The sequence below is a fragment of the Dermacentor variabilis genome, chromosome 5 (genome assembly GCF_050947875.1).
Source record: "Dermacentor variabilis isolate Ectoservices chromosome 5, ASM5094787v1, whole genome shotgun sequence".
Classification (NCBI taxonomy): Eukaryota; Metazoa; Arthropoda; class Arachnida; order Ixodida; family Ixodidae; genus Dermacentor; species Dermacentor variabilis.
This window is the reverse complement of record NC_134572.1, coordinates 30,985,229-31,057,317: the sequence shown is the minus strand read 5'-3', so window position 1 is coordinate 31,057,317 and position 72,089 is coordinate 30,985,229. Positions and strand designations below refer to the sequence as shown.

The 72,089-nt window shown below is 45.6% G+C and overlaps 1 protein-coding gene and 1 pseudogene across 5 annotated transcripts in view; one reads left to right on the top strand and one right to left on the bottom strand.

The window, feature by feature from the left end:
• Nucleotides 1-12,667, top strand: part of LOC142582403 (sodium-coupled monocarboxylate transporter 1-like) — a 127,192-nt gene extending 114,525 nt beyond the window's left edge. For 4 of the 5 annotated variants that reach the window (XM_075692090.1, XM_075692088.1, XM_075692087.1 and 1 more), the window contains one exon: nt 12,395-12,667. In XM_075692090.1, coding sequence (XP_075548205.1) covers nt 12,395-12,585 — 191 coding nt within the window. In that variant the 3' untranslated portion in view covers nt 12,586-12,667. The remainder of the gene's footprint in view (nt 1-12,394) is intronic. The other variant, XM_075692092.1, reaches the window with a different exon arrangement.
• Nucleotides 12,668-23,515: 10,848 nt separating this feature from the next.
• LOC142583476 (uncharacterized) lies at nt 23,516-24,687 on the bottom strand (annotated as a pseudogene).
• Nucleotides 24,688-72,089: the final 47,402 nt, after the last annotated feature.

Below are 72,089 nucleotides of genomic sequence, written 5' to 3'. Positions count from 1 at the left end.
GTTCGCACAATTGTCTTACTTAGCAATTTGGCGAGTGCCACTGGGTATGTGAACATTCTTCGCCAGTCCTCCAGAAAGCGTATGTGCCACTGTGGCATAAGAGGTACGGCATCTCTAATGTGGCGATATGATCGTATATGTCGTATTTCTCAGGGCATACATCTGCCATCAGCATTCTTCTCACACCAAGCGTCATACACTGCGTTTGTCCCAGTGTTATCGTTGAGCATACGTCTCGCGCTGAGAATCAGCCTGATTTGGAGTTTGTGTTTTGGCATAGTTTGTGATCGATGCAGTGTATGAATATAAAACTTAGAGTACAATAAAGTGGAGCCCTCAGCGGGGGATAAATAAAAAAAAATATCCATGAGATAAGAGGTTGCATAGGATGAAAGTAAACTAAATCGTACGAATCACCATTAGTTGCAAAGCCTTTAAATAAACACTCTACTAAAACTTTGCCTGGCAGAAATTTCAAGATGCGCGTCGGATCTGCAATAATCATTATTTTTAATATTGTTGTCATTGGTTCAGTCATGTGCACTTTATTCGAGGAAGCCGGTGCTTCTTTCAATAAACAACATTTTGGCAGCACGAGTGTTCATTACGCTACACATTTCTTTTCATGTTGAATGCGGAAAAAGCACCGCGTAAAAATTTATAATAGTGGACAACAGTGACATATATAGTAAACCTTGACGTAAAGGTTTGAAGCACCGGAAAAAATGCGAAAACAGAAGCGGAACACACGCATTTCTGGAGAACTTTACTGACGACAGCGAAACGCTACGCAACCTTGAAAGAATGTAATAAAGTTGAATAAAGCAGCACAAAAAGGACATTTCAGGAAAAAGATATGGATCGTTCAAGACGGAAAAAGATAGTGTGCTCTGGAAGACGAGTAAAATTGGTTTCTCGCAGAGCTAAGCTCGCAAGTTTCACCAAGTTTTTCTATGGCACAAGACGCTATTTATTTGATTTTTTCTCCGGCATTTTGTTCTGTATAAAACACTTACATTTGATTGCGAACGCTGAAATGGAGTTTCTTTACGCGATAGCGAGAGGAACTTCAATATCGCGCCCTCGATCTTACGCTTTGTCCTCGACTCTTCGGAACTCTTTTGGATATATGCATCTGCTTCGTAGTGCAACGAAAATTCTTTGACGAAAATGAAGTGCAAATTCAAGAAAAGAGCCACGAACAATTTCTAAGTGCGCAACCTGCTCTCTCCAGAACGCCAGCGACAAATCGAAGCCAAGTAATGTTACGTCAAAACTATGTCGATGGAAGCAAGTCGGCGTGATCTATCTCCTTTCGTCGACTTTATTCCCTGTAGCCGCGTTCGGCTAGCCAATCAGCTCCGTCGTTTTCGTTTCTGTAAAATTATGAAGGTAATTCTATTCGCAAGCAGGAATTATTCCTAAGTATAACTTGAAAAACCAGCTATGATCAATAAGATATAGAGATCGCAGCAGACAATGATATTTATTCAACGCTACTCACCTACCGCAGGTTCATCTTTAATACGAAACCTTAAGTAGCTTGTTAAATGATTCATACCCGAAAAAAGCGGCGTCTATGCTCCAGTGAGACAAAAATGTCATCAGGAATAGCTCATATCCCTGGCTAAGCAAGCAAAGATGCAATGGCCGAATATGAAAGAAGATATGAAAAGAAAAACGATGGAAAAGAAAGAAAGAAAGAAAGAAAGAAAGAAGGAAAGAAAGAAAGAAAGAAAGAAAGAAAGAAAGAAAGGAAGAAAGAAAGAAAGAAGGAAAGAAAGAAAGAACCTCTAGGTAGTGCACTAGGTGCTCGCATTTGTCGTTGAGGAGGTAGACCTACAGCACCATACGTTAAATTCACACTGCGGCTCGTCGTGTTTTGCAAGAAGACTGACTCCTCCGATCGTATAATTTAATGCGTTACCACGTGTGCAGCCGGCTCCCAGCTTCATGTGTTACAGGAGCGTAACCTGCTGCCAAACTTTTCTTCAATAACAAAAACGAAACACTTTAATATTCAATCGATGAACACAATCTTTTTTGAAAATTATTGCAAAAAGCAGGCGTTAAGTTGTCCTTCTAAATGTAAGGCTTCACTTTTTTTCAATTACTAGTAAATTCATGCAGTAATGGTGCTAAGACACGCTTGTGCTGCCTGCATTCATAGATAACAATGCACGCTGTGGACTTCGAAGGTAACATATACTGGTCTCAATCAATTTGCCTCATCAACTACAATAACAACTACAAAACATTAACTGATTTTGAAACACTAAAAGTTACTGAAGACAATATCTGGTCTGGCTGCATGCATACATAAAAATGTTTCTCAGACAGCGCACTGTATAATGCGAGAGAGTTGCGTTCAGGGTTACCCGAATAAGATAGAGGATAGAAACACTAGAAAGAAATTGGAATATCTTTTATTCGTCATATTGCAAAATTTGAAACCGCCGGTCTCATTCTTACGGCTAAAATAATTGTCTTGCTCGTTTAAATGAGCAGCACGAAACTCTTCGCATTTAACGAAGAAGCAACGAACGTAGCTAGTTAGCAGTTATTCATAGGAAATGATCATGCTGCTTTGCTTAACTAGAAATCCGCGGAACTACTTGCCTACGCAGAAGAAAGACTAAATATAAAGTGCATCGAAAGCCAGATATGGTATCTGCTGTTCGTACTTTCCTTTCTTTGTGCACAGTTGACAAATTCAATCTGCCATCCAAATTCCTCCAGAAAGAACCCGCGCAGTCATAGCCATTAAGAAAACGCTGCAATTTTGCAGAGCGGTGACTCGACCTATATTTCCTTAGGCTTCGTTAAGTCGAACCTGTGTTACTACAATTTCGCTTCATTAGGAATGGGCCAGCGGTGGGGATTTGTTTCCGTCGTCTGTACAAAGATAAGCAGTGATCTGTAAATGCGATTCCAGTGAACTCACGTGCGGAAATCAAATTGTGCGAATACGATCTCGAGGTAATACTGCTTATTTTTTTATTTCTGCTCTTAGTATATTTTTTTCTCTATTTGATTTAAGTCATGCTGAGGCGTATTTGTTCGTCCAAAGTCGTACTCGACTACGAGCAGCATTCAATTGAGTATGCATGCGACATCTGGCGCATTTGCACAGGAGGCGGCGTCTTCCGTTGCCCAGGTCAGGTTTGTAAAAAAAAAAAAATTAGAACAAAAAAATTGAAACAGCATTCTACATAATGTAAGCTCATGCCAAACAACGCATAGCGCACTGTACGAGCGATAGACTGTCTACTGTGAAAGTAAATGAAAAGAAGTGGATTATTTTATTAAACAATAAAAATGTCTTGATTTTTGTCAGGCTTGTACTTGACGCAATTGCCTGTTTTTCTTTTGTTTTTATATTAATTGTAGTGGAGATAAAGTGCGCAATCACGGATCTCCTATTTATTAAAGAAAAGCCAATTACGCTCTGCCTAGCTGCATGGGAGCCTAATGCGTGTTAAAACCTGAACCTGATCTGGCAGCAGAAACCACAGTTACATAAGTTAAATCATAGGGGTTAGTACAAATTGTTTCACCAATTTACTATGTTGCTATGCAATATGAGGAATGGGTTAAAAAAACAGAGGCCTATATGCACTGAGGCGCCTAGAAGGCACGACACCGTTTTGGTCAATACATTGCGGAACGCCCATTTTTTACGCACTCATATTCAAGTTAAAATAAGAGGAGGCATATTCACAGAGCCTTTCATTCGTAGGTGCTTCTTGCCATTGGCCGTCCATATTTCCTTATAAAATGTCCAATGAAATCAAGAGCTCGACAAAAACTCGTCTGGCCGGTATGGCTCATAGCCAAGGGTAAAATGGACGCCAGCCAAAAACATTAAAAGAAAAGAAACCAAGACGTTCCGGCTCCCATACGGAGGCCTTGTTCGCAATGTTCTTTCTTTTTTTGCTATGTGCCCGGCAAAGATGAATGAAATCATAAGTTCGACGAAAACGTGTCTAGTTGCGTTTGCTCATAATCAAGGGTTAAGCGGACGCCAACCAAGATCATTAACTGTTGGCAGATTGTGAACAAAGCCCCCTCCCGTATGCCAGGGAGCCGAAACATTTTGGCTTCTTTTCTTTTAATGATTTTGGTCGGCGTCCGTTTTACCCTTGACTAAAATGTCCAATATATATCGCACAGTTTTCATCAAAAAGTGAGGGATTTTCTCTGTAATGGGAAAGCAGATGTGAATGTATGCGTTTTCCACAAGGTGCGATGTTGAAGTAAATCGATTACTCGATACATCGGTCAGTTTTAGTGTCTTCGCGCGTGCTCAGCGTTTTCTGAGAGCAGACGCTAGCGCGCTGGTGTCGGCCTAAAAAGAGAGCGGAACTCTACCTAAAAGTGACAATGCTTACTAATGGCTGAAGACGAGCAGGAAAGCAGAGGTGGAGCAGACAATGAGTGGAAATCTGTGGTTGGGTGCCCTGTCTCATGAAAGATACAAGTTGTATAAAGTATAAAGAGCACGGAAATGAAGCAGGAGATTATCCGAGAATAGACGGTGAAGCACGTCGTGAAAGTTACCAGCTTGTCACATAATCCGATCTCGTTTAGATAACTTATTTTTTAACCATTGGCGCTGTTTTTGTTCAGAATAATAGCTAGAGTCCAGGAATTTTGGTGTCGTGAGAGAAGAAAGACGCCCAGCTTGTGAGACATGGCGGAGACCACTGCTCGCTGTGCACTAAAGTGACGACCGTGAAAGAGCAGGATAAACCGGTGAGCTTTGCTAAAATTTTATACGTGGAGGGACATTCATAACCGGGGAAATCGATATCCACCTAAGGTCGGCTCGTAGGGAAAAGAGAAGTGTCGTAGTGTGACTGAGTGCGCTGTAGGTCATTACGAGGATAGAGAAGCACGCTAATCGAAGGCTTACTGAAACGCCGTTGAAGAATGAGAAGGCTGAGTGCAAGGCGGACAGTGTCCGAACACAAATTTTCGAAATATACCAACTATGATAGTTCATGTTCAAAGAACGCAGGCACGCTCTCTACAGTACCTGACCTGGCTACCGTCACGGCTGCTCGTTCCACTAACAAGACACCTCTGCGGAAGTTAAGGACACTCGTCAACGAGGCACCGGCGAATAATGACGCCCGTATGAAGCGCTCCACACGGTGAGATGGCCATCAACAACGAACGCAAGAACGTAGTAGCAGGCGTTCAAGTAAAGATAGCCACGCCCCGTTAGTAGACAGTAGAAGCTAACGGTGCATGCGTTTAATGAGGTCGACCTGCCTGCAACGAGGTGTAGTTGCAAAATCGGCCCATGTGCAGTTGCCGACATTTTTTCTATTAACGCAAGAAACTGGGCCGTGATAGAGAAGGCTGTAGCGCCCGTAATAAAGCTGCATTCTTTTTCTTCTCTCGTTGTTGCTTCCCTTCTAGATCTTGTTCACATCAAGTTTATCTGTTTTAATTGCCATCAATTTTAAAAGTTTAGTTGCCACTTACAACCTTTCAAGGTATGCATATAACGCGTGTACAGAACTGCTTATTATCTTTAGCAGGACTCACATCAACACGACGGCTTGTGCATTAGATCTGTTTGTTAAAGCAGGCATCGTCCAATCGCGAGAGTAAACACATTATCACAGAACAAGATTTGTCACTTAGAAGCAGTTCTTACGAATGAAAAGCTTCATGAATATGACACCAACTGGTTGCAATGCTGTAACCCCAGTTGATGAATTCGCAGTTCGTTGTGAGTTGAGTTTGTCAGTGGCTACACTCCCTTTCTAATGGTATATCAAACATAAAATCCGGTTCGCGTCAACTCTTTTAGAGGGATCTCGCCTAAGAATAATTTTGTGTATCCGTCAGTATGTTTGCAGGGTGCATGGCTGAACTGAAGGCCCGTATATCTTTGTAAGTCAGAGCCGCAAAAGACTTATGCCGAAAGAGCTGTCGTAAGCGCGAGTGAAGTGGGTGCAGCCTTTAGCCATTCACCGATTTTCGACACTCAAATATTTTGCTTCCGTAACCCTTTAACATTTCCGTTTTGAATATTCAACCAGTTATAAGAAATATGACACAACGTAGACGAAAACAGCAGGCATGACTACCTAACCGAAAAGAAAGAAAAAAGAATAGGAAGAGAATCAGGGGCCGAATTCATAAAACGTTTAGTGCGTAAGTGTGTTTTTGCTCCTGGCTGGCCGCATTCACTGATACTTACTCAACATCCCCGTATAGGCTGGCAGATACTCGTACAAACATTTCCAGCGTAAGGAAGTTTCTGTGAACACGGGTGGTGCAGTATCATAAATCAACTTTTGTCACTCGGCCATCGTCGCGTACGGCGGTGCGAGAGACGAGACGAGTTAGTGAGGAAAGTACTACCTTTGATTGAGAAAGTAGCGAGATTAATATGTAGTTACATTATATGACTAGCCTTTTTCATTTTCGTACAGACCACTCTTCCGACAATATTCAGGAATTTTATACATGGGTCGCTCCCATTCTGTAGGGGATCTAGATTTGCACTTACCTGCAAATTGAGCAGCATATTTTTCTCCAGGTTTTAGAACAGCGATAACAAAATAAAAACGCATTTTTATGTGTGTGTGGCGAGAAGTAATCTAGTAATCTGGCATGCCTCGGGACCGCCAATTTTTTTTATGTTGTTATGGTGAAACGAGGTTGTGCAATTCATTTCCAAGTTTTCCTGAGAATACATATTTTACGACCTCTGAGAGACGGAGGTATAATTGGTTCTGCATAATGATAGACGAGTACGTCATTTTTCGACCCAACGTCCCATCTATCATCGACGCTTCGCCGCTTTCACTTGAAACTTTCCCTGCGATTAACCAGCGTTGGTTCTCTTGTAGTTGGTGTTGCCCCGATAAGTTGGCAATGACCTCTTAGAACAACGCGATTACCCATTATTTTTTCGATGTTTCGTCACCTGCTCCTTGAAAAATTCTCACCGCGCTACGCATATATTTATTTCGCGATCATCCTAGAGTTCGTGGATACAACCCAGGACAACCGTTTGTGTTACAGGTTCTTCAGTATCCGAAGACGTATTCCCTCACAACACAACGTATGACAAATAGCAAGAACAGAGAACGGTCAACAGGAGAAATTTCTTCTTTGGTCAAGCCCTCACATAATGGAAAGGGTGCTTTTGATCTGATAATTGATGAGTCGCTTTTCAGAAAACCACTGTTTCAAGCAATGCAAAAGGTGCAGGCACGGGTAACACGTGTTCCTTTGCAACCTATATACCGAGACAGATATAGTAATAATAAAAATCAATAAAAGCTCCTAGTAGTGTGAGACACCATTTTCTGGCACCAGCTTTAGCTGGAACAAAACGCAATTCGTAGAGGAAAAACGCCAAACTGTCTCAAATTTTTACCGCGCCCCGGCGCTCTTAACACACATAGAAACAATCACACACACATAAAATAACACATAATAATAATAACGCACATAATAGCACACATAACAAGCAATCGATGTGCGCAGACTATGTCACGTTTGTAACGCACAGGTTATGCGTCTTACCCAAGTTTTCAACATTGTTTCGTAGTAAAAACTGACTTAAACTTGTCACTTTCGTATTTTTTTCGTCCTGTCTAAATTTCACACCGGATAATCATGCCCCACAGTGCCTGTAACCGACTAACCCAGCTTTCTTCGCTGAAAAGGTTGCTGGTCTCGTATGATTTCTCAGTGACTGGTAGATATATTTACACTTGCTCAGATATATGGGCTGTTTGTTCTACGCACAAGAGATTACCTGCAAAGTTTCATTTTAAAGCTTGTTTAATTCTGTGTTAGTTGGAGTATATCTTCATAGGCTTGGCTCTTCGCTTACGTGTGCCCATCCTTGGCCGAGTGTAGTTGTCCAAACTGCCCCAAATCGTTTCATTCATCGCCTCTCTGAGCGTTTCGGCGAATAGCTTTAATATTAAAGATATGCAGATCCAACGCACATGCGACTATATGTGAAGCGAAGCTTGAGCAAAGTGTTTAATGAAATATTTTACAATTAACTGTGATGCCTACAATTTTCTTACTTTAGCCCTATGCAACGTGTAACGTTGTGTATTGTTTATGCTTATACACAGCATCGTTCACAATCTATGCGGAAACACAAACTTCAGATCAGACATATGTACAGTGCGACACGTCAGCGCGGTGATGTCGCGTCGACGCAGGTGATGTACGATGCTGGCTTAGGGAAGAATGTTGATGACATTGTATATATGCACGGAAAAGTATATTACACATATCAAGCAACATTCAAGGACTGCGTAGATCTAGTAGCACAGTGGCGCATGCTCATTCTGGAGCATTGGCTGAGAACTGGCACACATCCAGTGGCACATACGGAATGATTAAATCAAGGAAAATGAAGTAAATAAAATAATGTGCTTAATATTGCCACGTCTGCTCTGTGTAGACAAAAAGGACAACGGAGCGATCTGTAGCGGTCTCCACCTCGTAGTGTGGAAGACGTGAAGACGGAAAAGGCAGCTCTACGCTTGGTCTTTTAATCAGGCTGTTTTTGGGACACGTGTCTTCGTATTCTGTTTTGGGCGCACTGTGACAATATAACTCACCATATCATTAACTGGTCGGCGTGATTTACAAATTCATGCGAGTCGAAATTATGCGTTCACGTTTTACGTAGGAATTTATTTTTTGCTGAAGTCTAATAATAATAATATTTGGGGTTTTACGTGCCAAGACCACTTTCTGATTTCAGGCACGCCGTAGTGGAGGACTCCGGAAATTTTGACCACCTGGGGTTCTTTAACGTGCACCTAAATCTAAGCACACGGGTGTTTTCGCATTTCGCCCCCATCGAAATGCGGCCGCCGTGGCCGGGATTCGATCCCGCAACCTCGTGCTCAGCAGCCCAACACCATAGCCACTGAGCAACCACGGCGGGTTTGCTGAAGTCTGTATGCTTGCATATTATATAAGACCGTTCACTGGTATTTTTATTCAGTGAGCATTATAACATTTGTATATATATCCACAAACATATACACCGACGTAATCAATAAACCCGCCATGGTTGCTCAGTGGCTATGGCGTTGGGCAGCTGAGTACAAGGTCGCGGGATCTAATCTTGGCCATGGCGGCCGCATATCGATGGGGGCGAATTGCGAAAACACTAGTGTACTTAGATTTAGGTGCACGTTAAAGAAACCCAGGTGGTAAAGAATTCCGGAGTCCTTCACTACGGCGTGCCTCATAATCATAAAGTGGTTTTCGCATGTAAAACCCCATAATTAATGCTATTCAGCAACCCAGCCAGCAGCCACGCAACATTTGGGAGGGTAGTGAAGAAAGCTTCACTTTAGATGTTTTTATTACTGTTCCACTACCTTCGCTAATCGGGCAGCCCCTCAGTTGGTCGAAACACTTTCTAACACACAGGTTTAGCGTACACAGCCGATAGCAAATACAGGTCCAGTGGTTGAATCTAATTGACCAGAAATATCTGTCACTCCTTCACCGACTTTGCTAGCATAAAATTCCCTATCACAATTACTCAGCACGGTAATGCTTGCCATGCCGTAGTGCCAATATGCCCCATAAACAGCACCGTTACCGTACTGTAAATGTAATGAGCGGCTAGTCTGTCATCACACTGCTCCAACCGTTATCGTGGCGGGCAATGTGCCGCTGCTGATGTGAATTGCGCACCACCCAAAGACCTCCTGAAGCATGCAGATACACGAAAGGGAAAGTTTAGCGAAACATGAATCATTCTGAAAGTAACTAAATGCTAATGAAGGAAGAATGACATCATTAATTTTACACGTGGCGCTTAAGAGCTTTTCTTTCATATCGCTTAAGTGGAGCGGCGCTTTTTAAGTTGAGGCGTCTATGCTTCTTGCACTTTTTATTGCATGAGAGGACGCAAGGAAGACCTTGCAAGTTCAAGGATTTCCCAAAATGAGACAAGTATCCGTGTTGGAGGTTGTTAAGACGTCAAGTAATTTCGGCGCCAGCGCGTCCCCAAACAGGCCACAGCACAAATATTAAAGGTCTTTAAGAAATAGTTTCTCTCTCTCTCCATAAATGTGATCTTTTATGTTGTGAAAGAGTCTCATACGCGGCTACTCCATAAATATATGTCCGGATCTCTTAAAATTGTAAATATAATAGCCATCAATCAGTACTTATGGCAATCGAAATTGCCTAGCGTGACAAGTTCGCATAAGCTAAGCCATGTTAGCAGCAGACGAGTATGGGGGTGCCACTTCAGACGCGTTTTGAGTTAATAGATTGAGCGTGGCCGTCCTATGCGGCAATGTGAGCATATTTAACCATATTTAACTGCCCAGCAGTTCGTTCAGAGGAGACAGGGGACTCTTTAGTGAAAAAATTATGCCAGTCTGCAAGGCTAATAATGGCTATTGCAACGCCATTTCTGCCACTATGGTAACGTCTCCTGATAGCAAGTATGTGTACTGTGCTTTATAACGTAATGCTACTTGGACCGAAATTTCCATTACCAAGCTCGGCGTGACGAAAGCGGTGACATCAAAATCAACGCGGCTTACTCGTGAGCATCCCCATTAGATCCTATGGCACTCGGGCAAGGTAACATGACGTCACGAATGGATGTGCACCATTGTAGTATATAGGAGGCGCTGGCCAAGCATCGCAACGCGCTCGTTTGCCCGAAAGGAGTTCATAACTCGAAAAACCACGCAGCGGCGCTAAATTGTATATCAATACTTTAGCATTCAAAACACATACGTACTTAGGTGTCCTCGAATTTTTTATTTTTTTATCGCAGGTATTTGCTTAGGTAGCGTTAGACCACTAGTGGTTTTATATTTGTATTTGAATTGCAAGGACTCCATTTAACGCCACCCAAACTTAAAGGTACGTAAAAAAATATATGTTACGAACATGGTGCCGGAAGCTAAACAGGAAACAAAAAGAGGAGAAAATAAGAGCCGGAGGTTAGCATGTGCAGCATAGCCAACTTTTGAAAGTGTACTTTCGCCATGACACATTTCAGAAAGCCTTATTTTTGGTGCAATACGGACATGCTGTATACGCCACTTTTACGACTCTAAACATGTTGCACCCACCGCGCATGCCGCGCAGGCGTGTTCAAGCTGCAGTGGTGTGTGAATACTGCTTACACAGGGCCATGGCATTTCCAAATCTGTTCAGCAAGATTTACGAGAATACCCACGCGAGGCAAGGACGACGTACGAAAGACGCCTTCGCGCTTCCGGCACGTGTATCAGTTTTGCATTTTTCTGCTGTGTTCTGTTGTTCATCAACGCTATAAAAGACGACTGCATTTGGCATTCATTATCTCACGAGAGGGAAGCCACAGTTATACATCTTTCCCTAGTAGCAAGCGAGTTTATGTTCAGCGCCGCTGCAATGAAGCCTGGAACTCTGCTCGGAATTGCTGCCTTCGGCTTTGTCTGCGTGGCGGTCAGCCTTATATTCGACTGCGGTGAGAAAACAATTAACCTCTTCAAAAGCACAGATACTTTGTCCTCTTGAACAGCCCCTATATAAATGTCTGCATAAAATGTTTCATGATTTTAGGATTACCGACGCCGAAAACAAAGTGCTACTAAATGCGCGTACTTGTATGGCATAATCAATGCTAGAATGCCTTTCTTTTCTCAGATGAATATCCCCTGCGCTCACCCATGACACAAATAAATTCATTAGCTATCCAAGTATGCTTAGAAGCCGAAAATGCGTAGGAGACCCACCCAAGTAAAAACGAATAACGGCAATAACGCACAGCACAGCTTCTGTGGTCGGTTAGTCGCTATGGCGCTTGGCTATTGTGCAAGATGTCAGGGGTTCGAATCCTGGCTTCAGTCATCTTTCTGGCACGGGTTAAATGCAAAAGCGCTTGTTTACCGAGATTCCGGTGCTAGATGAAGAATTCAAAGTGGTCAGAATTACTCCAGAGCCACTGCGCTGATTTTGGAAATAAATCTTATCAATCATAAAGCACGAACCAAGAGAGACAGTTTAGAATCAGAAATAAAAATGCATATATTCAGCACTATGAAAGTGCGGCTAACTTGCACGCACTGGCAAAAGCACTCGATTGGGCTTTGTGTGCGAGCTCTTGCGGAGTGCCTCATGACGTTCTATTTGGTGGTAAGTACACACACAACTTTCTGTTGTAAATTGACCCTTAATATTTCGACACGTAAGTGCACGCACTTATTTGTTGTTGGTGGGGTTATTTAAATGTATTTTTTGCCTGTTGAACTTAGTTTCTCGACACATCAAAATACTAGTTGAATACGGACCGCCTCATGATAAGGATCAATGAAAAAAAAGCTTATAAGGATAATAACTTTAGATCTCCTATGATCCTCTCATGCAGCCGACGCGGAGAAAGTGGTGATCACCACGTGCTTCGTGGACAGAGGTCAAGAGGACTGCAGCCGTTACAAATCAGACGGAAAGACATGTGATGACCTGAGGTGCGAGCAGAAAAATCAAATCTGCTGCCTGAAAGATTGCAACATGACCCATTTCTGCTTGATGGACAAAGATATAACGCCAAATCCATGAGAACATAAAAGTGACATTCAGCTGTCACCAATGGTACCCTGTATAATCCGGAATAAATATTCACTTTTCGTTTGGCGTTTCAGGGGATTGTGTCGCTTTCCTTTCGAAGGAGTGAAATTCTGAACGTGACCAGTACCTCTGAAACCTTCAGTTGGAAAAAGGCAGTGGAACATCATCTGCCTAGGGAATATAATCGTATTAGGAATGACTAGATATTACTCGAGGAAAATATTCTACGCGCTTACATCTACAAAAGAGATTGCTAGAGGTTTACGAACGGCCATGGCGAATCAGAGGCTATGAAGCTTCACTTCTGAGCACGAACTGGCGGGTTAGGATCCCTCATAACGACTGCCTCATTCCGATGAGGATGGTTGACAAAAGCGCTCCCGTATCAACCATTAAGTTCAAGTTTGAGAAATTATGCAGATCCAACGCTCATATAGGAATCCATGTGGAACGATCGCACCTTTTTTTATATGTCATGCCTACTTGATGGCCTAAAAAGACTGGTTTCCTTGGGTTTAGCTTGGTTTGGTGAGTTTTATGTAAGAAGTGCAATGCGACATGCCCATTCTCGAGGATTGGTCCCAACTATGCACACACCTACTGCTGCATGCTGAGCGGCCATATTGAAGCCACTAAACTAAATCAAAGAACCCTTAATATAATTCACCGTTACATAACAGATCGGTGTGCTTTATAGTTGCCTGTGATTCGACATTATATGTTCAGGCTTTTGGTAGGAATATTTTTTTTGCGCAGAACAAAGGTGGGCATACCTCTGGTCAGCATACAAGCATTATACAAGCCACCTTTCCGGTAGTTTCCCATTCCTTCTGTATATATATCCACAAATATATTCTGCGAAATAGCAACCAACCTAACAGACAAACAGACACGTCAAACCGGGCAACGTAATCAAATGCTGTTTTGCTTTAAAAAGTGCATTTTATAGGTAAAATGTTCTTGCTTTAGTCACAGCTTCAGCAGTGGTGTCCACCTTGCCATACACTACGACTTCCAACAATGACACTAGTGCTTCAGAAAGCCTGTCTTTAGACACTGCTTTAGGTATTCATTGATACACCATGTATACTTGCTGTGCGGCAGTTATTGAAAACTAACGGTCTTGCCGGCCCTATGTCTTGAACAATTTGTGAATGGCTACTGTATTTTGTCACTTCACTCATCCGGCGATCCTTATAGCTTCCAGTTCATCGTTCTTTTTCTTTTTGTCAGCTCACTTTTTCTTTTACAGCGCAATCTGTCTAATCCTTCCCTCACTTGCTCATGCCTTTATAATTAGCACGCATTCGCATATAGTGAGCCAGCTCTCAAATTTAGGTTTCCTACATATAAATGTACTTTTCTTTCATTTGACCCTCGTATGAAAATGAAACTCAAGTTGCCGAACATTACGAATGGGTCAGAAGCTGTATAAAGGTGCCGCTATTGGGATCCACTATTACTGTGGGCGCGCATTCAGCGTTCGTTACTCTCGCTTGGTTATATTTATTAAATTTTTCGGTTCCCTTTCGTTAGAGAACAAATAGAAACCCTGGTTTGTGCTAATTAGGCATATATTCAGTTGGCACGAAGATCATAACTATGAAGGTTGCTTCCAGTGGGGTTACGCATCTCTTGCGTTGAGCAGCAAAATGCTGTACGATAATTCAGCTTGCCAAAGCATGCATTTCATAGCACATGTAAAACAAAATTCCATCATTTTCACTACCTCATACATAGTACTAAGTGAGGCCCAATACTGCCACCATGTGATGCGTTGGAAAGATGGCTTCTGCGGGAATTGGAGCTCCTTATGACCTACTGGAAATCTTTTGAATGCTGTAGTTTACTTTCTATTTATACCCGATTAGATTCCACACGGAACCGTGCTATGCGTCTCCTCCTTTACTTTGTGGGGTTTTTGTTGTTGTTGTTGTTATTGTGTCGACAGGTAAAACCCTAATACCGTAACTCTGCGTATAATTTACCCCCCCCCCCCAGCACACAAAACACTGAATAAATCTCAATCCACCACTTGGCGACTACTTCAGACGCGAACATTCCCGAACCGCGTGCTATACAATCGCACTTACTCGATGCAGACTCCCCATTCTGCAAAGCGTGCGAGGCCAGTGCTAATCTCGGTCACATTATCTGGCAATGCCCCAAAGCCTCACACACCAACACCTACCGCACTAACACTACACGCATAACTACGGCCGAGCAGGGGGAGACTTTGCTGCTCAGCTTGGACCCAGAGGAGCAGCTCTTGGCCGTCCGTATGGCAGAAGACGCCCCCAGAAAGCAAGTACTGGCCTTCGTCTGAGGAAGGGGGGGACTGGGGGCTAGTTTCCCGAATCACGCCACCCCTGGGCTCCATCGAGGACATAATAAAGTTTTATCTCTCTTATTCTTAAAGAAACTACGACAGTGGGCAGCTGGTAATTTTGTGTACCTTGTACATCAGGTGACGTATACTTTTGTTGCTAACCAAAGAATTTTTTCCCAATCACCATGTGGCAAGTAAAAAGTAAGCATGTGGGCATTAATCGGTTTAGCTTTAAAACACGACTTGGTAATATGAATGAGAAGTAAGCGAGTGTAGAGAATGGGTCCGCTACCAATGTTTGAACCAGAATACGCGCCTGTGACTGTGATCACATCCTTCTACGTAAATTCCGGCGGTAAGCTTATGGTAGCCCTAGCTTGCAATGCTATTGTTGACGTACTCGAGGTTTAAAGGGCCCCTCACCAAGCCCCATACCAAATTTTGGTCATACACTGGAAGTTGTAACGTGTCCTCTAGGGAGAGTTCTGCCGCATAAGTTTTCTCAAATCAGCTCAGTAATAGCAGAGATAGAAATATTTCAGTGCTTTTAATGTTTCACCCATGATTTTTTTACTCAAGCTTATTTCACCCAAAAGTTTTTCACCTAAGATTTCCCTATTTCACCCATGATTTCAGAAAACGCGCTCCACTGCATAACGAGACACCTTAAAATTTTTGTGCGCAAACAAACAGGGACGAATAATAGGAGCAACACAAGGACGAGCGCTTTTTAACAACTGATTTTATTTTCTAAGAACCACCTGCTTAAATACACGCAGATCTGCGCTATCAAGTCAAGAAAGCACGTCAAAGTACATATAACACTTGTGATAAAAAGACGTGGACAAAAGCCACCAGGTCAACATAAGAACAGCAAGGTGCATGAAACAACCACTTACAATTAAATGCGTTAAAGATGTGATGATAGAAGCGAATTTTCTTTATCCAACAATGAAACAGAAGAATGGCTGATGCATTTTTCTTTTTGTTTTTTAATCCAGTGTGTTCCCCAATTTCGCCCGCCGTTTGATTCCTATGCCTATACAAAATGTCGGTGCTACTAAGGCAAGGTTAGCAATCATGTTCTTGGCAATGCATTGCCAAATGCGTACTAGGGCGACGTTTAAGACTAGACAAGTGCTCCCTCAACCTCGTGTTAATGCATCTCGCAGTCTGCCCTACGTACACGTGATCACACGTCATAGGAATCTGATAAACAACGTTCTTTACACAATCAACAAATTGGTTCTTGCGCGGATGTTTAACACTACATTCTTTCTTTACATCATTCGTACTTTCGAACTTCTTTTTAACCTTAGAACACACACTACCTATTTTATTTTTTGCCGAAAATACCACTTTTACTGCATAACTACCAGCCACCTTCTTAAGTCTGTGTGAAAGGCCGTGCACATACAGAATCACTGAAACCTTGGAAGGTACATCCTTCTGCCTTTGATTCTTTGTGCATTGTCCTTTATCGTTTTTAAGTTAATTCATTAGTCTAGCGCATGACGCCAGCATCACAGCGAGCGGGTACCCAGCCTTTCTCAACCTGTCAACTTGCTCAAAAAATGCAATTTACAGTGTGGTGACATGACTTCAACAACGCTGACCGGAAACACGAAATGACTATCCCATTCTTCACAAGCCTGGAATGGTTTGAGGTATAGTTCATTAGCGGTTTTCCAGCTTGGGGTGAGAATGACCAACACACATGTTCAGGTAGGAATTCCAACTTGACATCAAGAAACTGTAGCTTATTATCTACCGGTACTTCCGAAGTAAATGTTAAGCCCTTGCCCAGAGAATTGAAGGCTTCTACAACCCTATTCCTGAAAACACTCTTGTCTACATGACAGCCTAAAATCAAGTAGTCATCGACATATCTGTACACCTTCTAAATCTTTGGCCAACTCTCTGTCTATGCTTCACAAAAGAATGATACTTAGAATGGGAGCTACCTTTGACCCCATGCACACACCCCTTGCCTGTATATACGTTTCACCACAGAATCCTACATGTGTATTCGCTAAATAACAATTCAGAAATTCAAGAAAGGATTCAACGGCCATGCCGCACGAATTGCGGAATGACACCTCGTCATTCTCATTTGTTATGCAATTTTTAACACTGAACATTAGGGGCCCATGCGGTAAGGAATAGCAGAGATCTTGAACATGTATGCTGAATCCCAAGCTGCAGCTTGTACTATCTGATGCCAGACAATTCACAGGGCCTTCAGAGTTTGTCAATAAGTACGGATCGTGTACTTCTAAGGAATTCAACATTTTTTGCTGGAACTCCGCGACCAGAACCTGCCTTCACCCACGCTCGGACACAATTAGCCAAAACGGAATTTCTTGCTTGTGGGTTTTTGCCGTTAAAAACCGCCAATGAACCGCTAATGAACTGTACCTCAAACCATTCCAGGCTTGAAAATAATGGGCTAGTCATTTCGTGTTTCCGGTCAGCGTTGTTGAAGTGATATCACCACTCTCTAAAAATTGCATTATTTGAGCAAGTTGATAAGTTGAGAAAGGCTGGGTACCCGCTCGCTGTGACGCTGATGCGCTAGACTAATGAATTAACTTAATAACGATAAAGGACAATGCACAATGAATCAAAGGCAGAAGGATGTAGCTTCCAAGGTTTCAGTGTTTCCGTATGTGCACGGCCTTTCACACAGGCTTAAAAAGGTGGCTGGTAGTTATGCAGTAAAAGTTGTATTTTCGGCAAAAAACAAAATAGGTAGTGTGTGCTCTAAGGTTAAAAAGAAGTTCGAAAGTAAGGATGATGTAAAGAAAGAATCTAGTGTTAAGCATCCGCGCAAGAATCAATTTGTTGATTGCGCGAAGAACGTTGTTTATCAGATTCCTATGACGTGAAGTCATATGTACGTAAGGTAGACTCCGAGATGCATTAACACGAGGTTAAGGGAGCACTTGTCTAGTCTGAAAGGTCGCCCTAGTACGCATTTGGCGATGCATTGCCAAGAACATGATTGTTTACCTTGCCTTAGTAGCACCGACATTTTGTATAGGCATAGGAATCAAACCGCGAGGGAAATTGTGGAAGCACGCTGGATTGAAGAAGAAAAAGAAAAATGCATCAGCCATCCTTCTGTTTCATTGTTGGATGAAGAAAATTCGCTTCTATCGTCACATCTTTAACGCATTTTTTGTAAGTGGTTGTTTCATGCACATTGCTGTTTTTATGTTGACCTGGTGGCTTTTGCCCACGTCTTTTTTATCGCAAGTGTTATATATACTAATGACGTGCTCTCTTGACTTGATACCGCAGATCTGCCGGTATTTACGCAGGTGGTTCTTCAAAAATAAAGGCAGTTTGTAAGAAAGCGCTCGTCCTTGTGTTGCTCCTATTCTTCGTCCCTGTTTGTTTGCGCACAAAAAGTTTTAAAATGAATCTGTTCCAACTAGGCCGACTCGCAGTTATGCTAACGAGACACTCCGCAAGCGAAATTCCTTCTCGGCGTTCTCTCATACCAGACCTCGAGGATCGCGTGACGCATAAGTCACGGGCCCCGCCTTCATTCTCCCTCTTTTTTCGGCGTTGCGCACCTGCGCGCTAGCTGTTGTCTCGTTTCGCGCACTGTGCACAAGGACACATATGCATGACTAGCGGTATAATTCAGTGTTACACGAATACAGAGGCAGAACAAGCGGATCGCAGAGCATGAGCCCGCGCTGCAACACGATAGAAAATTGCATACTTTCGGCACCTGCGCACGTGACTGCACGACCGTCGGAACAAGCAGACGAAGCGGAAGTACATCTCTTTTGCTTCGGTGCGCAGTAAAACAAAATATAGGCAGACATTCCGTTTGTGTGTTTTATTATTTCTGTAAACTTCAATTCGTCAATTCAAGCAACAGATCACACAAATAACACATGTTGTCTTGAATAATACTTGAATTCACGTGCCACCACGAGCGACGTCACACTGCGGACACGACTACGTAGGCGCAGGAATACGGCTGCGTCACCGGCCAGTCGGAGCACGGTCACCGCGAGGGAAAGACAAAACGGCGTTCGGATTGAAATTTCAGACCTCTACGCGGTGCGTAGCGATGTAATTCTTTGCAAGCCCGATCTTTAGGGCGCATTGTATGCTCCGCGCCTGTCAGCTCAATATGGTCAGACCTGCTGAGGGGTCCTTTAAGGCGACACACTAAGAAGCTAAAATGTGGGAGGTATGAGAACGCTATTGGCCGGAAAAATGAAAATTAACAATGCCAAATATTGGCGTCGAGGACTTACCGTGGCGCCGTCTGCCGGAATCTCTCCGTGACGTAGAAACGTCATCACGTGATACCGACTGCGAACGGTTCAACGCCTCCAGTGGTTCAGCCCGTTCAGTCATGGTTGCCTTTATGTTGCAAGCGTTGTACATGTGCGTCTTAGCTGCAAAACAACCTGGTGGGAAGGCCAACAAAGGCTTTTTTTTTGCGAGCCAACGTGCGGCATCGCCGTATCGTCCACTCTCGTCGGAGCGTGTGCACATGGCGCCACGGACGACGAAAGAGAAGAAGCCACTCGCGTAAAAGGTGAGCTGTTATGAAATGTACCTGATAATCTGTAACTGAAAGCACTCAGACATCTCGTGTATATTTACGTTTACTGAGGCAAGCGTAATTGCGCGCACTAATCTTTTGCTTTTGCGCGAACGGTGCGCGGCCGAGAAATAAGCTATCGATTTGCGTTGACTGCCGTGCATGATACACGGCAACGCTTCGTGCTAGTTTTGAGCGCTTAAATAAATGCGCGATACATATGATGCTCTGATATCGGTTCGTAGCGCACCGACACCGCTATGCGCAGGCGCTAAAGGTATGCGCTCTTGGTGAGCACTGCGAAAGATTCTGAAAATCAAGTTGGCTGGCGCGCGCTCGTGGCGCAAGCACAGTGCGCTCCAGTCCTTTCTAAACACCTGCTGCGCTGATCCTCTTGCTCTGGCGCTCCGCTGCAGCATTTCAGTTCCCGACAGGTAATTTAGTTCGCATGCATGACCTTTAATAACGGTAGCCGTACGCACTTTTGCCGCAATAACAGTACTGTTCGCAGCATTCGTCATGGCGAGTACGGCTTCCCACTTTCGCCGGAATTACTGTGAGACGATTATTTATCACCGGTATATTTTAAAAAGTGGAACTTCAACCGTTTATATTTTTCTCCCTCTGTCAATGCTTCCGGTAGTTGCACTTCTCTGCGCAGGGTATTTTGACTGATGTGATATAAAGTGAGCACTCTGCAAGCCCTGTGTGCATCGCTTGCTCGACTCTTCATTACGATCCCCATATTTCGTTTTCAGCAACTGCCGGTCTCTCACATCAACCAGTTCGTTGACCAGCAGTTCAGCACATCACGGCTACTGAGAGAAGGAGAGGCAAGTGTATGAAACTGACCACGTTCGAATATGTAGCGTAAAAGAAGAGCATGAGGTCAAAGTCACTCTCGCCGCCCTTGTGCTGCAAACATCTGGAATAAACCTTCCACCCCAGGAGGTCGAGGTCATGATCAAGGGCCGAGAAGTGGAGACCGCATCATGTAGTTGCAAATCAGAGTATGAACGCATGTCCTCACTCGAAGAAAGAGCATTGATTTCTGTGCAACACTGAATTTTCACTTGCACCTTGCTTTTGCATAGCCTATGCACATATTGCATGCATAAACATGCGTCTATTTCTTGCACAAGCTAACTATCCTACCATTGATATTGAACTAAGGAGGCTATAAAAGGCGCGCTTTTTAATTACAGAATTTAGGTTTACTTCTGCATGTTAACATATAGTTCACTATGTTATAGGCAACACAAATGCAAGCGTACGATAGCCGTGCTTCTGCACATACATGCCAAACGGATATTTGAAGTTCTGTCTTCAACTCATTTGAGGACAGAATGATTTGAGGAGCAAAGCCCAGAAGGCAGGCGTAGCATGGAAGTATGCACCACAAAAAGTTATTGACTCGCCGTATGTGAAAAAGGTAAATCAATGCATATTCCAATACGTTGTTTGGATGCTCCACCGCATGAGAATGTTTATACCGAATAAAAAAAATAACTGATATATATGTGAAGTTTTAATAAACTATAATTTTATCTGTTTATAGCTGATGCAGATCAGGTGGCGGATCCTGAAAATTGTTTCGCATTTGTGCTTTGTTTCAGCCAAGGAAAACCAATGTTCTGCTTCCTGAAGGGGACATTCTCGTGAGGCTCTTATACCAGCTGCCATACACGTCACCTGTACTTTGCCAGTCAACACAGTCTGTAATTTGACCAAAGTGATTAGAGTCTGATATATTCAATTACTTGTACTGTACCATACGTTAAAACACACAAATATTTGGGCCAGTGGGTCATACTTGAAAAGGCATGGTGCCTATTCCTTGTTTTTGCTTTATTCATTTTATTTGTCGTGGCGCTCTTCAAAGCTGGGCTGTTTGCTTCAGTCTGTTCTTTTACATGTTAGCCACTATCAAAAAGGCACATAAGGAGCAATCATGTTTTTCTTGATAGCGTGATCAGCTTGATCTCGTCTCTTTATACGGAACAAAATTTATGGATACTTTACTATGTGTTTCTTTTTGACATCTGATTTTTCGCGGGGAGCCAACACTCGTCTAAAAGGTCGACCAGGTCCAGCGAAGAACACTGTTCAGTACCTCTGCTGACCCACCAGCAGAACACATGCAACAGTACAGCCCCTCCAGCATACGATTGTTCCTTCAGGAAGCTACCACCATTGGTACAGGCAATGAAAGTGGCCCTTGCGGCTGGCACAATCTCTGTGAAGGACATTTATGAATACCTTACTGATACATTAAAAACCATGCACAGATAAAACGTTCAGTCTAACATTAAAGCAAGCAAAGCCACCCAATTGGATGAAGTACAGGAAAGGATTGATAACTTGGTCAACTGCATATGCCAGGTACACAAGAGTGCACAGGCTGAGAACAATGGGTCCACATGATGTGCGATCTCTGTTAAGAAGTGTGATGCGGGCGCACTCCATAAAAAGCGCCGCGATGGCTAGGGGCATTGCGGTAGAGACAACAGCAATAGTGACCTATGAATCTTGCATAGGCTACCGAAAGCAAGTTCTAAACAGTGGCCTCCTAATTTCAGAAGGCTACCCATGCATTGCTGCTAGCCCAGATGGTCTAGTTAGCTGCGACTGCTACCCACGCAGAATTTTAGAATTTCAGTGTCCGCGTAGTTTGGAAAGGTTCCAAGTAAAGGAAATGAGCAGCGACAATGGAAAGCTGTACCTGAAAACAAGGAAATATTACTGCCAAGTGCACGTCAAAACGGGACTGTGCAAAGTAAGCAGCGCTGATTTCTTTCTCTCACAAGATGCTGCCAACTTTGTGTTCCTTTCTGCGCCCTTTGATGTGGTTTTCTGTAATGATGCACAGAGATCTGTGTACTTCCTTTTGTCTTATGTTGTGCCACACATTATTTACGAAATTTCTCCACCGTAAGCTCGCATTAAAACAAGTGTTAACTGGTACAAAACCAATTGGCACAAAGAAAAGATTACATAAATTCCATCACATTGCCTTCAATCTGTTTCGTGAAAGTGCACGGGTACGCACCAGCAACTGCGTTCCCTCTCCATAACAGAAATCAATGTACACCACTTGGTGGCGTGTGCAGCAGGTGCTTGTCGTGACCGCTTACTGAGGATCTACTCTGTACAGCCTTTTTCGGAGACTTGTATAGAACATGAGTTTACACTACAGGTGGTGTGCATTGCTGTGGACATCGACATCAACATGGCAACAGTGCGGCAGGTGCGTCCATTTACCAGTAAGACAAGGTACGCACAGAATGCTTATACCTTTAAAATGTGGGTGATGTGCCTATTGGAACTGGACAATCAACCCGTCCTCCTTTTGGGCAACTCCAACATTGAACCAAACAACAGCGAGTTCTTCAAGTGTATTCGAAAACTTTTGATGCAGCAACTCGCCAATCAGCTTGGATCCGACATATGTAGAGGAAGGTATCTTGACTTTGTTTTTCAAAACACAAATTTATTTAAAAACATTCAGCATACAATCCACTTTAGCCATTCCAAGGCTATCGTCGCTACAATAAAATAAGAAGTCAAAACTAAAATGTATATGAAATGTTCTTTGTTCCCACAACACACCTAGAGTTTATACACATTCATGTTTTTCACTCTTGTGACTATCCTGCAATTTTTGTTAGCCATACCAGCGATTTCTCTTTTGTCCCTGTGTCACTGAGCTGAGGTGAAAGCTGATCTCTCCCTAACCATGACTTCACGTAAGTGCTTTATCAGGCTGGGCTTTCTTGAATTATGTACAATACAAAGAGGCATGCGAGAAAAAAAACTCTAGATGTGTTGACACAATGTAATAAAACATCTCGTAATATATATACAACCAGTTATCTAACAAAATATATGTAACCGACCACATACAACCCAACCCCCTACCACTGTCATACACAAAAACAATGCCAGCTGATCATGTGCATACAAGTGCTGTGTCGTGCGCAACAACTTTCACCGATTCATACTTACAATGTTGAAATAGGCTATTGAAATAAAGATTTGTCCTGGCTAAGAATGGGCCTGGAAAGGTTGACAATGCAAGCTACAATGTGTGTAATATCATAAATATAAGCAAAAGCTCGATTGCAAAGCTCCCTCACAAAATCTTGAATATTTTCATGCACTGAATAGCACGCTCAACATGTACACGAGCAGCTGCAATGCTTTGATCCTTTTAGCGTTTTTCTTTGAAAACTGCTTCTGCTTGGGTAAAAATGGTGGAGGCACCAGTGTCACATGATGCTTAAGGCAGAGCTGATCAATAATAAAGCCTTTGATAACCAGGATGCTATAAATGAAAGGAACTTTTCCTGTATTTTACTTTCCTTAGTTATGTGGGTGTCTGAAGCCGTTCCCCCGTACGCTTGACTAACATAGCTTATGGGCTCACATAGGGTTTCAGACACTAATATCTTAGCTCTGTGGATGCATTTGTACCGGCTGTAAGTCAATAGCCAAGATTCCATGTCCTTCAGTCGTGGACATGGGATTTCTGTGCAGTCTAGAACTGCTCTTACATTGGGACAGTCCTTGAAGTACACAGTCAAATTATCTACTACGGCTTCCCTAGTTGGCCAGTACACTGCCTTCTTCAGGATTTCTCCAAGTATGGTGACAGTAGACTTTAAAATATTTGATGCTGTGAACATCAAAATGCACACCAAGAAAAGAAAACGTCAAGTTGTGGCGCAACTTAGTTAAACTCAGGAGCACTGCATCTTCATTAGAAATGCAAAAGCTTTTCGCTTGCATTAGCATACTGCTCTCACTATAGAGATCACATAAATTGTAGAAGTGTTCGTGACATGGAGCACCAGCGAGCACATTGAGGGCTTTGGCATCTTGAACGTTTGATCTGCCTAGTTGCTGGTTCCTTGCGGTATTGATGTGTCAACCTGGATACCAATCTCTGCCATCAGTACTCCAAGGTCGATGAGAGCGATTGAAGCATGAAGAATGAATTTAAATAAACTTTGAAAGCAGAAATTCAATTGTATGGTAAAATATGCTTACCATTATCTTCAGCAGCAGTCAGCAGTTCGTCGACGAATTCTGCTGGGCTGGTGGTGGGCTGTGGCTCATTGTCCACTGCTTCCTCTTTGTTCTTGGCAAACACCTCTGCCAACGGGCGATTATCTGCAGATGTAGCAACCATAGCGTTTAAGCGGTGAAATTTTACTTGTTTTTTTTTCGTTACATGTTAACACATCACAAGTACATCAGAGCCAGCTGCAAACATTCTTAGCAAATGACAGTGACTTGCTTAGATTGCGCATGTGTAGGACTAACTCAACCTTCCTTTACATTGCTTTTCTTATCACTTCGCCTGAACCCTCTACTACTCCCCGAAAAACCTCCCTTTGAATTCATCAACGGTCAATCCTCGTGTGCGGAAGACCGTAAATGCTTGCCTATAAGGTACACGAAAGATTCACATAAAAGCACGGCTGCTTCCGCGTAATGCTGCCAACAGCCAGCGCTGCACAGTTCAAATTAGTCGTAACAGAACATTATTCGACGTTGCCCCGCTCACTAGCTTATCACAGGTAGCTGGCGATCCATATAACTATAATGCAGTGCTTCACCAATGAAAACTGAGCCGAACAACCACACAAGTAAACACGAAAAACCAACGAACCGCTTTTGCTTACGAGAGAACTGCTTCACAATGTCTCCGTTGTGCGAGATGCTGCACGTACGCTTTTCCCAAGAATAAAAAAAACTTTACGTAATAAAAACGCACTCAGCGCTTAACAAAGGCTAGCAAATCCGCATCGCACGTTGTGCGTGACCACCCATAAATTACGCAGCGCGGAGAAAAACATCCACGTACTTATCTCCAGCTCTTGATTCCGGTGACGCCCGGTGTGTTTTGGATGGTCCGAGGGCCGGTCAGGAAACTTCTGCGATGGCACTGCTCCAGGAACAAGGCACCGTCTTTTCGAGCCTGGCGCAGATAATCGCCATAATTTCCAATGCGTACAGTCCCGGGAAGTTCTATGTCGTACTCGCCGAACATTTTAGCTCCAACACCGTACACAAACCCATGGCAAACTACAGTGTAATGATAAATGAAAAAAACAATACGAAGGGTCCGATCGTACAAGTTTCTAGGTGTCATAATCGACAGGGACTTGTCATGGAGCCCACACGTATCATACGTGAAAAAACAGTTGACAGGTATCTGCCACCTGTTCAAGCTTTTCGCTGGCAAGACCTGGGGAATGTCGCCAAGTGCCATGTTGCAACTGTACAGGGTGCTTTTTCTAGGATTTCTGCGATACAGCTTGCCAGCAGTAAACAACACAGGTAAAACGAATCTACGCACAATACAAAGTCTTCAGGGTCAAGTGCTTCGGATCTGTCTAGGCCAGCCTCAGAGTGCTTCAACAGTGGCTACGATAGCAATCGCTAGAGACCACCTTGCCAAGACTCACATTGAAATTGAAGCACTCAGGACCCATATAAGGCATCTAGCCGGGACTCCTCATCATCATTTAGCCTCTCTACCAGCGGAGAGACCAAACACATCTTTCAGCCAAACGATAACCGAATATGATGAATCATCGCCAGCTTGTTTCACTCCGGCTGCGAGACCTTCGATCCCTCCATGGTGCCTCGCTCAGCCAAAAATCAACCTCGCAATACCTGGTATCTCGAAAAAAGCTGATCTATCATCACTAGCCCTTAGAAAGCTCACGCTACTTCATTTGTACGAGAACTACCGTGACGCAATCGTCATACTAGAGAAAGCTACAGCAATCAAATTTAAGACGACCCACGCGACAACATCAACGGCAGCAGAGCTCGCAGCGCTTTTTACTGCCCTTCATCACATTGGTGCTGAACCGCCACACAAGTGGACAATATTCTGCAATTCGAAGGCGGCACTGCAGTCTCTACTGTCACCTTTACGACGTGGACCACACGAACAACTAATAGAGAGTTTTAGTATAGCGTAAAATCCTTGCGTTAGCGTTAGCGTGCGACGCAACGCTAACGCAAAGAAAGACTGCACTGCGCGGCACAAGGTAGTGTTTTAGAATAGCGGAACGGAGAAAAGCGTTAACGTTAGCGCAAACAAATGCAGCGCCATCTAGATGTAAAAACACAAAGTACTGAAAAGCCAAATCCACACGAAATGTCGAGCTTATCCAATGCCGAATCCGAAAGTCTGTCCCTAAGTCAAACTTATCGAAAGCCACAGTCGCTGCGTTAATTACGTATGTAGGTGTTTGGTTTGAGCGTTGTTTTGTCGAGAGTCGCGAAACACACTCATTATTCTTGGCAAGCCGCGATCGAGTGTTCTGTGGGACCCATATTACGTGTCCTTTTTAAGTTGGGATGACATAGACGCCCTCATGCTTCGGGAACGAGAGCGACCGCGCAGGTTCTACGTGTCCTCAAGATCCACTCATCATCGAAGCTATTACGGAGGGGACGTTTTGCCCGGCAATTTCGCTTCGAGAAAGCGGATTTCCCACTTTTTTCAAATTTTTTGCAACGGACGCCCACCTTGACGTCCGTCCGAATGGGTTCAAGGCGAAAACCTCCTTCACGAGGTTCATGTCGTCGTCGTTGGTAAAACGCACACGCATTGTGACCACAGCACCGACCACACTACTGTGTTTTGCCGCGGAAAACGTGACATGCATCGGCTTGACATGCGGCTGTACAACAAGCGAACGAGCGAAATACACTTGGGCGCCATCTCGAGGCGGATACACCAAACACATTTAGCAAACCCATAGAGTTGTTCTACTAACTTTATGAGCAAACCCGCTAGTTAAGCCTACTGCTCGGCTAATCGAGGACGTATATCGCAAACAACGCCCATTTGTCACCTGTGCGCCGCTGCCGAAGCATGATCACACAAATCTAAGGCGAACACGAGCATTATTGGGGAAGGATAGAGCCTAGCAGTGCAGGCAGACGACTCGATAGATCCGAAGCGGGCTGCTCTCACTTCGACTAGCGCCGCAATCTTGCCGTACGTAAGGCTCCCCTTGCGTGCGTTAGCGTTCAACGCTAAATCCTGAAAATAGCGTACATACGTAAGAGCTCCAGCAGCGTCTACGTATAGCGCATGCGCAGTGTGGTGCACGCAACGCTAACGCTAACGCTAACTCTTTGCGTTTGCTGCTTTACGCTATACTATTATTCCATATTACAGCGACGTTAAACCATATAAGTGATGCAGGCCATGAAATAACTTTCCAGTGGCTTCCAAGTCACTGCGGGATTATCGGCAATGAACGGGCGGATCACGCTGCCCGCTCAGCCCATACTGAGGAGCGGCACGTCCCAATTCCTCTTTCTAGAACTGACGCAGCACGGAAGCTCCGCCTACTTGCTCGGCAGTGCACCGCGTCGCAGTGGAATGAGCCACATTTAAGAAATACGCGACTGTACTCGCTTGATCCCACACTAAGTCTTTGAGCGCCATCACAGCTTCGCCATAGAGACGCCACCCTTTTATACCGACTTTGGTTGGGCGTCGCCTTTACCAAAGCTTATGCATTCCGCATAGGGATGGCCGATACCCCAACCTGTGACCACTGCGGCCATGAATAATCAATTGGCCATATTTTGTGCGCCTGCCCGCAGTACAGTCCACAGAGGGCATGCCTTCGCCACGAACTTGACCAACTGGACGATAAACCGCCATCCGAAAAAAGAATTCTACAACATCGAAAGGACCTACCGTCACAGAAGAAGGCCGTGCAAGCGCTATTGCGCTTTTTGCGATCTACCGGTCTGTGTGAACGACTTTAACTGGAACGCCTTTTGTGTGTGTGTCTCCATGTGTGCGTGCTTTTCCTTTTTTGCGTTTTCCTCTCTGTCATCTTTCTAACCCCTATCCCCCATCCCCAGTGTAGGGTAGCAAACTGGAGACTCATATCTGGTTGACCTGCCTGCCTTTCCTCTTCATTCTCTCTTTCTCTTCTTCGCGGAAGTGCTTGCTACACACGCGATAATGAATGCTAGGCTGCTTCCCCATTCTGAGCTTTATCAACCACGCATCTCGCTGCTGCTTGGTTTTGGAGTATGCATGAAAGCTCACACCGGGCTGCTCGAATACGTTCGGCACTGCGGCACCGAGCAGTAAACCATGTTCAAACAAGTAACAGAATTACTGCCTTCGGGAAGAAGGGCAGCGAGCAGAGTTCGCGTTGCTGGCGGCGGCAAAGCTGAGTCACGTGATGTATTTTACTAGGTCACAGTGATAGCAGTGCTTCTCTCTCCTGTGGTGGCACTCGAGACCAATAGAAGTAGTAAAAAGCGCACAAAACGCAAATCTTAGATATTGCTTTCATTGATTTTTACTTTAAGGGCCCCTCACCATGTCTGGTCATTTTGAGTTGACAAGCGCAGAGCATACATTGCGAGATAACGATCCTGTCTGCAAAGTATTACATCACTACGCGCCGCGGAAAGATTGGAAATTTCAAACCGAACGCCGTTTTTCTTTGTCCTCGCGTCCGATGCGCTCCAAGCCGGAGGATGACATACTCGTGTACCTGCGCCTACGTAGTCGCGTCCGCAGTGTGATGTCAGTTGTGGTGACGCGTGGCTTCGATAATTATTCAAGACATCTGTTATCTGTGTGATCTGTTGCTGGAACTGACGAATTGAAGTTTAGAGAAATGATAAAACACACAAACGCAATGTCTGCGTGTTTTTTGTTTTACTTCGCACCGAAGCCAGCGAGATGTACTTCCGTTTCGTCTGCTTGTTGCCACGGTCCTGTGGTCACGTGTGCAGGTACCGAAAGTATGCCATTTTCTACCCTGTTCCAACGCATGATCATGCTCTGCGATCCGTTTGTTCTGCCTCTGTATTCGTGTAGCACTGGATTATACCGCTAGTAATGCATATGTGTCCTTGTGCACAGCGCTCCAAATCGTGCGCTGCGCAAAACGAGACAACATCTTGCGCGTAAGTGCGCAACGCCGAAAAAAGAAAGCGAGAATGAAGGCGGGACCCGTGACGTATGCGTCACGCGATCCTCGAAGTCCGGTATGGGAGAACGCCAGGAAGGAATTTCGCTTGCGGAGGCTAGACGGGCCGACTGGAGAGAGTGTCTCGCTATGCAGTGGAGCTCGCCTACTGAAATCATCGGTTGACGGCACTGAAATATTTCTACGTCGGCTGTTAATGAGTCGATTTAAAATGTTTTTGCAGGAGAATGCTCCCTAGAGGACACGTAATAACTTCCAGAGTATAATCAAAATTTCCTATGGGGCCTAGTGAGGGGCCCTTTAAGAGGAAGCGTTAGTTCGGGCCCAGCTCCGACGCCGCCTTATTCAAATACATGTAAAACGCAAAAAACGCTTCTCTGAGATAACCTCTGGACCGATTTCAATGAAATTTGTTGCATTTTAGACAGTTCATTTTTTGTGACTGTTGTAAGGGGAATTTTCAATTTAGGGCCTGAATTTGGTGGAAAGAAATGTCAAAAATTCGGAAGTTCGAAAAAGTAGACGCACGACGTTTATAAATCAATGGCTTTTCACCAAGAACAGATACCGCGGTTCTGTAAACGACATCCATTAGATGATTCAAAGCGGACATATACGATACGTCAATTTATGTCTTACGTGAATCTGTTACGTTGTGTACAAGGGCTCTGCAAAAGCTGTATTGAGATATTATTAATTTTTTTTTAAATTCGCGTGTAACATATCAATTTTGTCTGCTTTAGATGTACTATCGGATGCCATTTGCAGAATCGTGATATACTTTTTTCCTTGCCGATGTACGGAGTTGTAAACTTGATAGTTTCGTTTTCTGAAAATTGTCAATTTTTGCCAATATCTAATGAAAAGTTGACAATCTAAATCAAGAACTCAAAACAAATAGTCACTAGATTTTCAGTTTCTCTCTTAAATGAAAAAAATCTCGCCAAATTTGGTGCAGTGGTGCCTTTTACGTGTATTTAGAGAGGAGCGCCCGAGCTAAACCTTCCTCTCAAATTCAGCCCAGCTTGTTTCAGCTCTGTGTGCCACGCACTTCTACCTCATATACGTCTGCTTTCGTCGACAAAGGAAAAGAGACGGAAAAGCTCAAGTAAATTGCCCAAGGCGTGCACTAGACGTGTGAACAAGCAGAAGGTTTGAAGGCCCTAATCTCGTTTGGCGCTCTTAGGCTGGCGCGAATGAACACAACAGCACAGAGCCACACAGAAGGAGAAAACCTCTTCGTCGGCGGCCCGTGCACTGCAGTCAGCCAGACGTGGCGTCCTCTTCCGCAAGACGGCAAGATGGCAACAATAACGTAAACAGACTTCAGATACTGTAGATGGCTTTGCAGAGAAGCAAAGTAAATGGGAAAGCAGAGAATAGGCAGGAAAGCCGCATCTGTCTGTCTCTGACATGCCAGAGCACTTTGCAGACTAAGCGACAAGGAATTCTCATCGGCGAGATTGCAGTTTGAGGCCACCTCGACAATCTTCTGAAAGGGGAGGCTGAGGGCAGCTTTTTCAACAGTAATGCTTTTACTGGGATTGCCGCAGGGATGCCTATGCCAATTTTGTTGTTCATCGTGCAACGCGATAGAACTGCACTTCAAGAATAAAATTTTTTTTATTCTAAAGCGGAACTCTTAAGCCGAGACCACACGTACGCTTGCGGACGCGCGCTAGCTCGCGTCCGCGCGCCTAGCGCCTGCCGCGCCTCGCGAGTAATGGTGGTTTGCATCCACAAAGACGCGCGACAGCGCGCGCTCACTGGGCTCACTCACAGACGCCTCGGCAGGCGCTGCTTCGTACTTTGTTACTGACAGCGTTTCAAGATGCTTCGATATTTATAAACGTAATTGTTATATTTTCATATCTGTTAGATCAGTGCAAAAAGGAAGGAAGAATCACGTTCTTGCACGATATAAATCTGCTTCACTGAGAGTTGAACGCTCCGCGCCGTAGCTACGTAGCCAGGCGCGCCGACGCGAGGCAACCCAAGCGCGCGATAACAGAGAGGAGCTGTTCCCCGAGATCACGCCGCGTTTCGACGCGTACGAGCCATGCTGCACCGTGTGCGCATGCGTGGGCGCGTGAACGCGAGCTTGCGCGCGTCCGCAAGCGTACGTGTGGTCTGGGCTTTAAGCTCGCGTTCTTGCGTTGGGCGTCGGCCTAGGCGTCGTCGCAGCCGGCAGAACGAATGAGCGGAGCAGAGCGGAAGATGAAAAACGGCGGTAGCGAAGAGAGCGCGAAGAGGAAAGCGGAGGAGAAGGATACAGTTGAAGCATGAGGAAGAAGGCAGGGGAAGGGGGTATGGAAAAGGGGTAATGAGGAAAGCGGAGTGCCTCACGCTACGAGATGGCGCCATAGTAGCGTGCGCGTCCACTGATACCATATATGGAGACAAATTGCTGGCGTGGGCTTCGGACCTACCGCGCATGCGCTCCTTCACCTGCACCGCCGCGGCAAGAAAATGCGGTGCACGCGATCGACTCGTTCCCGTGTTCACGCTTTCTTCTTGAACGATGAATGACGCAACCGGTACAATTCAAAGCACCTAAAATGATGCGCTCCAATTTTGCGTTTGGTAGTATCGTAATCGTCGGTGTATTTTTTAATTTATTTTAATACCTCCATTCGCTCGAGGGCCTTACAGCAGACGGGATAAGGAGCACGAAAATCAATCAATTGCGCTGAAATAATACAATGCTGCAGTCCAAAAGAGAGCTCATAACAAACAAAACTAAGTTTAAGCCAACAAGTACAAGTACCACATCATAATGCGCTGTAAAAAACAGTGTAGTAACATGCTCATGATGCAGAAAACGTAAAGGCGGCACAGCGAACGGAAATGCAGCTCTATTCATTTAACACATGTTGGTTCACAACTTCCATAAAACGGTCTTCACGTATCACTACCATGACGTCACATGGAAAGCAGTTCCAATACTTGATAGAAAAGGGAAAAAAGAATTCCTACAGTAAGATCTACGTACGACTATTTTTTATATCTTAATTGATGGTCACGTAAACTAACAAGTAGGCTGGTGATTGTGAATCAATGTCCCAATGTAGACGTCTCGTAGGAAGGTGCTGCGGGGAAGCTTCCGCCGCGATGACAGATTACGCCGACGGAACGACTTTCTTTTTATTTCTGTCATACTGCTGGGAAATTTACAATAACGAAACGAACTGCTCAATTCTGAACCACATACAGGCGGCAGACTATATTCTGCATCTGTATGACCCATATAGCGCAAGCGTGCTCGAGTATAGTACGAATGTTTGATAAATATAATTGTTCCTTTACTTCTTGAGGGGCACATCTAAAATTTTGGCTAATTAATTTGATAGTGCACGCCGCTTTCAAAGATACTGAACCCATGTGACCATTACAAGTCCGGTCTGATGAAAATGTGACACTTAATATTTTGCTTCAGTTGTTTGCGTAATGAGCTGGTTATTCATACAGTAATTGGTCGGAAATGAATTGCGTTTCCAAAAAAAAGCGCATGTATATATATTGTCAAGATCGGCTTGTAACGCCATTTTATCAGAATCATTAATCCCTCTATATACTGCGCAGTTGTCTGCGTTAAGCCTGATTTTCGATAATACACCGATGTCCATACTTTTCACAAAAAGGAGGAACAACAGTGGCTCTAGCTTTGACACCTCAGGGACCCCAGATGACACACAAGTTGTCGGCGATTCCATTCCGTTAATCACAACATTTAGTTAACGCCCACAGGCTTAGCACTGTAGCCATCAAAGAATGTTCCTAGGTAATCTGAACACGGGGATCGACCTAGGCAGCGACCACACCATCGTGGAAATCGGCATACCGGAACACAACGACACCAGCGTCAAAACACACAGATGGATAGACTGGGATGCCTTTCGAGACGCCAGAAGCCAGAAGAGCGACGGTGACGACGAGATCGAAGACATCGACTCGTGGACGGCCGAAATCACCAAGAGCGTACGCGACGCGACCAAAGAGATTGAAACGGGCGCGGAGATCGACAAAGTAGACAGCCGGCTTGCGCATCTCATCGAGGCCAAACAGTCGATACTAAATCGCTGGAGGAAACAACGGCTTAACCGCAGACTGAGAAAGAAGGTGGCGGAGCTGAACCGAGCGATCGAGGATCACTGCCGCGCTCTCTGCATGCAACAGTGGAACGAGATCTGCAACGCGGCAGACGGGCAGATGCATAGCGGGAAGACGTGGAACCTACTGCGGCACCTGCTCGACGAAACGAAGACCAAGTCGCACCAAAGGGACAGACTCGCCAAGCTCATACATCGGGCGGTCTCAGCACACGGCGTCGACGAAGTCACCAGGCGCATTAACGACAAATACCTGCCGACTACACCTACCGAACAACACGCGCCGTACAGCGGCCTGCCTAACGCGAACCTCGATCGTGACATCGACGTCGAGGAGGTACGCGCGGCCCTGCACGACCTCAACAGCCGGTCGGCAGCCGGCCCGGACCTCGTCACGAACAAGGCGCTCAAGAACCTCGATGACGGCTCGATTGAAAAGCTCGCACAATACTACAACAAGTGCTGGAGAGCGGGAGCGCTGCCAAAGCTGTGGAAGACAGCCAAGACCATCCTGATCCCCAAGCCGGGGAAGCCGCCGGACACGGATAACCTCCGGCCCATCTCGCTCACGTCCTGCGTGGGCAAGGTGCTGGAGCACGTCCTGCTCAACAGGTGGCAAGACTACCTGGAACGAGAAGGGCGGTACCCGGCCACTTTGATCGGCTTCAGACAGCATCTCAGCACGCAGGACGCGATGCTGCAGCTCAAACACCAAATCATCGATGATGGCGGCAGCGCCCGCGACAACAAAGCCATCCTAGGGCTCGACCTGCAGAGCGCCTTCGATAAGGTGAAACACTCGGCGATTCTGTCCCAAGTCTCCAAGCTCAACATGGGGGAAAGATCCTACAACTACATCAAGGACTTCCTCACGGACAGGACTGTCGAGCTACGAGCAGGCGACCTACAGACGCAAGAGAAGAAGCTCGGGAGCACCGCAACACCACAGGGATCGGTCATTTCGCCAATGCTGTTCAACCTGGTAATGATCGGAGTGGCCGAAAAGCTCGGGTGCATCGAAGACGTCAGGCACACCATCTACGCGGACGATATCACGATATGGGTGACCGGTGGCAGCGACGCCCACATCGAGGGCGCGCTGCAAGCCGCCGTCGACGCAATAGAAGACCAGCTGGAAGGCACCGGACTGAGATGTTCGCCGAGCAAATCGGAGCTTCTCATACTCCCACCTACCAAATACAGCAGAGGCAAGACTAGACAACGCGAAAACGAAAAAATCAGAATCGTGACCAAATCCGGCAACGTAATCCCCGAGGTCGGCAAAATTAGGATCCTAGGCATGGTCATCGAAAAGCACGGAAGGAACGGCGAAACCATCACCCGTCTCAAGGCAAAAACAGCCAACGCGATTCGACTCCTCAAACGAGTCACTTCCAGAAAGGCTGGCATGAGAGAGGAGAGCCTAATTAGGCTCGTCCAATCTTTCATCATCGGCCACGTCGCGTACGTTGCAGCCTACCACAGATGGCTGCAACACGAACGAAACAAAATCAACGTGCTCATCAGAAGAGCGTACAAGACAGCGCTGGGCCTGTTCGAGTCCACAAGCACGGCCCGCTTGTTACAACTCGGGCTACACAATACGCTCGACGAAATAGCCGAAGCGCAACGGACCTCTCAACTGGAGCGGCTGTCCATGACCAAAGCCGGGAGGAAGATACTGGACGATCTGGGAATAAGACGCTCGAACGAGGTGGAGATGAAGCTCCCCGTCCCCGAAGAGGTCCGACGCCAGACCAGAATCGACCCCATACCGAGGAACATGAATCCCGAGTTCAACAAGGGAAGAAGAGCGGCGAGGGCCAAGGCTCTCATCGACCAGCATGCCAACGACGAACACGCGCGGTACGTGGACGCGGCCGAATACCAACGGAACGCCTTCGCAGCGGTCTTCATAGAGGCGTCAACCGGCGCCACGAGGACGGCAGCGAGCGTGAGAAGCACCGAAGCGGAGCAAGCGGAGGAGGTAGCCATCGCCCTGGCCATCGCCGACGCAGACTGCCACACGGTGCTGAGTGACTCAAGACAGGCGGTGCGAAACTTCGCCAAAGGGCGAATCTGCAGGGAGGCTGAGCGCGTACTGCGAGCGGTAAAACTAGACGAACGAAAAGTACGACTCAAGTGGTTCCCGGCGCACGCGGGCGACGCGTCGGAACGCAATGAGAACCCTAACGAGACGGCACACGCCGCGGCGCGAGCGCTAACCAACCGCGCCCCGGCGACAGACCGTCCGACATGGTTCGGAACCAAGGACCGCATGACGGATTACAATGAAATCACGAAGGCCTACCGCTTGGCTCGCAGGACTCTTCCACCCCCGCACCCGAGACTGAGTCGAGCGGAGGCGGTAGTACTGAGACAGCTCCAGACCGGATCGCTGCCGAGCCCGTAACTGTTAAATCGCATGTACCCCGAGACATATCCGACAGATATGTGCAGAGTCTGCCGGAGGGGGACCGCAGACTACACGCACATCTTGTGGGACTGCATTAAATATCCAGAAGACGCTAACTCAAGAGCACTCCCACCGCGGCTCGAGGCAGCCGCGAAGAGCTACGACCGAGACGATCAGCTCTGGGCCGTCCAGCAGGTCCTCGAGGCGCTCGAAAGGCGCGGACCCAGCGAGCCGGCAACGGCGAGTGGAGACCCGCGCCGAGTAACGGCACCTTCGAGGATGACGTAGGCCCTCGTCGGGGCGCGCGAGCGCCCAACTGCAGGCATAATTAAAGTTTCTCCAATCCAATCCAATAGGTAATCTGAGGAAAGACAATTTATGCAACAAAACACATGCACTTTGTCGCGTGTTTTTTTTTTCAGAATTTACTAATATATAATCAATTTCATGACCAAGGTCAGACGATTTGAACAGATCGTGAGAAAATTCGGTTAGTTGTGTGGACAAGAAAGCCCTGCCCTAAAATCGTGTTGGCATTCCACAAAGAAGTTATTGCGTTGAAGGTGATGGAAAATGTTCGAGTATATGTTTCAAAATTTTGAAATTGACGCTTGTTAGGGATATTGGTCTCTATACAGACCAATATCTCTCACAAGTTATAACGTACAACGCAATTGCGAAGGCCGCTTTTATGAATAGGTACAACGTTGCCCATTTCGAATTCTATGGTAGGGAGCACGTGTCGAGAGATAGATTGTATAATAACGCAAGATACTTAAACGGGACAAGGGTGTAAGGCTTTGAAGGAATTGGAATGCCATGAAGGCACGGGCCCGAGTTAGTGATTACATTTACATAGACTTGTTTAAAGCATTTGACACAAAATTACATTCTATATTCCTTGCTAAACTTGACGCTGTACTCAATAATCCTCAACTAGTTAAGTGGATTTAAAGTTTACTTTCACTCCGTTCCCAGTTTGTCTCTCACAGCTCGACCGACTCTACTGCTATTGATGTAACATCTGGAGTGCACCAAGACTCCGTTGTTGGGCCACTGCTTGCTTTATAATTTGCATAATTTATTTGCCTGTGAACATCTCTTCTAACATTCGTCTTTATGGCGATGATTGTGTTTTTATGAAGTTATTAACTGTTCTAATGACCATTACCACCTCCAAGGACCATTTGCTAGGTTTTGCACTTGGTGCAACACCTGGCAAATGGGCATTAACTTTGATAGAACCGTCCTTATGTCCTTCTGCAAAAAGTCTTCTCCTTCCCTTTTTTATTACTCCTTCATTAACCACGCTGTGTGTAGGGTATCTGAGTATAAGTATCTCGGTGTCATTTTTACGCATAATATGTGATGGTCTAATCATACTGATGACATTTGCAACAAAGTAATAAAAATCGAAGGTTCCCTGCGTTGTACACTATCCAACTCTCCAAAAGATACTAAGCTACTGTTGTATAAATCGCTAATCGGTCCTGTTGTTGACTACGCATCTGTCGTTCGGAACCCTTATAAGAGCGTGAGATTAACAGGTTAGAAGCCATTCAGAAAGAATCTTTAAGATTTATATGTCACCGTTACGATGGGTACCCTTCGCCCTCTTCTGCACATCATTCCTTGAATTTAACTTCGCTCTATTCACGTCATCACACCGCACCGCAAGATTTTTTGTACAGCACCGCTAATTCTTCTGCTAGACTTTCAAAAACTACTTTAATAACGTCATCGATGCGACATCCCAACTTGAACTTGATGCCCTACTTTGCAGGCACTGATATGTTTAAATGCAGCCTTCTCTCTTGCTCCATAAAATACTGGAGTTCCTTACCTGGGTCTATTCGCTCAAAATCACCCCGAAGTTTGGTATTTGCCATTCAAGTTGAATGATCCCAGAAAAATACCCGCATCGTTGTATCGCACTTTTCTGTGTATAAGTTCCCTCTGTTAACGCACTCCTGCTATAACGTTTATTGCGCTGCGCTATATGCAAATAAATAAATAAATAAATAAATAAATATTTTTTTCTTGGTTTATAACTCGGCGAATATTTGATCTTTTTATTCAACAATTCGTAGTCGACATCCTAAATTACGCTTATCCGGTTGGCCTCGGAAAGTTTGATATTCAAACGCCGCAGTAGAAACAGATATGAAGGTCCTTGAAGGAGGAACACTTCTGTCTACATATCTCGTATACAAGATTTAACTAGCCTCGGTTTTTGCGTATCGATGACGCATACAGTTATTCATGCAATGAGTGCAGAATGTAGTGCCAGTTTCTTGATTTTTCTCCACTTATATGCCCGTTCCTATATACGGGTAGAAAGTAGTTATGCGAGCATCTAGGCGTAGTGAGAGAGAGAGAGCAAGAGAGAGCGCCCGAAGTGGTTCTTTATAAAGAAAGGAAAGGTTGACACATTTGCCTTCTTCATCAAGCGGAATGAAAAGGGAGCTCCGCGTCGAACTGACCTGTCCGCAAGCAAAAAACAAAGAAAGAGAAGAAATCAAACACGTGTCAAGGCCAAAAACACAACTCTTTCTCCTTCATAATGCGCCGACAAAATCAAGGCATTAGCAACTCAAGGATAACCTGATTACGGACCGCTTGTCCTGATGCCGTTGTAGTGCAGCGAATAAAAAACAAAGGGCGAGACGAAAAGCAAGCAGCACAATGCCAGTGGCGATCCATCCGTGAGCCGACCTGGTGACCGTGCAGCGAACGAAAATAAATAAATCAGGTGAAATTGCGATGAAGCTGGCACAAGAAATTACGAAAGAGCTTAAGAGCGCTAAAACCTTGCAGATGCAGGAGAAGTTTCTGGACATAAATTTCTTGCGGGTAATAAGATATACGGTGAGAATAAAAGAAACGGCTCTATCATTGCCACGGATTTCAAGGGTGTGTCGAAAGCAAACAAATACTGACACCAGTAATTTCTCGCATCTTACATCATTCTTCCGTTTCAAAAAATTAAATTATCGGGTTTAACATGCCAAAACCACTTTCTGATAATGAGGCACGCCGTAGTGGAGGACTCCGGAAATTTCGACCCCCTGGGTTTCCTTAAAGTGCACCTAAATCTAAGTACACGGGTGTTTTCGAATTTCGCCCCCATCGAAATGCGGCCGCAGCGGCCGCGATAATTCTTCCGTGGCAGTTGAACTCAATGGTTATTTTCGTTTTGACAAAATCTTGCACATATATAGAAATCTAATGTTATACATTTGAGCAGTATATCGTAGCAACGAACCAAATGTACCGCCAGCGGTATTTCAGAGTTCTAGTGCAGAGACGTGTCACTTTTACAAAAGAGCCTAAGTATTGTTCGCTATAAATTGCTTAGACTTTTATCTTATATATTATCAAGTAAGTCTCTTAGCTCACACTGCCTCATGAATAATTCATTTGGATGCGATAAGAAATTTGCAGTAAATGTTTTCTTGCCACGTTTTATACCAGCACTATATTTGTTTAAACACAGCCGGAGTGTACAGCATTCAGCTAGGCAACATCCACTCCTCCATTACACAAGAAGAATGAAAGCCGCGAAAACACCGCATAATCAGCCTGCACTTCGCGCCTGCAATACAAGCAGCACCTGGATAAAAGTAAATAAAGCACTAAATAATCGAGGCACCTGGGCATGTTATGATAATTAAATGTTTCTTCTTCACAGTAAGAAGCAAGAACCTATGAACCGACCAAAGCTGCCACCAGATATGCCTTTAGTCCAGGCGTCTTGAGCACGGGAAAATACCTGCTCTATGTGTGTCATGGACACTGAAATAAAACGTCTTTGTAGAGGAGACTGGTCCTTCTGAAAATATCAACCGCTGTATTAATTACGTTTTGACTGTTCAACGCCCACAGCCATACTCTTGAAATAGAGCGTCACGCCAGCCTCATGTAGCCCGGACATCGTTATCTTGGCCGCCCAGATGGGACTACGTTTTCCCATTATGCCAACAAGGGTCCCTGCGTCGTTTCTATCCTTCCATCTCCTTCACTGTCGTTTAAAGCGGAATAGTCTTTTATTTTCGTGCTTCGAACTCCTCACCCAGCAGCAATACAGGCGTGACTGAAAGTTATGTAAGCATGAGTCCTCTATGTCAAACGACTGGGGCAGTAGAAAATTAGCAAGTGTTTCTTCTTGAAAAGAGCTAGCTACGGAAGAAAGAGTCCTTCCACGCGCTGACAGCGGTTCTATTGCCCACGCTTCATTAACCAGTATGATTCCGCTATGATGACTGGTTAACACTTGCTTCATTTTGTAAGCGGACCTTCGCAATGTTGTAAAAGCTGGAATTTCACAACAAACAGTGCCATCTTTAGTCGGTGTAGCCCAATATTTCCCTTTTTTTTTTAGAAAAAGGCCTTCCTCACGAGTTTACCCCCCCCCCCCTTTTTTTTTTTTCTGTATGGGGTATGCGCGTTCCGAGGCCCCTTCGTAGCCCGATCTCAAAATAGAGCAGTGTAAATATAAGTGTTGGAGACCTACACAAAAGCGAACACTATACAAATCATATTAAAAAGAGAGGTTAAAGAATTGGATAATTACGGACCCAGTAGGTAGCCCTCAGCGTGGCAGTAAAGTATCCACCTTGTCAATTTCACACGGAATCAAAGAGACAATTGACTTCAATCAAACTCCTGAGGGATTCGACAATGACACACTTCCATGCCGTCAATTGTGTATTTGAGAAATCTGCAGAATACAACCAACCTCTATATATGGGTTTTACAGCTTATAAAAAATAATTTGATTCAGTAGAGGTACCGGTAGTTATGAAGGCATTGACTAATCAAGGATTATAGGAAGTATACGTGAATATGTTGAGAATTGTCCACTGATACCGCAGATACATTATGTATAAAAAATAAAAGTGGAAAAATACCTATTAAGATAGTCGTCAGACAAGGAGACACCAACTCTCCAATGCTATTAATTGCCTGCCTACAAGTATTCAAGCTATATGTTGGCTGATGATATGGTCCTGTTCAACGTTGCTGGGGACAAATTGTGACAAATGATTCAGGACTTTAACCAAGAATGTGTACGAGTAAGGTTGAAAATAATTATGCAGGGGACAAAGGTAATGTTCAATAGCCTGGCAAGAATCGGCAGCCAGCCCCTACAGTAAATGCATGCGGGTACGTTTATCTAGGGCATTTACTCGCAGGGACTCCTTATCATGGTCTGTAAATGTGCAGAAGAGTAAAAGTGTGTTGGAGAGCATATAGCACGAATTACAAAGTAAATTATGGTGATGATGTTTGAGGTTTAATGGCGCAAGGGCCAGGTATGGCCAAAGAGCGCCATGCTAGTGGTAATGAATATGTCGTGGTTTGATGGGTGCTGTGAATTTAATGTGACGTGGCTGTAAAGGGGCCTAAAAGAGTTGGTGCAGATTGCACAAAAACTACACGAAATAAAATTATGGCAATGATCAATGATGTGTACTGTGATCACTAAAATGCATTAAGAAAGAATGATGCATTATATAAAATATGCGAGATGCTAAAATTGTCTAAGAGCACTACTGCCTCGCCAGAGCCCTTGAAACGCAAGGGCCGAGAGGCGTGCGCTATACGAAGCAGCAATCACAGCGGCATCCTCTGAATAGAGGAGACGCTACGAACGTATTGGGCTAATTACATGTAACACAACATCTTTCAGGAAGTCTAGGACTGCATTAGTGTTAAAGAGCGGTTCTGGACAAATAAACATTGCCGGACGAAGAGGAATGTGCTGCCGGTATGCTAAAGGAAAGTGCCTCTTTCTCTCAGATTCGGCTTCCCGACACTCCAGGACGACGTGGAGTGCGGTCAACCTCTCCCCGCATCTACCACAAGTTGGTGGCTCTCTTCCAATAAGTAGAAAATTATGTGTGCCAAATGTGTGTCCTATTCTGAGACGACAGAATAGGACACCTGTTCGGTGCGATTTTCTTGTACAGGGCCAGAGTCCTAACTGTGGCTTTATTAGATGGAGCTTATTATCCGTTTCCGCGTCCACATGCGTTGCCAGTGGGCCCGCAGCCTCCTTCGCAAGAAAGGCCACAGATCTGTGACAGGCACGTCAGCGGTAGGGTTAACGGCTTGCTATGCTATAGACGTCGCCATCTCGTCCGCCAGAACGTTGCCCTCGATGCTCCTATGGCCAGACACCCAGCATATAATGATATGCTGGTTAGATATGTACGCTTTACACAAGACGGTGTACAGTTCGTTAAGTACTGGATTTTTGTGTCTATAGAGCGACATCAAGGCCTTCACGACGCTTAGGGAGTCTGTATATATCGCTGATTTTTGAAGTTCTGATTTTCTTATATGATTTACAGAAGACAATACTGCGTAGGCCTCGGCCGTGAAGATACTTGTTTCCGGATGTAGTACACCAGATTCTGAGAAGGATGGGCCGATGGCAGCATAAGACGCCCCGGCATTTGACTTCGAAGCGTCTGTGTAGAACTCTGCGCAGGAGTGCTTGTGCTGGAGTTCTAGAAAATGCATTCGGATTTCTATCTCTGGTGCGTGTTTTGTTACTTCAAAAAAGGATATGTCACATTCTATCAGCTGCCACTCCCAAGGTGGTAACAGCTTGGTTAATGCGTGTCCCACTCGAGGAGTGGGACACGCATTTCATCACTAAGCTCCCTCACACGAAGCGAGAAAGGCTGTCTTACAGAGGGACGGTTATGGAAAAGTGTAGTACATGTCATATCGTTAACAGTGTTAAAACATGGATGTTGATGATTGGAATGTATTTTCAGGAAATATATAAGGCTGATGTAAGTTCTCTGTAGATGGAGGGACCACTAATTTGATTCCGCGTATAAGCTTTCAATCGGGCTTGTTCTGAAAGCGCCAGTGGCTAAGCGGATACCTAGATGGTGGACAGGATCTAGGATCTGTAGTGCGCTCGGAGCGGCAGAGTTATACACGACGGCACCATAGTCCAATCGTGATCGAATTAGGCTCTTATAAAGATTCATCAGACACTTCCTGTCGCTACCCCATGTTGAGTGGGATAGAATTTTAAGTAAGTTCATTGTCCTTAGACATGTTTCTTTACGATATTTAATGTGCTGTATAAAAGTAAGCTTGGAGTCTAGTATTATACTTAGAAATTTGTGTTCTTTGTTGATAGGTATTTGATGTCCACACAGTTGAACACAAGGATCTGGAACCAGGGCTCTCTTTCTAGTAAAAAGAACACAAGAGCTTTTGTGGGGGCTAATTTTAAATCCGTTTTCGTCTGCCCACTTGGAAGCCTTGTTCGAGCCCTGCTGTACCTGTCTCTCGCATACTGTGAGGTTGCAGGATTTGAAGCCTATTTGTATATCGTCTACGTATACGGAATAAAAAATGACCGGTGGCAGTGAAGCACGTAGTGTGTTCATTTTAACGATAAAGAGAGTGCAGCTTAGCACGCCTCCCTGGGGTACACCAGTTTTTTGCGTAAAAGGACGTGACCGTGCATTACCGACTTTTACTCGGAAAGTACGATTTGACAAATAGCTTTCAATTGTGTTCAGCATATTTCCACGGATGCCGATTTCCGACAGGTCTCGCAAGATCCCGTAACGCCATGCCGTGTCATATGGCTTCTCCATATCCAGGAATATCGATAGGAAAAATTGTTTATGTATAAATGCATCGCGGATATTTCCTTCAATGCGCACAAGATGATCGGTTGTCGACCGCCCTTCTCGGAAGCCACACTGATAAGGATCGATCATATTGTTGAGCTCAAGGAAATGTATCAGTCTGCGATTTATCATTTTTGCAAAAAGCTTACACAGACAATTTGTTAGAGCTATCGGACGGTAACTTGCCGCCAAGGAGGGGTCTTTCCCTACTTCAGGACAGGAACCACAATCGCCTCTTTCCATGTAGATGGGAGGTATTCCGCAGTCCACATAGTGTTGAAAAGTGTAAATAGTGTAATTTGTGTGTCACTATGTAAGTTTCTGATCATGTCATACATGACTCCGTCAGGTCCCGGGGCAGTGCTTTTGCATGTGTTCAAGGCAGCTCTCAACTCGACAATACTGAAAGGCCGGTTATAGGCTTCATTCTGTCTGGATTTTCTAATTATTGGCTTACATTCTTCTGTTTGTTGATATTTGAGAAAGGACTGAGAATAATGGGTTGAGCTCGATACGCTCTCAAAGTGCTCCCCAAGTGAGTCTGCCTGATCTTGCAGTGTATCGCCTTGCGTGTTTACCAGAGGGAGTGATTGTGCTTGTCGCCCTATTATCCTAATAACCCTGTTCCAGACTTTGGCCTCATCTGTGTACGAGTTGATTCCCGATAAAAACTTCTGCCAGCTTTCTCTTCTGGCCTGTCGGCGGGTTCACCTGCCTTGGGACTTTACTTTCTTAAAATTAACAAGATTCTCCGCAGTGGGAGAGGCGCGTAGCAACCCCCACGCTTTGTTCTGTTTTTTTACGTGCGATCCTACAATCGTCGTTCCACCACGTGACACGCCGTTCGCACGACAGGCCATTTACTTATGATATGCATTTAGATGCGGCATCTATTATAAACGCTGTAAAATACTCCACAGCAGCATCAATTCTTAGCGAGGACATGTCATCCCATGAAATACTAGAAAGAGTTCGGAATTTCTCCCAGTCTGCTGTGTCAATCTTCCAGCTAGGAACCTGTGGTGGATATTCGTTTTCTTTAAGTGTTCTTAATAGTATGGGGAAGTGGTCGCTTCCGTAAGGATTGTTCGTAACTTCCCATTCGAGTTCTGGCAGTATGGACGGGGAAACTAAGCTCAGATCAATTGAAGAAAAGGTATGTTTATTCAGAAGGCACGCACCAGAATAAAAAAGGAATTGTTCAACAAGACGACCTCGCGCATCGATACGAGAGTCTCCCCACAAGCTGCTGTGTGCATTGAAATCACCCAGAACAACATAAGGTTCTGGCAATTGATCTATAAAGGATTGGAATTTATGTTTCTTTAATTTGTAATGGGGGGGGGGGTATGTAAAGAGAGCTAATAGTGATGAGTTTGTTTAGGATAACAGCTCGAACCGCCACTGCTTCAAGAGGCGTTTGTAGCTGTAAATGTTGACAAGCAATGCTTTTATGGATGTAAATGGCAAAACCACCCGATGATGCGACACCATCATCGCGATCTTTACGAAAAGTTATATACTGTCGGAGAAAGTATGTGTGTATTTATTTTAGGTGTGTTTCCTGTAAACAGCACTTTTGGATTGCGTTGGTGGATGAGTTCTTGTACATCATCAAGGTTTCTCAGAAGACCTCTGACATTCCATTGTATGATTTGTGTATCCATATTTAAAGTAAATTGGTGCTGTGTATACGGAAACAGAAATGATGAATTACATTACAGAGCTCTTGCGAGGCCCTGTAACCGGGGTTTTGCCTTTTTTGGAGCGTTCGAGGGAGCCTCGCCGCTCCTTAGGCGCTTGGTGTGTCGTGGGGATAGGTGTTGTGTCGATTGCCTCTTCTGAGGCGCCGGACACGCGCTCTTGAGAGCGAGAAGTTTTTCGAGAGAGTCTCACCTCGGAAGGCGAGACCCCTGCGCCCACCAGCCCGGAGGTGGATGGGGCTCCCTGAGGGATTTGGCTACGCCGGCTGTTGCCAGCGCTGGAAGGGGCCGGGTAGGTTGAGGCAGCCTCGGCTGCGCCTACTTTAGTGGCCGCTATCGGTCCTGCGGGATCACTGCGTGTAGCGCAGGATGTCGCAGATAACTCTTGTGGGGCCGACAACCCAAGGGCAGCCTGGCCGGTTTGCTGGTTGGATGGAGTAGGCTTACCTGCTTCCACCCTGGGTGCAGGAGCCAAAGGTACCTGTTCGCTGCACGCGGGCTGAGCACTTGGCAATGGCCGCTGCGACGCTGCCCCCCGACGCGCCGCATCAGCATAAGGTGTGCTGTGGAAAGGTGAGCACCTCTTACGGGCTTCCTTAAATGAAATGTTTTATTTGACTTTGAGGGTAATTATTTCTTTTTCTTTCTTCGAGTTCGGACAGGAGCGTAAGTAGGCTGGGTGGTCACCACTGCAGTTCACACTGTGAGGTGGGCCACTGCAGTTGTCTGAGGGGTGGCCCTGGACTCCACACTTTGCACAAGTTATTTGACCACGGCAGCTCTGCGAGCCATGGCCGAACCTCTGACTTTGAAACACCGTCTAGGGTTGGGGATATATGGTCGAACATTTAAGCTGATGTATCCTGTTTCGATGGTTTCTGGCAGTACGCTGGATGAAAATGTTAGGAGAAGATGCTTAGTGGGGATTTCCTTGTTGTCTCGTCTAAGTATAATACGTTTTACGTCAGTGACATTTTGTTCTTTCCACCCTTCCAGGAGTTCAGCTTCTGTCAAGTCTAGGAGGCCTGCTTCTGACACGACTCCCCGTGAGCTGTTCGTTATTCGGTGTTGTGTAACAGAAATTGGTACGTCACCAAATGTCACAAGACTGCCAAGCATCTCGTAATGATGTTTCTGAGGGATCTCAAGGAGAAGGTCCCCGTAAGCCATTTTCGTTACCTTATAACCTGACCCTAAGGCTTTGGTCAATGATTTTGCTACTGTGAATAGCGAAATGAATCCGTCTTGCTTTTCAGGATTTTCACAATGTACAACGTGGTATTTCGGGTAGTTCTCTTTTGTGCGGGTCAAACAGATGCTGAAGTCTTCGGTGCGTCCCCTCTTCTGAGGGTGACGATCAAGTAGGCGGGGAAATGCGGGTGTTCCCATGATATTTTGGTTCGTTTTCGGCAGCAATGGCGGCCACCCACCATGGAGTCCAACATGGGGACGCTGCAGGCCTTAACGCGTAAGGCTGCAGGCGCCAACCGTACATTGTCACTATAACCTAATATAATATACCCAAGGGAGGGCACATACACAAGGTTAACCCTTGCTGCCAGGAAGGTCGGAAGTAATGAAGAAATGAGAAGGAGACAGGAAAGGTGGAAAGTAAGGAAAAGACGAAGGCTGCAGGGAGAGAGAGACAGGAAAAGGCAACTACCGATTTTCCCCGGGTGGGTCAGTCCGGGGGTGCCGTCTATGTGAAGCAGAGGCCAAAGATGTGTGTTGCCTCCGCCGGGGGGCCTTAAAGGTCCAACACCCGGCATCAGCTCAACCTCCAGGATGCCCCTTTCCCCAGACACGGCTAAGCCGCGCACGGCTACACGCGGGATGGTCTAACCCTCGTGTGCTCGGGTCCGTGGTGTCGCAACACACCAAACGCCTGCTGCCGCAGACGCCCTGCGAGGGCATTACAAATTACAAAGCCGAGACCACGAGCTTACCTCTATTGCTGAAAAAAAACTGGACAATCACTGCAACATAACGGCACTAGCATGTGAGGCTGACACTTATAGGGGGGGAGGGAAGAGAAAAGTAGAAGGCAGGGAGGTTAACCAGAATAACGTCCGGTTGGCTACCCTACACCAGGGGAATGGGAAAGGGGGAAACAAAGATCACAGGTAGAGAGAGGAGGGAAGGAAAGATGAAAATTGCGGCGAGTTCGCTGACGCGTGTGGTCTTACAGAAATTGCAATAAAAGTCACAGATGGTCGCACAAACCCGTCGTCCTTAAGAAACACAAAAGCATCTTCACCGCTTTATGGGCCGAGGCGCGATGGGGGCGGTGTTCAAGCAGCACTTGCACCGAAAGTGGCCGATTGTCCAGTTTTTTGAAACCTTTGACAAGTTCTTGTCTCTCTGGGGCATATCTTGGACAGTGTCACAGCAGGGGGTCGATGTTTTCTTCGGTGCCACAGACCTCGCATGCTGCGCTGTCAGTCACTCCAATTAATGTAGAGTATGCCTTTGTAAAGGCCACTCCTAACCAAAGGCGGCAGAGAAGCGCAGCTTCACGTCGAGGAAGTCCGAGTGGAGGTCGGAGTTGCAGGGAGGGGTTTAGTCGATGCAGTCGCGTAAGTCGTAAGTTTGGCGAACAGAAACTTAGAAGTTAACAAAGACGCGTACGGCAAGTTGAAGAACTCCCAAACAGTGATGGAACGCAAAATTTTAGGTGTAACGTTGAGGTGCAACGCAGAAACTTAAAGGTTAACAAAGACGCTTACGACAAGTTGAAGACCTCTCAAACAGTGAAGGAACGCCAAATTTTAGGCGTAACGTTAAAGGAAAGGAAGAGAGCGGTGTGCACAAGAGAGCAAACTGGGGTAGCCGATACCCTAGTGGACGTTAAAAGAAAAAAAACGAAGCTGGGCAGGCCATCTAATGCATAGGGCAGATAACCGGTAATCCATTCGAGTTACAGAATGGGTGCCAAGGGAGGAAAAACGCAGTCACGGACCACAGAAAATTAGGCGGGGCACGAAATTGGGAAATCTGCTAGCAGAACTCGGAGATCGGCAGAATTGGAGATTCGCTCGCAGAGGCCACTGCCTGCAGTGGACATAAGAATAGGCTGATGATAATAATGAAATGTAAGGGCCACTTGAGGACACTTGGTATGGGCCACTGGGTAAAGGGCACTGGGTGTGCCGCAAAGTGTGTGCCCCAGTGGTTACTGGGTATGTGATAACGATGTTAAGCATTACGACGACGATGATGAGGATGTGATGATGATAACTGATTCACAAAAATTTGGACGACGATTTGTTATGTAGTTGGCAACGATTAAATGTTCTCGCTCCAGCATGACTTTCACCATAAATTATATAGTTCACGCACCCCATCGCCTGTTGATATCATCTGTTGGTGTGAAAAAATGAATGTCGTATACTCGACGTATACTGAAGGTTAAATGGCATTCTGTTTTTTTTTTTTTTTGTGGTAGTGGAGACATGTTCGCTGAAAGGGTACCCTGGGTCAATTTAGGCAGCATTTTGACTAAGAAATTGTGATTGTAGAAAAGTGATTGTAGGGACGCGGATCGTCATGTGTACTTGTTTTCTATTGCCCAGTGTATTTAGCGTATGGTTTAGGAAATGAGTGCCGCCCTCTCGGCATGTTAGCTAGGCAGTCAGTAATTTTTGGTAGGGACTCTCTCGTATTTGTTCTACTAACTTCAACTAATTCCAAGGTTGTTGCTCGCAATGAAGTGACAATTAATCTGACATTTATATTGTTCTGTGGACAAAAAAAGTGTATGCGAAATCACAATCAAGTAGAATAAATCGAGAGGCTCGTCCTACGTCATCAGAAGTATGTTGGCGCATATGAAGGCTTATTCCATGCAGTATTACACATGGAAGCTGTAAAGGCCATCGGCCGCACAGTGCTTGTTGCGTCATGTAGTCTTTTAGTTAACTAAAGTCTGACGTTTTACGTGCCAAAACTGCGACTTGATTATGAGTTACCCCGTAGTAGGGGGCTCGAGATTAATTTAGACAACCTCGGGTTCTTTAACGTGCACCCAATGCGCGGTACACGGGAGTTTTTGCATTTCGCCCCCATCAAAACGCGGCCGTCGCAGCCGGGAAACGAACCCAGCAGCACTGCGCCAATGTGTGTCCTGCGTTTTTTTCACTTAGGAAGAAAGTATGCGCAATCAGCAGTCGTAAAGCTTTATTCTATTTAAATCTCGCATTAAGCAAGTAAAAACAAAACACGAATATAATAAACGTCGCGTCTCGAACAACAGCCATATAAAGCTGGTTTGCCGTATGTAAGTACCAAAGCAGTACTTACATACGGCAAACCAGCTTTATATGGCTGTTGTTCGAGACGCGACGTTTATTATATTCGTGTTTATTATATTCGTGCCTTAACGGTGGCCGCCGACCAGTGTAAGGGGCTCGAAATTGCAATCATGAAACTGAGATAGTCTGGTGATCATCCAGTCTATGGGTGACGCAAGTACGAGTAGTACAAAATATGCTCAGCGCAAATGCAGCATAACGTGAGCACATCAGCCTACTAATGGAACAGTACTGTACAAACAAACTTGCTTTCCATAATGATTAAAAACAGCGCTAACGAGCTAACGACACACGACACAGAAAAAAAGAAATGGGACACGCACGGTGCTGCTATTTTCTGCGTCCAGTGTTTTTAGCTCGGTTTCTATACATTATGGAAAACCACCAACTCGCCCAATCTGCCGTTCTTCTTCAAACATGCTTTACCAGGTCGCTGCTTTTAGACTCACTGACTTGTTTGAGCTTATTATTCTCCCCAAATCCTCCTCTACGGCCACCTGTAGTCTGTTGCAACATGGTGCTGGTTTGGGCGTTCTGGGATTGCACAGTGACGTTACCTGCTCGCGTTACATCGTTTACGTGCCGTTAGACATCAGAGACAGAGCTCTTGTTGCGTTACACTAGACCGCAGAACACATTAAATTGGAAGGCCCATCGTCTGTAGTAAGAGATCGAGGGGAGATTTCCGCCAAATGAGGTAGCTGAGCTGACTGAGTTTCAGCTCTTGAAACAAGCGGCGCGGAGAAGATTGGAGGAAACATGCAAAAATTGAGCTTTTCTGAGACGGCAGGTAATGTAGCGCTTAGCTAAGAATAGCTGCAGCTAAGGCCAGCATACCAAATGATTTCACATTGCATCAGAAGTGCATGCTTTACTGCGTGATTCGTTTCGAAGGCACTCGGCAAGGCAACGCTTCACCCATACTGTTGAAACAGATGCAACAAAGGACAACCTCATTTTCCCTGCTCGATTCCTAGGCTACGCGGAGAAATTTGTCGCCACGCGACAGCGGGCTGTACCCGAGGCGAGTCGGCAAATTGACATTGGGAAATAGGCACCGGGTGCTGTAGTGTCGCAACGCATGTTTGCGAGTACGCGTGATTACCTTGATCTTTGTGTCACTGCTGAGGAAGTCTCGGTCACTATATGGGGCCGCGGTTGCTTTACGGAATAAGCGAAACAAGTTTAGTTCTCTACTAAAACTTCAGGAGGCGTTGTTGCATCTGCCATCGCTAACTAAAACAGATAAGCCTGTCTGCTCGGTGAAAAAGTTCTGTTCGTGGAACGTGTGCTTAAGTTTACTATAAACTAGCCGCTTATCAAATTCCAACACTGTTAAGCTATAAGAGGGGTGCTTTTTCAGATCCTGAAGCAACGACCTCCTTTTGATGCGTTTAGATGGCGGTGACAGTCTACTAAAAATGCATAGTTCCTTTTTGTTTGGGTATCGCAATGGGTATCACAACTTTTAAAAGACAGTCTACCATCTGAGCGCCACTTCCACGCCGAATGCCCCGAAAAAAAACAATTACAGCAGATCTCAGCTCACGATGATGGTCGACAGTAATGCGAATAGGAATCAGCAATCTTGCGAGAAGCCACATTCTTGAAGTCACGTTTATCTGACACGTGTAGTGGTAATTAAGGGACTTTCGTTGATTCAGCTGTATGCCACATACTGCCACATCGTCCCACTTTGCTATAGCACTCACTTGCCAAGGTCGCCAATGAGCATAGAGGCTTGCAGACTTTGTGACACCAACGCAGTGACGATAGAATGACGAAGAAGGAATGATATGGATGAAACGACAAAGGCACATAACGACGACGGCATGACATCAATGAGATGTCGATTAATAATTTATCACAATGAGATAACGCCAACATGATGACGATGACATGAAGATAATGAGCTGACAATGACTGTATGACGACAATGACGTGACGACGACTGTATGACGACGACAGCATGAAGGCACGAGTATGACAACTAACGAACTACGACAACGCAATGACCACAACGTGACGACTATGGCACGACGAGAGTCGATTGTAAAAGTTACAGTGATGACCATGGAACGGCAGCGATAGCAGCCTGACGATGGCATGCCGACGAATGCAAGATGACGACTGCATGACGACGATGCAGTGACGACGATGGTATGAGAGCGACATGAGGACAATCGGATGACGATGATTAAATGATGACGATGACGAAGGTAGGATGACTTAGGTGAAGTGATGATTTATGGCACGACCATGATGGCATAACGCCGACAGTCTAACACTGGAGGTATGATAGCGAGTGATGATGACGGCATGACAAGGGCGATATAATCACAATTGAATGACGACAGTATGAATACAATACAATGAAGAAGAAAGATTGACGTTGGTGGAACGACGAAGACGGTATCACAAGCATGGGATGACGGCAAGGGGTTGACGTTACTGAAGCGATGACAATGATAGAGTGGCTACGTTACGACGAAGGCAAGACGACGACTGTGTGACGACGATGGTGAGATCACAACGCAATGAAAGTTGGTTGACAAAGGTGGAGTGACGATGATGCAACGACCACGACAGCATCACGACGCCGAACACACACCTAGTGACCCAAGCGATTAGACAACTTGGGCTACTAGGTTATAGTAGAAGGCGTGACGAGGGCATCATGATGAGAGTCAGTTCGCGAAGCTGTAGAATGACTATGATTGAATGACCACGATGTCATCGCCATGACTGTATGACAACAAATGCAAGGTGACTATACGTATGACGACGACGGCATGATGAGTATCAGATGACAATGCTGGAATGACAACAATGCAACGACCACGAGCCTATACCCACCGGTCCAAGCTATTTGACAGCGTGGATGACTGAGTCGGGGTAGAACGCATCACGAGGACGGCAAGACGAGACTAAGATCACAAAGCTGGAATGACGACGATGGACCAACTACGAGGCCATCAGGACTAGAAGCACATACCCATTGGCCCAAGCTGATAGATAAGAACAACTGAGTTGGCGTAAGATGCTAGATAGGTAGATAGGCTCAAAACGGCTGACGAGCAGGCTAGGACTCCTATTCGCATTAAATGGGCTTCAGGATCATAAGAAATTTGTTAACTGTGAGGCCTTCTTTCGGAGGAGCTCTTATGGGTTTGTCATGTAGCTCCGACCTGCTTCCAGTTGACAGGCAACCTTCTATGTTCTAAAGATTTATGTTGGTGTGGCCATTAGAATGGACAGTGATGTTTGTATGGCACACATTAGTGACTCTTAACCGCAGCACCATCTCGACCCGAGTCCTTGCAGCTGGAAGCTTTTCCGAATGCATTGCTATTATTAACACTGCCAATCTCAGGAGATATAACAGAAAAGGTGCAGGCGTAAGGACAAAGTAAATTCGTCAAAATTATTTTTAAACAAAATGCAGTACATGATAAAGATAATTAAAGGACCAAATCAATTTTACATTATACAGAGAACAAGTTCAAAAGCTGGAAGAGTTAAAGTTAAAAGGATGTCAATCCCAAGCAAAACAAGACAAATGATGTCAAATGCGTAATAGTACAAGGACATCTGTTTGAAGCAAGTATAACTGAAGATACAATAAACAGAGTAAATTGTTAAAAAAGAAAGGGGATCGCAGGAACACCTACGCATGTAAACCTTTCTTAACCAGTGCTCGGAAGTTACCAAAGTCTTTATGACTTCGGACTGTGAGAAGAGAACATTGCCTTTGAAACAATTTCCGTTACACGTGTATGCGCAAAGTGTTTAAGAGCCTGCGACCTCCTGCAGTGGCTAAGCAGATACACGCGAATGCGTCAATGTTTATTGCCAAATAAATTAAATGGAATTAGCAGCTAGTGAATAGTGAATACGTTGCTGTTCTCGTACACTAAATCAGCCATTTCTTTTCACGCTTTTCACAGAAATGCAGCAATGCTTACCATCCATCCACGAACAGCAAGTTCTCGGCATTTAGATTAGATCGGCCTCCAGATTTTGCTGTTGTAGCGTAAAGCTCCCGTGTTCCACAAAGTTGATTAACTTCATCAATTAGCGATTCTGTCGAAAGGTTGCTTTGAAGCACTTAACCCTTCTACATACCTAGAAAGTAACTTATTTTCGAGTTAGGCAATTGCTTTAGCATTAGTGAATACGCTTTCTGCCTTGCTGCATCATGTGTGCTACTAATAGCAGCCAGTTGCCTATACCAGCGTCGCCTGTCTCCGCCCCAAACGCCCACGCTGCCCGCGGAGAAGCAAATTCTGCTACGGCACCTAAGTTGACTGGAGTGCTCGTCAATCACGGCTTGTAACGCAAACGGGCATGCTTCGTTTTCTGGTATTCCCCAACGCTTCTTCGGCGCGAAACTATCAATCGAAGATCACCTCTCTTGCTGTCTTTTTTCTTTACTACTTGATGCGTTCGAGCTCGTTGTTTAAAGGCCTCTCGATGTCTTGCTCTAGTTTCTTCCGAACCACCTCGGGGTTTCATAACTCTGAGCAGCATAGGTGCTCTCTCTATGCACATTGCGCGAAGGGGATAGCTGGGCGTAGCGAACTTCGCTCGGTCGAGTTCAAGCAGTGAAACTGCGTCACGAAATGTGTATTGAACTGATCGACAGATAAAAAGAAAATCAATACCAAACTAGAAGAAACATGTTGGTAAGCGTAAACCTTTGTCAGATATAAACGAAGCACATCTTTCGGGTCTTTGATATGCACTACTATGTCGGCGCTTGCGTAAACCATCTAATCCTCGGTATTACGGGATCTTACAGCCAGCATGACCAACAGTATTCGAAAAAAATACTACTAGCCCGCCATAACGTAGCATACAGTGGATCGTAAAGATCGGATTGATGTGCCAGCTTTCCACGGTGTCTGTAGCTGCGAGGTTAGCGAACGTTTAATGTGGCCATACGTGAGGGTTCGATCTGTGCGAGGGTTTCGCGCAGCGAGCAGAGAGGCGTAACAGACATAGGGGTTGTAAAACGCCGTGCCAGACTACCCTCATCACACATGCATTTCGGGAGGGGAGAAGGATGGTTTACGATACCTGATCCTTAAAACACACAGTGGCGCTGATGAAGCCTGCCACCTAGTAGTGTTTGACTACTGAATGTCATGGGAAACCGAAATAAATCATTATTCTATTATTTGCGGCCTCTGCATGTACAGGAGGATGACGATCGGGAATAAAGGGTAGTGTAGTAGAAGTAGGCAGGTGTTAGTGGATAGCGATATATCTGGAACACAACATCGCGGTTTCTTTGGCTCGTACTATGAACTGCCAAAGATAGAAATGGTTCTACAATACTTCACGTGTGATGATGATGAAGCAACATTTACTGGGCCCGAAATAAATCGGTGGTGCACGCAGGCGCCAGACTGGGTGGTTCCCTAGTTACGGGACCCATATGTTCCCAGCAGCTGCTGGCCCCTGTCCGTCAGTGCGAGCTGAATCGGTAGGGCGGGGCTGGATAACAAGGTCTCCCATCGCTCAAGGGGTTGGGGATTGGGGGTGTTGGTGGGAAGGGGAGGAGGGGGGTCTGGAGTTCTGTGCACTCTGCCAAGACATGCGGCAGGGTTGCCTTTTCTCTTCTGCAAAAAAGACAGAGCATATCATATTTAGCAGGGTACATGCGGTTCATGAGTACGGTATGCGCAAGCGATCCCGCCTGCTCTCGACGCAGGATCGTCTGTTCTTGCCTGGTGAGTTTGGGGTGCGGTTCTGGCAGGCTGCACCTTCCCTCTCGGTACATCCGGGTAATGTCCCGAAAGCTGGTAACTGTGTGCGGTAGCTCTTCCGGCTCGTGCTCGGCCCGGATTGACATTTCTCGGGCATGGTAGTCGGCGATGGTGTTGCCTGCTACCTGCGAGTGATCCGGGACCCACACGAGCTCTATGGCTCTTCCCGGAGGCTTGTGCTTGACTAAAATGGCTCGGGCCGCCGAGGAGATTACCCCCCTAAGGAAGCTTCTGTAGGCTGTCTTTGAGTCGGTGACTACGGTGTCCACGCTCGGCTGTGCGAGTGCGAGGGCAACTGCGGGGTCTGTTGTCTTCACGGAGGCGTTGACGATCAGCCTGTCTTTTGATGTAACCACCACCACTGCACGGTCACTGTATTTTCGGAGCGAGGCGTCCGCGTAGAGGACCCTGGGGTTGTCTTCCTACTTCTTTTCCGGGCTAGGGCTTTGGCTCGCGCGGTGCGCCTCTCATCGTCCTTGCCCGGCGTCATGTTCCAGGGAAGGGGTTTTGTCTGAATGATCGTTTTCCAGTCTTCCGTAAGGGCCGTCTTTATGGGTACTGGCTAGATCTACCATCGTATTTTGCGTAGGATGGCTCGCCCGTGTTCCATGTGACTGAGCCGGATTCTCTGATTAGAGAGGTGGGCTTCGATGGGCTCCTCCACCGTGTTGTGGGCGGCCATGTCGAGCAGTTTTTGAGTGGACTAGTAAATGGGCATGCCCAGTGCTTGTTTCGTTGCCTTACGAAACATCGTGTTTAGGGTGTCCCTATTCGCCTCCGTCAGCTGGAGATACGGGGTGGAGTAGGTAACCCGCGACACGACGAACGCGTGTACCAGGCGCATGGCATCGTCCCCTATAAGGCCTCGGTTTCTATTAGATACCCTCCGAATCATAGCAAGTATCTGTTCGGTTGAAGTCTTGATCTTTGTGATGGCGGCCTGTGCCTTCCCGTCGCTCTGAAGTAGTAGGCCGAGAATCCTAATTGCTGTGTTGGCTTGATGCTAGTTCCGGCGATGGTGATAATGACATTCGGCGGCAGCTCCTTCTTGGATTTTCCTGGTTGAATCATGAGCAGCTCTGATTTCTGCGGCCCATCTCTCTCACATCCTGCGTGGGGAAGGTGATGGAGCGCATGGTCCTTCGCCTGCTGCAGAAGCACCTCGAAGAAACGGATCAGATGCCAGAGACGATGTACGGCTTCAGGCAACATCTCAGCACCCAAGACGTGATGATCCAACTCCACGAGCTGGTCGACAAGCCGGCAAGGAGGCACGCGCCACGCGGGATACTCGCTCTCGACCTGAAGGGAGCGTTTGACAACGTGCCCCACGCGAGCGTGTTGCAGAATCTAAGCAAAACCAGGTGTGGCCGAAAGACATTTGGCTACATAAAAGATTTTCTGTCAAACCGAACGGCGACCATCAGGATAGTGGAATAGGGGAGGAGAAGTCGGACCCTGTCGAACTCGGCGATAGGGGCACCCTTCAGGGATCGGTCTTATCGCCCCTGCCCTTCAATCTGGCCCTGCTGCCCCTGCCCAATCTACACAAGCAAATTGAAGGCGTGGACCACGCGTTCTACGCCAACGATATTACGGTGTGGACGGCCCGAGCCGGATCCGATGCCTGGATGGAGGAAGTCTTGCAGTGGGTGGCAACGACCGTGCACGAGTACGCAAAGTCGTGCGGACTGAGCTGCGCTCCCCAGAAATCAGCGCTGCTCAATAGTTCACGTAGTTTCCGTTTTCTGTCGGTGCGCCGGTGCGAACGCGCCCGCTTTACGGACGCTTGGTCACCGCTGGAAGGTGAAATCTGGAGAAATTGAGCCAATGAGAATGACAAATATGTGATGAAATATTAACAACCTATATTTTAGAATTGTCTGGCACGTGAAAATTAAACACTAGATGCACAGAACGCCAGACAGCCCATGTCCTGTGTCTTCATTTTCGAGTATTGATTGATTGGCGAGGTTAAAGTCTCAGAAGCAACACCGGGGCAATGAGAGACGCCACACTGAAGGGCTGCAATTAAATTTTGACCCGTAGAGGTTTCCGAAGGCTCCCATAAATCTAAACAAACCAGCATTTTTGCTTCCCGCCTCCATACAAATGTGACCGCGACGGCTGGGCATCGAACTTGTAGCCTTGTAGCCAGCAGCACAAAGGCATAACAGCTGAGCGACCGTAGAGGGCTATGGTGCTTTAAAGAAAGAAATGAGGTAAACACAGACAGAGCTGCAAGGTTGAATCAGATTCATAGCATACGTCCTCTTAGTTCCCTTGTTGTTATCCGTAGTGCATCATTTATCGAACTAAAGGAACCCTGGGTGTTCAAACTAGCTCGCGCACGCAGCTGTTCGATAGCAAGCGCACAGAAAAACATGAGGTGGCACATATCAACGAAGGCATGTTGAGACTGGCCCATAAATTATGGTTTCGGAAAACTAGAAACCTGTTTCAAAGAGTTGAAATTTATTCAGTGCCGTGTACATTTATAACGCCACAAAAACCGGTACTTGCTGTTGACTTGTGCTCGCATAAATAACGCACTTGTGAGCACCACGTTCCCCAGAGAAATGTAAATAGCCACGGGTCTAAACAAATAGCACGGAATGGTGTAGCCACCGAATGTAAACTCTCCTCCGATAGATAAGGAAGTCACTGGCTTTGATGACATTCTTCAAGCTCGTTGCAAGTACCGCAAGTCGTGAGTCTGGCATGCTCTCGGTCATTAATACCCGCGGGCAACTTGCCTGTCCATAAGCCTGCGCAGGGGCACCGCTCGTTTCAGCCGCCTGTCATCATAGTTTCTTTTTTCTTTAGCGATTCCATACAGTTAGTTCTCAGTAGGGTTGGACTTTAGTTATTCACCAGTCGAAATCATCGTTTGCCATATGCGGCCGATGCTTTCAACCTCCATAGAGTATTCACGAGTTGTCTTTTATACACATGCAGACTGATGCCGAACTTCTCGCGTATAATATAGAGCAGACCAGCGGGATAGTGCATTTACTCCGCACTGTTTTCTCCTGCTATCTTTGTTTTTGTCAGGACGTCGAGAGCAGGAAAAGCGTTCGATGATTTAGTTCAAGAAGCGTGCACCTTGCCGAAAGCCATTGCATGCCATCGCATGGCGATAGCATGTCTGTGGCATACAAAGAAAAAAAAACATGTATAAAAAATATGCAAGAGGAACAAACATGCATAGTACGCAAAAGTACTGTTACCCAAGCTAACTTAGTAAAGCAGGAATTGTGTGGTTTTCAAAACATTATTCCGAACCCTTTGCGCGTATTGTAGATCATCAGCCTAATCTCCTTTCGAGCTGCAGCTGCTGCTGCTGGTCTGTTAGTCAGTGTCTCGGCCGACATATTTGTGGATATATGCAGGGAGGTTGTGTGAGCAGTGAATACAAGTACCAGGAATCGGGCTTTAATAACTCCTGTATGCTGGCCGACAAAGGAGTGCTAGTAAAGACACGTCTATTGTTAGCAATAAAAAAGAAAATATTATGTAAAATATGAACACATGTATTTGCTCATAGGTATCTTTAAAGCATACCGACCGCTTCGTGGAATTATATTCGCATTATATTCTGAGCATTCCTTGATTCACTTGATTTTCTTTGATATAGCCATTCGGTACGTGCCACTTGTGTGCGCATAACCAGGCTCATGAGTCGCTAACATCTGCGCCTTCCGTGTATTCCTCTCTCTCTTGGCTAGTCCTCCGAAATTATTGCGGGCACGCGCGACACAATAAAGTTCATTGACTGACTGATGGGTGACACAAGAGCGGGATATGTGTTATACATCTCCGTACATTCACCTGTCATCACCATTCTTCCATTCACAAGCCTTATACGTTGCCTTTGTCTTCATGACATCGGTTCGTAGACATCTCTCACTGCGCATTCCCCTGATTTGGTGTTTGCATTTCATCAAAATGTGTGAGAAGTCTAGTGCATAAACATAAACATTACACAACATCAAAGTTGTAGCCATTGTGGTAGATAAACAGAAACATTGCATGAGATTACACATTGCATATAGTGCATGCAAACACTACTGTACGCATCGCCATTAGTTTTATGGTATGTTATAATAATCGCTTCATTAAAGCTTTGGTTCACATAAATTCCTACTTGGATGTGCGGTGTCCTAAATTATTACACATTCCATCCCAAGTGGCACTGCGAAAGGGGAGGCCGTTTTACAGTTGTTATAAGGCATCCTTCCTCGTTGTCACACACAACATGCGAACATGGACTTCTTATAATATAATGTTATGGATATAGGATAATACGATCTAAGGGTTTTTAATATGAATTACAAGCGGACCTCACGTGCATATTGTAGCAAATTAAAGATATTTGGTTTTGCTGAAAGCCTCACACACAAGAAAGTAGATTATACTGTTCAAGACTCGAGCTTGGATCAAAAATTTACTTCGTTGATTGTACATTTAATGATAAATATAGCATTAGCCATTAATTAGCGAAAATATGTTTACTCAAATTGCTTTGCTTCTGATGCAGCACCTCATATCTCTTCTTAACAACTGCAAAGTTTCGCGCCTGTTTATAAGCTTAGAAGGTGAAACGTAGATCAAATTATTGGAATCGACCATAAAATTGTTCTATACAGCACTGTTGATGAAGTATGCGTCCCAACAATTCCATTTATACAAATGTGGAAAATGCCGGACGGAGTCGTCAGCAAATTATTGCGCACAAAATAAATGACCCTCCCACAAAATCTGGTGTAAGAGCCACAAAATAAAGAGACAGCGTACCCTTTTGCAACTGCCGCAAACACGGCTCAAAAGACGATATTGTATCGTTTCTTTACTTGGTGTGGCCTTTCGTTCCTTCCAGAATTGAAGGATTTCTATGACATTTCTCTTGAGAAATTTGGAGCTCGGTTGTTTAGAACGTGTCCATCTTTTATAAATCTAAGAATTTACTCGTTAATTGTCAGGGGTACAGGCACTCAGTGTCGCTGATGGAGAAAAAAAATGTCTGAAAAGGAAATGGAAACCTTTTGCTATTTCTATCATCATAAAGCCTACGCACGGAGTAGCTGCGGTTAATCAGCCTTTTCGGTACGTCGTGAAGTAGTTTGAGCTCAGCAAATGAAAGAAATTGAGTACTTTAGAAAACCAGAAGAACGATCGAAGTAAACTTCGCTCTTCCTCGACCTCTTCATTTCGTCCTTCTTTCTTCCTTCCTTTCATCTTTTTAAATTAATAGCTGCATTCGTAATGACGTAACTAAATGCAACATCAAGTGGTAATGTCACTAAGGATTCGTTATAGACTTTTAAGTGAGAGAATAAAGAAAAAAATAATGATAAAAAGATATTCCCAAGAATGTGAGATCTTGCAATCTGCATACTTTCAAAGATGTAGTAAAAGATGATGAATAAAAAAAAATGGGAAAGAACCATCGACGAGGATTTTTAGTGCACGCGAATATCACGAATGAACGGACGAACGAGAGCGCCAGTCAGCGAGCGATCGAACTGACGCTTTGCGGGCCAAGCATTCCACAAAGCTGACGCACGACAGTCTCCTCACCCCAGCATTTTTCGCTCTAAAAGAGGTCTGTCGTCCAAACCCTACAATGTGGCATTAAGCGTCTGGTGTCGTGAGCAGTACTCAGGGAAGACACAAAGGATGGACTAATTGTCTCTAAAGTATCACATGACTGACATTTGGGATCATTTCCGCGTCCTGTCTTGCGGCATAAACGCCACCTTAGGTCAGCATATGTGGTTAAGTCATGTGACTTAGCTTTTCTTTGGGAGAAATGTTGAATCTAAAGTGATTGGTGGTATTAGCTCGGGCTATTTATGGGCTAGTGACTCTGGCAAACTCTAGAAACTAATTTTCAGCTTGTTTTGTGATCGACTGACGTCACGTTTTACTGTATCTCAATGTTTACGTCTTTAGTGCTCTGTTCAAACACCCGGCAGCGACGAAATATGGAAAACATCGCAACTGTTTTGCACAGCATGTACTGCTGGAGACTGCCCTAGCCTGCAACATTTCCTATGGGTCTGCACTGTCCGGGAAGACAAAACAGCACTTGAGCTCATTCATCAAATATACAAAAGTGGATTGCACCCATAAACGATCCACACGCAAAAAAGACACTCCTCCCCTTCTCTCCTTGTACGAGAGGGGCGCGTGCGTGTGCGCACTTCTCCATGTATTTTTGCGGTTCGCGTTGACATAATGGGGGCACCTCAAATGGTTCAAATGCTATTTCGTCAAAACAATTGAATACATTTTTGTCAGTGCTCTCGTTTCAAACCGCAAAGTGCAGACCTCTCAGCCACCCTAGACAAATTGGACAAGCGCCGAATGACAGAAAACAAGCTCCTTGGAAACTAGCCTACGCAAACATCAGCGCGATCGACTATGAAGGCGCTGCTGCGGTACTTGAAAGACACGGGACTTTTTGACAGATTGTGACTGTACACTGTGTGACGTAGGATTGTACGGTAACACTAGTACAGTAACGTAGGATTGTACGGTAACGGCGCTGTGTAACACTAGGAACGTCTTTGCGGGCTGCGTGACAGTGCCCACAGAAACAGTTCGTGTGTAAGCGCGTGTACGTGCGTGTGTAGGTTTTTTCCTTTTTTAAATCCTTCTTTCTCGCACCTATCGCATCCCCTTGCCCGCCCCAAGTACAGGGTAGCCAACTGGAGATAATCTCTGGTTAACCTCCCTGTCTTCCCTTTGCTTTCTCTCTCTCTCTCTCTCTCTCAAGGCGTCTGAGAGCTTTTAGGTCCTGCGTGTGTGCGTGCTTATGTCCCCCTTCCACTCTCTTTTTTTATCCCCCTTAAGCCTTCACTCCGGGCCGGGTAGCCAACCGGAACTACCTCTGGTTATCCTCCCTACCTTTCTATGCGTCCTTTTCTCTCTCTAGAATGGTACCGAGCGGAACCTTCCTTAGAGATGACGTCACCCGCTTCTTTGGCAAACCCATTTGCCAGAACATTAGTGTTCTAAGCCGTCTTTTTTAAAGCGCAGCTTTCTTTGCATCTTCCTTCGACATTGCCATTGCTGCTGCTGCTGCTGCTGCTGCTGCTGCTGCTGCTGCTGCTGCTGCTGCTGCTGCTGCTGCTGCTGCTGCTGCTGTCCGGCACACAGAGTTGTGGGGTGGTACAGAGCGTGCGTACACATGACAGGAGAGCGGCATAGAAGAAAGGCGAGGCGAAAAACTAGCTTGGACTTTTGCACCGCGTCGAATGTACACAATGCCCTGTGGAACTCCCTGGTGGTCGCCACATTTGCCTCTTGACAGCTATACTTAACCGTGACCCCTTACAAAAGCATGACAGAAATTGCAGCGCTTACCTTTCTACTAACGTATAAGTCCAGAGTGAAGCTATATAGAATCGCGAAGAGGAGGGGAAGAGGAGACAGAGAATGGCAGAACCGGCGCAATCGCGAAACGAGTGAATAAAAGCAGCCTTGCCCACTTCGCTCGCAGTTCCCATACAAAGAGAGGGGGAGGGGGTACTAATGAATAGGTGACGTGTGTGAGAAGGCAAAGAAATGCTACTCCTATACACCGTTTTTTCATGGGCGCCACCATAATACTACGTAGTGCACGGCGCCATTTACGGGCACTCAGCATGCCGTCTTGGGCGAGCGCTCCGTTTTTCGTGGCAGGTACACGCTCGGCGGTAGTTTCTGGCGTTTGTTTTCCCGCTCGTGCGGTCTATATTTAGTATGACGTGCGTCTTCTACGTGGTAAACCGTTCTATGATAGGTACTGAAGGGGTTTAAGTCGGTATGGCCGGACTTTCTGCTGGCGCTGAGGCGGACGGAGCGCGCAACGCGATGTGTGCACGCATATTTAAGCCTACAATCAGCCTCGAAGATCAATTGTGTATTCCTGAATGTTCCATTCACTAATGTGACCGTATCGCAGTATTATTCTCTAGTTCTAAGCTGCGGTTTAGGAGAAAGGAAACACGCGACGTTCGTAACGGCATGGGTACCGTTCTGCTACAATAGGAGCTGTGCTGTTACACTTTGACAAGCGTTGAAACTGTTAACTGCAGATTACATTGCTTGACTACTTGGTTAGGTGGATAAGGTTTCCACCCATTAATAAGAAAGTTTTGGGTAGTAATAACAGCATACCTCACAGTCTGAATTAAGCTTGTCCAGCAAAGTGTCCGTGTACGAACTGCGTGAGCGTCCTAAGCAGTGGTAGGTGCTGGATTACATATATCGTATATGTCTTCTACAGATATCTTTTATACAGCGCATGGTCCAAGCATACGGCATCAACGTTTATGGATCTATAAACGTTGTGTGGCGTGACTATAAGATGTAGTATTGCAGCGTTAGGCCCGTTTTCTCCTTCTTTTTCGAGAAAGAGTAAGATACCGAATTTTTTTTTCGGTTGTGTTCGTTCCGTTTTCGACGACGAACTCACACGTATTACAGAAATATTGTCCTCAAAAATAGACATCGCATTCTTTTTATGCGATTCCTCTCGTATATTATAACTTTACAGGGCAAAAAGGCAATGCCGAAGCACATAACATATATATGTAGGCTATCATGCTGGTTCACGAACCGCAGGGATCGCTGCGTTGAGCAGCGCCATCGGCCTCATGTAGGAGGCTAGCGTAGAAATATACTGATTTCAAGCCTACTAGACTTAAAGTACGTGTGAACGATGCCGGTTTATCGCAAATATTTCATAGCGCCTGCCTGTTAGATGTATCGCGGTTGCCTTAGGTTGGCCGTACACGAGCATGCGCTCTTATGATTTATGTTTTAGTCCCTACGCCAAGCGATCAGATAGGGAGCATATTTACCATTTCATGCTAGTAATGTAGAGACACAGGTTCTCTTCGTTGAATTAAAACCTATATACGAAAACATAAAAATACTGAAAGATATCTACAGCGGTTCCACAGCCACCATAGTCCTCCATAAAGAAAGCAACAAAAACCCAATAAAGAAAGGCGTCAGGCAGGGAGATACGATCTCTCCAATGCTATTCACAGCGTGTTTACGGGAGGTATTCAGAGACCTGGATTAGGAATTATTGGGGATAAAAGTTAATGGAGAATACCTTAGTAACTTGCGATTCGCTGATGATATTGCCTTGCTTAGTAACTCAGGGGACCAATTGCAATGCATGCTCACTGACCTGGAGAGGCAAAGCAGAAGAGTGGGTCTGAAAATTAATCTGCAGAAAACCAAAGTAATATTTAACAGTGTCGGAAAAGAACAGCAATTTACAATAGGTAGCGAGGCACTGGAAGCGGTAAGGGAATACATCTACTTCGGGCAGGTAGTGACGGCGGATCCGAATCATGAGACGGAAATAATCAGAAGAATAAGAATGCGCTGGGGTGCGTTTGGCAGGCATTCTCAGATCGTGAGCAGCAGGTTGCCATTATACCTCAACAGAAAAGTGTATAATAGCTGTGTCTTACCAGTACTCACCTACGGGGCGGAAACCTGGAGGCTTACGAAAAGGGTTCTACATAAATTGAGGACGATGCAACGAGCCATGGAAAGAAGAATGATGGGTGTAGCCTTAAGGGATAAGAAAAGAGCAGATTGGGTGAGGGAACAAACGCGAGTTAATGACATCTTTGTTGAAATCAAGAAAAAGAAATGGGCATGGGCAGGATCTGTAATGCGGAGGGAAGATAACCGATGGTCACTAAGGGTTACGGACTGGATTCGAAGGGAAGGGAAGCTTAGCAAGGGGCGGCAGAAAGTTAGGTGGGCGGATGAGATTAAGAAGTTTGCAGGGACGGCATGGTCTCAATTAGTACATGACCGGGGTTGTTGGAGAAGTATGGGAGAGGCCTTTGCCCTGCAGTGGGCGTAACCAGGCTGATTATGATGATGATGATGATGACGACGACGAAAATAGTCCCCAACACACACACACACACACGCACACACCGTCTCTGATAATGCGCGTCGCATGTTTGCGCCCCCAAGAGATATTTCCGCCCAATGTAGTTACCGAGGCACCGAAAGGCTTCCCTGCCGACCTTATATGAACCGACATTGGGTAAATTTCACAACGTACGATCTAAAACATCTCGAAATAGTTCCGCAGCACGCGACAGCAATACTTTCAAGCAGCGGTGCGCCGCATCGCACAAGCCAGAGAGGAGGAAAGGCTCGGTTGCAAGGCACCCTTTCCAACTCGCCCGATAAAAAGGCCTATAGACATGACAGCGGTTGCGGATACACGGGACAAATTTAAGTTCTGGGTAGGGTACGTTTCTGAAATTTCTGAAAAATAGGCCCCATAAAAATTTGTCAAGCCCACAACTTTCTCACGGCGTGCTGAAGCAGGGCCGCATTAAAGCGCACCGTAGGGTCCAAGCGAGACTACGGAAGCAGTCGAACGTCAAATCGGTGCCCGCTGCGGTAATTTTGCGGCTATGGCGTTGCTTGAGGTAGCAGGCTCGATTCCGACAGCGGCAGCGGCATTTCCGGGAGCGCGAAATAAAACACGTTCACGCAATTAGAATTAGGAACACGTTAGAACACCATGGTGTCAAAACTAAATCAGAGTCCGCCACTACGGCGTTCCTCATAATGTGATTAGAGTTTTGACACCTACAGCCCCATAATTCAGTCAAAGTTTCATACTTCTGCCACGATGAGGTGTGTCATGTGAGGCGACGAATATACTCAACCCTCTGAGAGGTTATGACGTATGGTGCATAACAACTCCTTGAGCAAACACCTCCCCCTATGTGTTTCGCGTCCTACGCATGAAACAGCAGCGGTTCACGCAAGGCAACGCTTAACATCAACTCAACACTCGCGTGTTTGACTAAACGTTGAAGAAATTAAACATTGGCCATCAACATCACTCCTAATTATGGCAAATCAAAACAAACGGCCCAACAAACTTCGCTTACGTCGATTGCCACAGTGCGCGGTATTCGCATATTTTTTTTTTTCTTTTGTCACACGCACACTTTTACTTGCAGCTCTCATAATCTTCTTGTTTCTTTTTTACTCAGCTTTGGAATTGCCAAGGAAAGGTAAGTTTTATTTTGCGAACCTTGGGTCTGACGGCGCTCTGTGCATGTGTGCAGATGGAGTGTGATTTTAGTGTTATGAGACAGAGACGCCATGTGGTTTAGTCGTAACAGTAATCTTACCCCTTTAGTTTCAGTAGCTCAATATTTGCTACGCGTTCTTTTCTTTTGTCGCACCCGGTGACACATCACTGACCCGTAGCTCTTGGATATTGTTGTATATCCACTATAAACTTTTCGAATTGCCAAAAAGGAGTAACTTGCATTGTTTGAAAATCCATTGTCAGGGGTCTCATCTTGAAAGTGTGTGGAGAGAAAGAGATAGCGCGATTGTAATGATATGACACCAAACGAACGCTTAGTTAACGAAGAGCGTCTATTTTTCCCGTTTGTGTTTCAGTAATCTGCATCTTCTACTACGTTTTTTTCTGCTATATATTTCTCGTTCAGATCATTTTGTCCCCTTTAAAGTGCGTTTCTCATTTTTTATTACTTTCATCCGACCATTGTTAGGCGGAGAACTGGCGCACAAGGAAACGACAGAATGAAAGGCGATCATCGGTCATGCAGTGACCTCTGCAGCCACAAACGAGTTTGACTGTGGCTCTCATCGCTTCCGGTCTGCCCATCTCGAGCTCTTCTTTTCAGTACATATCGAAACTATTGCTCCTCACTGAAAAGCGAAGCCAGCAAATGCCTTGGACGCGTCAGTACCATCTGCTGAGGGTTTTTTGGCTTTCCCAGGCTATTTGACAATGACAACAATACTGCTATGTCAAGACCGATATACAAATATTTTTAGAAGGCCCGTGCTGCAAGGAAATAAAAAAACACGCGGACTTTCGTTCCAACCTTGGACTGCGTCCAGCTCATACACTTTGTCGGATTGATATTAAAGTAGCCTACGCCAGAAACTTTTGTGGAGGGCCTTCTGTTCGTTCCTTAGATAAGCGTGTTCCTTTTTCTACTTGACATTGTAACGCGCAGCCAGCTTGAACGCCTGTGAGCATGGTCTGTAACAACGTGCAGAACTTGATGCGTGAAAGGTCAATGTGCAAGGAAGGAGTAGTAGAACCCTTTGTTGAGTACAGGCGCAGTATGTGAAAGCTGTCGGAACAAGAATCTTGGCAACATCAATTATTTGAATTACTCTGTGTGTAGCAAAGGGAGACCATAATTTTACCTGATTGGCTAACGAAGTGACCTTGGTACTAAGCAGGCCAAAGGCCTCCCTCGGGCCGCTTTTGGTCAGCGCTTACTCTGGCATGACTTGTAACACTCCCAGTGATGTTGAACACTCTTTGTTAGAGCATACAGGACTCGTTACAGACCACGAATCTCTGGTGGAAGCCTTCTGGGGTCCAGGAGATCCACACGCTAAAGTGAACGGTAGGGTGTTTCTACGAGGACGCTGGACATTAAGGATGAAGGTGCCACAGCTCCTCGTAAAGTACTTGGGAGACATGGAATAAGCCGAAGCGAGAAGAATAAGTGGATGATTTTGTGTTGGTATCAACCAAGCGATGTAAGAGAAAATAAAACCAGAGAAAGCGCACGGGCAATTAACTGCTATGTTGCATCGAAATGCGGAAATAATTAGGTAAAGCGAAATGGAAGTGGCCGAAAAAATAACTCAGGCGCGAACCGCACCAACATTCCCCGCATTACGCGTGCAGTGCAGAACCTTCGAATGGTAGCTTTTGTCAGGCTCATCTCAGGGCGTCGTGTCGCGGGGGGGGGGGGGGGGGGGGGGGGGGGGGGGGGGGGGGGGGAGGGGAGCCCGGCGTGGCACCCAGCGCGGCGTGTATCACGATCCCTGGTCTTGTGTTCTCTCAGTTCTCGTCCTTCAGTTCGTGTCGTTTTGTCCGACCTGCGTTTCGCCCTGCCCTTCTGATTGATGACGGGCACTGATGAAAAATGGGCACTCGCGTGATGCGATTCTTCGCATGCCTTCCAAGGCTAGAGCCACGTGCAGTCGCCAACATCTTTCTCTTCCTCCTTAAGCAAACTTGGCGAAGTGCAGCGGCTACTGCGACCTAATGACCCTCCGTCTAGGTACCGTCTAACATCAGATATTTTGTCAATGCCGCCATCACGGCTTTAACAAGCATTACAAACTATTAGGGCGCTGGCCTCTTACAAATGTACACATAATCCCGTGGCTCTAATTGGCTACTGGGTTCTGCTGCTAAGCACATAACTGTGTTTTCAATTCCCCACCACGGCAGCAACGTTCTGAAAGTGTATAAATAAACAAAAATTATGTACCTGATTTTGTGAAGCGGTAAATAAACAGGTCTAAAGCTTTCTGAATTTCAATTTCGTTTCGCTGGCGTTTATAGATGAACGCACCATTAGCGCTCTCCGTGAATTCTCACAAACTTAGGCTCAACTATTTCTTCTGACGAGATTGTACGTATCATAACGGCCAAAATATATTTACACCAACAAATATTTATTGAATATTTTGGCATTACCTAGGACCTAGTGCCTTTTAGTGCATGAAACATTCAACCCTAATATATAACGTATTTTTTTCATTTCTACTAATTACATCCATCTATCTATCTCAATGAACCGGCTCACGACGCTGCGCGAGGGCATACAGACCGTGTGACGCTAGGGCGGCCAGGCTTGGAGGTTACGTATACTGCAGGGATCATCTTCTCTCATACAACGAACTCACGAGCCACTTTTACTTGGCGCGCAGATCATATCCACCTCCGCACATAAAGCTAAACAGAACCTAAGCTCTCACGCTGAGGCTCTTGCAGACGGTGACCTATCCCAATCTCCTATTTATAAGCAAAATAGTTCCCGAAGCCTTGGCTTCATACACTTGCTCACGATGTCGTAGCGTAGCAGACTTCCAACATATGCGCTAGCGGGGCTTCGCGTTACGCAGTGACAAGGACAGACGCGGTTCTCCGTAGCCCCGAACTAGAACAGACATAGGCATTCCATCGGGCACCCGATGCGGCCGAGAGGCTAGGCCTTTCGGTCCCAACATGGGAGCGACAAGATTCGGGCCAGGAAACTAGTGCGACCTGAAGGACCCGAATAAAGTTTTTCATGCCATACCACTTCTATATACCAATAAACAAAACATACAATCTCACAATGTGTTAGAAAAAGCCTAAGAAGCGAATAACGTCCAGTTATGAGCAAACGTTGAAGGCTTTCATTCCGAAAACCGTCTGTCTAATGCGCATAAAATGCCAGTGTGAAAAGACAAGTGAAGTGACCCTTGCTGCAGCACTTTGAAATGCTCCTATTTTATGGTTTATTCTGTTCTGCTGGCATTTAGTATATAACTACCAGAGCCACTTTTGACAGCGTTTCTCATGTAGCTGGATTTCAATTTTGCTTCTCTGACTGTCTGCTTTATTTGTTTCATTTTTTAACAATATGTTCTACAGTTGTTGTCTATCTGGTGCGACGCTGTGTGTCGCAGTCCCCTTGGTCTGGGAGCTCGGCTGAAGTCAAGTTCCGTCGATATTCGATTTCGCGCTCCTCATCTTGGCCGTCGCAACCGCCTTCATATCTGTCACTTCAGTGCCGAGACTCACTTATGCCGTCCCTTGTTCCAAATCGGTCAATCTCCGTTTGCTCCTGCTCTGCGACTTATTTATCTTCTATTCCGCATTGTCGCAAATTTATGTAGTGGTTCGTTTTGTCTCGTTTTAGTGGCGCGTAGTGATTTCGAAGTAGGTTTATATTACACAAATAACGTGAAATGAGGTTAGATTTAGGCAGCGAACTGTCTTTGTTATAAACGGAGCAATGATAGACCAGTATTATTGCTGCAAGACGGGAAAAAAGAAATGCAGAAGTAGCGTTGTCAATATAGTGCGGGGCAGAAAACCCCTCGATAACGAAATTCTTGAGAATGGTGAGCTGACAGAACGTCACACGACACTGATTGTTGGGAAGGCAATAACAGTGGCCATATCATGAAATCTGGTAGTCTGTTTTGCTGTTTCGTCACGCGTGAAGTATGGAAAACCCAGGGGACACAGTATATATATATATATTGGCCGCATCTTTACGACTGTCGTTGAGCTCTTTTATACTGGTCAATATACCAATTGGGCCCACAAGTGCGTGTGAATCGTCATGGCTATGCTGCTGCTGCCGGCACCACTCATGGTACATTTTGTCGGTATGTTTTATTCGTTAGAGACCTCTTCGTTATATCAGAGGTATTCGTTATACCTCTGAAACAGGTGAATATGCCGTGCAATACTGTCCCACTAGCTTCAAATTCGCGATAGACACAGTCACTACGTGCCCTGCACATTTCAACAGAGACAGCTAATTTTGCGGATTATATCGAACATCAGAATAGATGCAGTTCATCAAGCTAGAAGGGCGAATCAGAAAGTCTTTGGCCCTGTTTTTGATTTGCCAGAATGAGGTACGTACATGTGATTACAAATATACGTACTATTCTATGCACCTGACACTCTTTTTCCACATAGTCCCCACACCGCTTCACTCATTTGCACCATCGCCGTACTAAAGCTGAGATGCCGCTGTGGTGAGTCAGCGACGTACAGTGGCCTCCCGCAATGCTCATTGTCATACAAGTAGTCAAGGCCTTTTGCGAACTCATAAGACCGTGTAACACCTCACACCTTTCCCCACAGGTGGGCTTCACTTCCCTGCGAATTTCGATAGGCGTTTGGCCCTTGCTCCATAGAAAACGAATTACACTTCGTTGCGCGTACGCCGTGGACGTGTGAAGCACAACCGCCATATTCTACAAGTGACAGCAGCGCCATGCCGCGGAGCTACCCGCATGTAAGGCCGGGCCAGTCCAAGAAATCCCCACCGCTGGGAATGGATATGTTCACTTCGCAATTACAGCTGTAACTTAGCTAAAGAAAAATAGGAGAAAAGACTTTCTGATTCGCCCTCGTACTTACTGGCAGTGTCTTATACATGTTCTAGGTTAGCGTTTCTTTCCCCGCGCGTTTTTTTTACTTTTGGATGTGCTTCGCAATAATCTGCTTGATGGCAAAAAGAAATATGAAAATATAATAATAATGATAATTCATTTCACCTAACTTTAAGTAGCCAGAAGACAACACACAGAACACAAGAGAGGACAACGGGACAGAGTTCTTTCTTATGTGCCGTGTGTTGTTTTCTGGCGCTTTAAAAATAGGCATAATGAATCAATACCAACTTCCCCACCAAGAAGTTCTCTTAAATAAGAGTGATGATGGGGCATGATAATGGGGCAAGTTGTTCATCAATTCGGAGGCTGTATTTCCCCGCAGAAGCGGTTTCAGCAATTGTTATATCAGAATTCAATGGTCTGAAGACGTGGATGATTTTTTTCTACCGGAGCTGGAACTGCTCCCAAAAGCAGCTTTCTCTTTTAGAGAAAAAGCAAAGAGGATTGTCGGAAAAGCCTATTGCACATTTTCCGTTTACTGTGGATCTTATGAAGTGCTGCCTGTACGCAGCGTTCTACCGCAAATATTTTTCAAATTTATTCAATATAAGAAAGGAAAGTACGAATTCAAATGTCGCCTTCCCATGCTGCCTGGA